This window comes from Solanum dulcamara, chromosome 11 (assembly GCF_947179165.1).
Source record: "Solanum dulcamara chromosome 11, daSolDulc1.2, whole genome shotgun sequence".
Taxonomy (NCBI): Eukaryota; Viridiplantae; Streptophyta; class Magnoliopsida; order Solanales; family Solanaceae; genus Solanum; species Solanum dulcamara.
Window position 1 is genome coordinate 22620503 of NC_077247.1, and position 72089 is coordinate 22692591.

The following is a 72089-nucleotide window of genomic DNA, read 5'->3' on the forward strand; positions in this document are numbered from 1 at the left end:
ATTCTTGAAGTGAGAAAGAGCATGCCGATCATTTGAGAATTGTGTTGCAAATTCTTAAGGACCGTTAGTTATATGCAAAGTTTAGCAAATGTGAATTTTGGTTAAGGTCAGTTGCTTTTCTTAGTCACATTATTTCCGAAGAAGGAATTATGGTTGATCCAAAAAAGATCGAGGTGGTTAAGAATTGTCCTAGATCATTGAGTCCTGCTGATATTCAAAGTTTTTTGGGCTTAGCCTGTTATTATAGATGGTTCATGGAAGATTTCTCTTCCATTGCATTGCCCTTGACTTCTTTGACCAAAAATAAGGTAAAATTCCAATGGTCCAATGCATGTGAGTAAAGCTTTCAAGAGTTGAATGATAGTCTTACCTCCACTCTAGTGTTGACTTTACCGAAAGGTTTCGATGGTTTTGTTGTGTATTGTGATGCTTTACGATTTGATCTTGGTTGTGTGCTAAAACAAAATGGCAAAGTGATAGCTTATGCTTTAAGGCAACTCAAGGTACATGAGAAGAATTACTTGACTCATGACTTGGAGTTGGCAGCGATAGTATTTGCTTTAAAGTTGTGGAGACACTATCTTTATGGTGTCCATGTGGATGTTTTCACTGATCACAAGAATTTGCAATATGTGTTCACTCAAAAGGACTTAAATCTTCGACAAAGGAGATGGCTTAAACTATTAAAGGATTATGACATTGTTATACCATTTGGGTAAGGCAAATGTGATGGACGACGCTCTTAGTAGATTGTCTATGAACAGCGTTGCTTATATTGAGGATGAGAAGAAAGAGCTAGTTCGGGATGTGCATACACTAGCCCATTTGGGTGTGCGATTGGTTGATTTGAAAGTTGGTGGTGTTATTGTGCAAAATGGTTCTGAATTGTCTCTTAGGGCGGATGTAAAGGCAAAACAAGATAGTGATCCCCCTTTGGTTGAATGGAAGAAAGCGGTTGCCAAAAAATCCATTAAGGCTTTCTTCCAAGGGGGAGATGGTATTTTGAGATATCAAGACCGATTATGTGTGCCGAATGTTGATGGCTTGAAAGATATAGAGCCTGTTTGGATTGACTTATAAGTTGCTTATAAGTTATTTTTAGCTTTTTGAGTGTTTGGCTAGCCAACTTAAAGTCATTTGGTGCTTAAAATAAGCCTCAATAAATAATTGAGTTTGTTTGGATGAACTAATTTTAAGAAGCTTATAAGTTGAAAACAGCTTATAAGTAAAAAAAAATACGTTGGGTTGCATCTACCATTCAGACATTAGAGGCATTCATGTTTTACCCTAATTTCCAATTATGAATTATGATTATGTATTTCAACTATGATCATGAATTATAAGTATATTTCAAATCATAATTTTCATGCAAATTGTGGAATAGATTACTTAGGGCCCAATGTAGTGCCTTAAGGGATGATATGAATTATGTATGAACTACAACTATGTGGGTATGTTATATAATGTGGAAGGCAGATACTCACATTGCAGCTACATTATGAAAATGAGATACTCTAGGCTTTCAAACCTATGATCATGACTATGATATATGTCCATTATGATTTTTATGCTATATGTGTATTCCGTGGGATTTGACTTAGTACCGAGAGGGCTTGAGGTGGGGCCCTATCAAAATCCCTAGTAGCAATCTCATGTCTCTTAAACTACGTGCCACCATAGGTTGCCTTCATGGCCTAGATATTGGATCCACATATACCATACGTTATGACCCGCCAAGTGGGGTAGAGTCTACATTGGTAAGTAGATTCCCCTTTTTTTTGGTGTAGGGGTAACATCGGAATTTCATATTATAGCTCACATGGTCTTATTGTCGGTTATGGTTCATATCTCACATATGTATGATCTAGTATGTATTTTTATGATCTCAAGCATGCTTTTCAAATGCTTTGGTCACTATGATTTTTTTATGTTTTATTTATCTCATTTTATCATGTACTTTACTTGATCATTGCATTCCATTATTTACGTTGGATTTCATGACCTCATACTTAGTACATTCAAACGTACTAATGCATAGTTTTTTCTTACATTGTCTCATAATATATGGGTTGAGGTTGAGAATCATATCCATCCACATGGCTAGTTAAGCTTTCCTATCCGGCAAAGTTGTGGTGAGTTCTCATTTATCGGGGACTAGTTATCGAGTTGGTTATTATTTCCAAAGACTTTTGTTATGTCTCATTTTGAGGGTGAGCTAGGGACATGTTGTCACGACCTAGCCCCGTGACTAGTGTCCAAACTGGACCCTCGTATACACACATATTATCTATAGTCAATCGGCAATTAAGCATGATAAAGGATTTATATGGGTAGCACGTTGTCTCAAACTGTTACTTATATATATACTAAAATCACCTATTTCTTGGGGAGTCTTAATTGTCAAAAATAAGATAACATAATATGTAAGCCGACAAGGCTTCCATTCTGAATGTAAACGTCCAAAAACATAAGTCATACTAGTACACCGGACAACATCTATATACAACCCACTCATATGTCTACAGACCTCTAAGAGAATTAACAATAGCATATAACGGGACAGGGCCCCGTCGTACCCCTAAATACACAAATATATACATTATAAGGATTAGTACCCAAAATTTGGGCTCCGAGACAATGGAGCACTTCAAACTCGTTGAGTAGAATCCTAAGTTGGCGGCTCTCCAAAATGAGTATTTGTACCTGCAGGCATGAAATGCAGCCCCCCGAACAAAAGGGGGTCAGTACGAACTATGTACTGAATATATAAAGCATAAAATACCGTAAAGGAAATCACATCTGAAATAAAGATTCAGGAGTCAAGTATCATAATCAATAAATCACTGTACCTGTGTCTTATAAAATGAAGACATGCATATCATCATATATCGTACCTAGCCCGTTATGGGACTCGGTGTCACAATTATATCAATATATCGTCATATGTATATATATACCATACCCGGCCCTCTAGCAAGGGACTCGGTGAATAGAGTAGTGTACACTGATACCGTACCCGGCCCATTATGGGACTCGGTGCCATAATCATATCGTCATATCATCATAATATCATATTATCATATCACGTACCCGGCCCTCTAGTAAGGGACTCGGTGAATAATGTAGTGGAATCCATACATGATAACATACCCGGCCTATCGTAGGACTCGGTGAATAATACCATAACAATATGCACGAATAAGGTATCATTAGCAACCTTGCGAAATTTGATCATTATCGGAGACTTAATAGAATAAGCAAAATAGTCCATCATTTGAAAACCAAGACAATAGTCATTATGAATCACATCAATTATGGATTATACTAAAATATGAATTATACCACAACATGAGTTATACCAACTAGGATGGCTGGAATCATACACATGAGTCAAGACATAACAATATAAATTTTGAAAATCAAGAACGGTAGCCATCCGAGTATATCTACGAATACGAGTTTCTTTAGAATTTAAGCATATGTCATTCGTTCGTTTCATATGGATCATGCCAAAAGAAGAAGATGTTAACTTTACATACCTTTAGCGTTTATACGTATATGTTGTCCAATATTGTCTCAACCTATATTAAAACGTTAAGCACTATGATTAAGCTATGGACAAGAATAAAACGTAGTCTATCGTTAGTAGGTTATTTCTAAAAAAAATTGGACAGCACCTCCCCTATACCGCTCACTTTTCCCACTTTCAAACCAGCCATATAATCATCAACCAACATCAACAATCCAAAATATTGACACAAAATAAGATTTATTATTCATGTTACCAAAGCAGTAAATTCGGAAAGTTAAGTACCTCACGTTGTATCTAAATTTTGAAAATGAAAACGGCAAAACTGGACTTTATAACCTTCATGAAACATTTATATCTCTGTCTTAAGTTTTCAATGCAAAAGAAATCAACTCAAAATTCATTTTCTACAAAGAGATATCATCAAAATACGAACAGCTATACATGAAGGAATTTTCAATCCAGAATCTGGACAGAATTTGTCTTATGATTCATGCTCAGTTTTCGACATAATAACAGCAGATATAGACTAAGACATAAACATAAGAGTTGTAGTTACGTGTATTAGCTTTCCAAAACATGTTTAATATCTAAAATCGAAGGTCTACACAATGAGATATTCCAGAATTACTACCAGCTACTCAATTCCAAAAACGGGTTTGAACATTCACAATCTTCATACACCTTTTTCCTCCAAATTCAAGAACAACAACTCATCAACAACATCAAAACAATATCAACCATTATTATACATCATCACTAAGATAATTCCATCTATTTAATCTACCTAAAACAACCCTTTAACCCATAACTCTCAACAAATCACCAAACTAGTTTATAACACTATTTTCTCCGTTCTAATCCGTTAAAACTCTAACTAAACTTGTTAACAATGAAAAGGAGACTTTAATATTACCTTAAATTTGCAGCACCACATAAAATCTTCTCCTTATTGGCTGATTTCTAGCTCAAATTGAAGCCAACGCGACGTACAACAATTTTCTCTTCATGAGCTTCGGATTTCGGGACTTGAATTTTGGTCGGATTTGGGATTTCTCTCAAGAACTCCCTTTCTCTCTCTCTCTGGAAATTTCCAGAATTATGTTGGTCTAAAGTTTGAAGGAATAGTTACAAAAAATCAGATCTAATTTCGTAGGTATTGGGCCTGACCCGAATTAGAATTGGGTTGGGCCGAATTCACTATTTAGTTTGGCCTGTCAGACTTAAAACGTCTATATCTTATTACTCCGATATCACATTTCGTCCCACGACCTATGGTTGGAAAGATATTTCAATTATCTACAACTTTCATGTTGAGAGTTTTCCCAAATTCTCAAATTATAAAGAGGTTATGGCCTCCCGAAGTCAGCTTACCCGAAACGTGACTTTAAGAAAAACATATTTGATGGCTTCTATTTTGATTTGGCTTAAGGGTCCTTCTTGAGATGTATTTTACTACACATAAATTATTCATATAACTTGGCATCTACAACGAATTATGTCATTTTAAAATTCAAAATTAAAAGTCCTTGAATTTATAATCGTTAGCTTACGAATAATCCAAAATTCAAAAATACGGAATGTAACACATGTCTTAACCCCGCCCATGTTCATGAGTAGAGGCATCTAGTTAGACAAATATTTTGAGTCTATATTGTCATGTGACATTCTTCATTACTATTCATGATTTAGACTCTCTTATGATGTTTCCGCTTTTACTTTACCTTATGTATGCTAATGATATGAACAAGAGGCTTGGTTGGAGCCCTTCGGGATTTCTATCTCCGTGTTACGACTAGGCCCTAGGTCGGATCGTGACATGACCTTATCTTATGATTTTATATTTTACTTCATGCTTTTCAAGTTATTTGATCATGCATCACATGTTCATGTTGTTATGTCCTTTTATTCATGTTATGCCTATTTCTCACATACTTAGTACATTTCATGTACTAACGCATATTTCTCATATATTTAGTATATTTCATGTACTAATGCATATTTTTGTCTATATAATTTCAAAATATAGGTCACGACACTCCCGCCCATCTACCTGGCTAGTTTGGACATCTATTCAGAGTTAGCTTATTTTGGTGAATCCTCGTGATTCGAGGGCGAACCAGTCATGTCATTTCTTTACTATTCAGACTTATGTACTTATTATTTGGGTAAGGTAAGGTTTTTCCTACGCCCCCATCTAAATTCTAGTAGAGGCATTGTCAGACTAGTAGAGTATATTTCATTTATTCCATATGTTATGTTTCGTATTCTCATATATCGATATTTTCTATGATTTAAGACTTATCTTCCGCATTTAAAATTTATTCTTGATTTCATGTTATGTTATGTCACGTTATGTATGCTAAGAGACTAGGTTGGAGTCCTTCAGAATTCTAATCATCGTATCACGTTTAGGGTCTAGCTTGAGTCGTGATAATTTCACATGACAGACACATAATCTACCTACAGATTTTTACGTGATAACTTATAAGCAACCATAAAGGGTATCTTCTTTCTCAGGTCTGAGATATAGTTCTATCAGCTAATTATTATTTCACGAATGTGATTTGTCATTATCCAATCCTTTAGAAATATTTTGACTCATTATAGAGTATCACCTTTTAATATATTAAAATATAAACTACACGGATCATAATAATTATATTAAGATTAAAGAGTATAAGTCCATGTAATGGACTAGAGATATTGTTTATTAATAATCAGAACCTAAACGAATATCTCTATTTGGTCCATTCAATACATACAAAATGTACTAGCACAAGAAGTTGAAATTTAACCATTTCCATAATTAAGATCGAATCATTTTTAATTTTGTGCTACAATAATCAAGATGTTTGTCCTACCTCATCTTTGATTGTGAACAATAATTTAACTTATAAAAACTGATAGTTTTAATCTTCCGTGCATATGCTAAATAACTCCACACAAAAAATTATCTATTATATAAGTAAATGACACACATATAAATATAATGATTTATTCAAATAAAGACTTTATGATAATAAACAAAATAAAAGAAATAGTCTTTACAGTGGATTAAATAAAATATTATAATTCAACCACATGGTTAATCATATATCCCAACAGAATTCGTTTCACTAGTCTAATAATGTAATCACATGTTTGTGAAACACGAATTACACTAGAATAGTCGCGGTCTATAATTGCATACCTATTATAGAAGTTGTTCGCTTTTTGAAGAAGAAATTTTCACAAAAATCTTCACATGAACTTTTTAGGATTTGGAGAAGGAAGAAGGGGAAGAAGGACACATCGTTTTCTTTTATCTGTTTTGAGGAAAAGATTTGTTGTTTTTTAAAAAGAAATCTTTTATAATTTCAAAGGAACACAACTTTTCAAATAGTTATGTCTCTTTTCTTTTATTAATAAAATTAAATATATAATAATTATATATTATTTATTTATTAATATAGATTTGAATTGACACTTCAATTTATTAAACTACAACAACAACAACAACAACAAACCCAGTATAATCCCATAATGTGGGGTTTGGGGAGGGTAGAGTGTACGCAGACCTAACCCCCACCTTGAAAGGTAGGGCGGCTGTTTCCGAAAGACCCTCGGCTTTAAGAGAGGACAAGATAAAAGGTCAGATAGGGGCAAACATAAAGAAAACAAGATGAAAACAGGAATAACAAAAGGGAAAATTATGGTAGAGTGGTACGGGAAGAAAGAGGCATAACTACAATAAATAAATAAATAAGATAAGATAAGATAGATAAGACAGTCAAAGTACAACGGCGCCACAACTATAAACAGCATTACGGTCATGTCCTCGGTAAGCTGTAACTGCGCCATATCTTGTCTAATCACCTCTCCCCAATATTTCTTCGGCCTACCCCTACCTCTTCTGAAGCCATCCATGGCCAACCTCTCACACCTCCTCACTGGGGCATCCGTGTCTCTCCTCTTCACATGCCCAAACCACCTAAGTCGCATTTCCCGCATCTTGTCTTCTACTGAGGCCACTCCTACCTTATCCCGAATAGCCTCGTTTCTAATCCTGTCGCTCCTGGTATGCCCACACATCCATCTCAACATTCTCATCTCGGCTACTTTCATCTTTTGGACGTGAGAGACCTTAATTGGCCAACACTCCGCCCCATATAACATAGCCGGTCTAACAACCACTTTGTAGAATTTGCCCTTAAGTTGTGGTGGCACCTTCTTGTCACAGAGCACCCCGGAAGCGAGCCTCCATTTCATCCACCCTGCCCCAATACGATGTGTGACATCGTCGTCAATCTCCCCGCTGCCTTGCATGATAGACCCCAGGTACTTGAAACTACCTTTCTTTTGGATAGCCTGGTCACTAAGCATAACTTCTGCGCCAACCTCATGGGGTGTCTCACTGAACTTGCACTCTAAGTACTCTGTCTTGGTCCTACTCAGCTTAAACCCTTTAAACTCCAGGGTGTGTCTCCAATCCTCCAGCTTAGCGTTAACTCCGCTACGAGTCTCATCGATCAGGACTATATCGTCCGCAAAAAGCATACACCATGGCACCTCACCTTGAATTTGTCGCGTCAATACATCCATCACCAAGGCAAATAAAAACGGACTAAGGGCTGATCCTTGATGTAACCCCATCACAACTGGGAAGTGCTCTGAGTCTCCTCCTACTGTCCTTACCCTGGTTTTGGCGCCCTCGTACATATCCTTGATCACTCTAATGTACGCCACCGGTACACCTTTAGCCTCCAAACATCTCCATAGTATTTCTCGTGGAACTTTATCGTAAGTCTTTTCTAGATCAATGAATACCATATGCAAGTCTCTCTTTCTCTCCCTATACCGCTCCACCAGTCTCCTCATAAGATGGATAGCTTCAGTAGTTGAGCGTCCCGACATAAATCCAAACTGGTTCTCTGAAATAGACACGCCTCTCCTAACCCTTATCTCCACCACTCTTTCCCACACTTTCATAGTATGTCTTAGAAGCTTGATACCCCTATAGTTGTTGCAACTCTGGATATCTCCCTTGTTTTTGTATAGAGGGATTAGTACGCTCGACCTCCATTCTTCGGGCATCGTTGCTGTCCTAAAGATGACATTAAATAACCTAGTCAGCCACTCCAAACCTACCTGGCTCGTGCTCTTCCAAAATTCACCAGGGATCTCGTCTGGTCCGGTCGCTCTTCCCCAGCGCATCCTACGCACAGCACCCTTAAGCTCTTCGACCGAAATACTCCTGCAACACTCACCAACGCGAAGCCTCCCTGTGTGTTCCAAATCTCCCAACATAATCTCTCTGTCTCCTTCTTCGTTCAAGAGTTTATGGAAGTATGACTGCCATCTCTGTTCAATGAGGGTCTCTTCTACCAATACTTTTCCATGTTCGTCCTTAATGCACTTCACTTGAAGCCATTGTATTAAACTATTAAATATTAATGGACAAAATAGCAATGAAGGGATGACTACAATGCCTACTGTTGTCCCCTATAACTCATTGTGCCCGAGACACTCACATTGTATCATTTTTGACAATACTCATTCGTGCTGCAAAAAATCTCAAACATAAAAATTAATTCGCCGTTAAATGTTAAATAATTTAATAGTAATGAATTTTTTCAAAATTAAATAGAAACTGTATGTTTCATTTTTACATATGTGATTACTATTATGCGTTTTTCAAATATTTATCTGTGAACTTTTTGAGTAGTTTTAAAATATATATAAAAAAAAAGAGAGTATATTTTAAAACAATTAAAGAATTTGTGTTGTAATTCATACAAAGACTGAATTCCAACATTCCAGTTTAATAAAAATGAGAGGGATGAGGTATTTTTCAGCAATAATATTTTACTTAAAAGAGTAATAGTAGAATGTAATGTTTAATTTATGTGCGTGAGTAGTAGAGTGATAAAAGTATAATAGGAGTGATTTATAAAATTTCATACAAACGTTTCATAACTTTTTCACTTGTTCCTTTGATGAGAAGCAAACTCTGCCTTTTCCGTATTTAAAGAGAGAGAGAGCTGTGAGGATAAACCAAAGCTAAAATAAATAAACTCCACATGGATCAAATTTTACACAACGCTTTCTTCCTTATCATCATCGTTTCCATTTTTTCCTCCAAACCACACGGCAGAGATCTCCGTCCATCGGAGCACGGCTTACCATCGTCATATCCGACTGAAAAATCCACAGATCCACAATTGCATTCATTCTTCGCCGGCTCCGGAGATAAAACGCCATCTTCATTACCGGAGGCGAGGAACTTGACGTGGTGGGATAATTCCGGCGATCAAATGTCACATGAGGGCAACCAAAAAGATCACGTGAGAGAGGCGCTATTGGTATCCAGCTTGGTTTGTGGAGCAGCCGGCGTCGTTTTGCTCGCCGTTTCCGCAGCTGTTTTCGTCGTTAGGTTACGAAAGAGAACAAGCCAAAGAGAAATGTCATTGTCAACGTTAGGGTCCACCTCACTACCTAACGTCGTCAATAAGTGATTATAATAATGCACTTTACTTTCACTTTATAATTCATTTTCATTTTGATTTAATGTACAGCGGAACGTACATAATTCATCAATTAATTATTCAGATGACATATATTCTTCCCTCTTATATCATTTTTTTTTTCATTAAGTTAAGTGTACGTTATTTTGTAAAAATAATTATTGTGGGTATGTTATATCATTAAATTTAAAATTTTAAGAAAATAAAATAATATTTTTAAGATAAAAAATATATTTAAAGAGGAATATAATAACTTATAATCACACGAACAACTAAGAAGCAAAATTATATGTACTGAATAAAATTTCGTTATTGATATTAAAAGTCAAAATTATATTAATATTGATTCACAGAAACACGCTCTAACAGTAAGGTAAAGAAAAAAATAAACTATATTATATATAAGCTCACAAACTTTGAAGTTATGATGTCAGAAAACTAAAAGTTATCTATCAAAATGTTTTACATTATATGTATTATATACAAATTGATATATCTACCTTAAATTTAACTCTTTTATTCAACTTGACTTTCATAAAATAAATAATATATAGTGGCACATAAAAATATAAATGAAGAAAACCTTTTTTAAAACAATTGAAAATAAAAAAGACAGAATATATAAGAAAGAAAATATTACTATTTGCTACATTTTTCGGATTTTGACTAATAACAGATAATTTATGAATATAAAAAATACATAAATGTTGATGAGAGGAAACCTTAGAACTTTCATCATATATTTTTCTCTTACCATATATTTTAGGACTCTTACTAACTTTTAAAATATATATTTCTCTTGCAATATATGTTCAGACTCCTTAATTATTAATTTTTCTAGTATCTCTTTCAATATTGTTTTCTCTTACCATATACTTTAGGACCCCATAAGTTTTAAAATATATTTTTCTTTTACTATATATTTTATGACTCCTTAATTTAAATATTATAAAGATAATTAAATAATAACCTGAGAAAATCCTTAGGGGTGGGCATAAAATATCGAAAACCGAATTACCGAACTGAACCGGCTATTTTGGTATTTCGGTATTCGGTATTCGGTACTTGGGTCCGGTATTCGGTACCGGAATATTAAATTTCGGTATTTCGGTTTCGATTTCGGTATTTATTAATTATTTCGTTCGGTATTCGGGATTTAGCGAATATCGAATTATTTCTGTTGGGCCTCCTAAAAATTCCTTTTAATTTTTAAACATAAAGGGCTATAGGCCCATTCCTATAATTTAATCCAGCCCAATTGTCTTCAACATACCCCTAACACATTACACACTAACAACACTTAACCTATTCAGTATTCAGTATTCATCTCAATACTTCACTACTATTGAAGTTCTGCTTCTGCCCTTCACGCCTCCTTCAGCTTCACCGTGTCTTCACATCGCCTTCAGCCCTTCAGCTTCACCGCGCCTTCACGCCGCCATCAGCTTCACCGCTTCACGCCGCCTTCACCTTCACCGCTTCACGCTGCCATTAGCTTCACCGCTTCACGCCGCTTTCACCTTCACCGCTTCACTTGAAGGTAAGTTCTCTTTGCTTCTTCTCTTCCTCTTCCTCTTCCAGTCTTCCTTCACATTCTGTCTCTATTTTCCCCCAAAATAATACGCGTACCCTAAATTCCATTTCAAATAGATTACGAAGTTTTTGTCCTTTTTTGAGTTTAGTTGAAAAAAGTGGACAAATATATCTATACACCACGATTTCTGACTTGTGTGTTCTGAAATCTGAACCCATATACGAATTGCTTCTCACTCAGCAAAATACCACACTGACTTGTGTGTTCTGAACCAAGACTCACATATTTGTTGTATTGACATTTTCTGAACCAAGACTCACATATTTGTTGTATTGACATTTTCTGAACCAAGACTCACACAAGACATAACACTTGCCTCCTAACTGTAAGTCATCCCATCCCTCCTTCTAATAACTACTCTTAATTTTTGTATATGGGAATGTGAATTTTTTATTTTATTTTTGTGATTCTGCATATTTTTTGTGTGTTTTGAATGATTGTTAATTTATGTCTTAAGATTGAGCAGGTTTCATTTTCTATATACTATAAGTGAAGTTTGTGATTTGAAATGAATTGGAAAAAGTAGTAACCAGCTCACTGTATCAGCTCTTAGTAACTGAGTTTGGTTCTCGTTGGTAAGTAATTTGTTGATTCATTTTTCTGTGCAATTTCAGGATTTCTAAGCAGTTTAATTTGTTAAATTTGAACTTTTAATTCAGTTAGAACTTAAAAATCACGGGCTTTTTGCTTTTGGGCGTAGTTGAAGTGAGAAAAAGTATGTGGTTCTAGACTTCTAGTTACTTGATAGATTGTTTAAGTAGGGAAATTTTGGACTGTGTTCTGACTTCTGATAGCATTTGTTGATAGAAACTTGACTTTTAGAAGAGCTTTCTTTCTGCATTTTTCCTGTTCTGTGTTCACAAGGAAAAGAAGCTAAGTGGTGTAATTATAAGTTAATGGAAAAATCATATAGCAACATTCTTGGTTCTCTATTTTTCAGTTTGTAACTTTAATGTATTGAATACTGCGTTTTTCAGTGTATGTATTGTGCTAATGATAGATTTCGAGTAAAAGAAAGAAAGAAAAGACTAGGAAGAATGAGATTGAATCTACATTACATGTTCAAAGTATCCTTCTTTGACACATTTTAAATTCTTTTTAGCTATGGATGATATTGACTGCATTGTTCAAGCTGAAAAACAGTAAAAGCAGATTTTGGACTCTATTTCCTCTGCTGCTACTATTTCTGACTTCTGAGGCTCAAGTTTAATTCTAAATTGTAATGTGTTATAAGATTAATTCTAAATTGTAATGCGTTGCAGCTTATGTTGTTTGTTGTTGTTGTTGTGTGTTGCAGCTTATGTTGTTTGTTGTTGTTGTGTGTTGCAGCTGAAACATTTTGTTGCTGTTGTTGCATATTGTATGTTGCAGCTAAAGCATTTTGTTGCTGTTGTTGCATGTTGTATGCTGTTGCAGGTGCTGTTGTTGTGTTGCTCCGCCAATTTTGTGCTGCTGCAGGTGTTGCCTTGTTGTTGTTGCAGGTTGTTGCTATTTTGGTGGCTGTTGTAGGAAGCTGTTGCAGGTGTTGTTGTTGTTGTGTGTAGTGTGCTGCTGCTGCAGCATGCAGCAGGTGTAGTGATGCTGCAGCAGGTGTAGTGTTGCATCTTATGTTTGTTGTTGTTGTGTGTAGTGTGCTGCTGCTGCAGCATGCAGCAGGTGTAGTGATGCTGCAGCAGGTGTAGTGTTGCATCTTATGTTTGTTGTTGTTGTGTGTTGCAGCTGAAGCACTTTGTTGCTGTTGTTGCCTTTTAGTTTTAGATTTTATTTTAAGATGGTTTGTGGCTACTTATCTTGTAAAAAAAAGTGCTTGCATTTGTGTTGATCTTATAAGATGCAGAAATTTGGGTATTATCGAATACCGTACCGAACCGAATTTTTATTTACCGATTACCGAATTACCGAACCGAAGTTTGAAAGTTCGATATTTGGTACATACTTTGAATTACCGATTACCGAATTATCGAATCTAAATTTTGAAAATACCGAACCGAATACCGAACGCCCAGCCCTAAAAATCGTAAATGGCAATTTTGTTTGTCTATCGTATCAATCATTTAATATATTATACAAAGATTACAAATTAAATAACGTTTTTGACTTTAAAATAAATACAACGTTTATTTAAATGAAAAAATTAAATGTTACTACATAACGCGATGGTTGAATTCAAAATAATGTAATAATAGCTTCAAAGTCTACAATTTGCAAAATAAACAACCCAGTTGTTAGATATATAGTACTTGTAGGAATTATATAGTCATCTATATATATCTTTTGTCACTTGCTAGATCATGACTAAAACGATCTTACACGTATAATATCGTAATGACCCCCCTATACAAAAACAAGGGGGATATCCAGAGCTGCAACAACTATAGAGATATCAAGCTTCTAAGCCATACTATGAAAGTATGGGAAATAATGGTGAAGATGAGGGTGAGGAGAGACGTGTCTATTTCAGAGAATCAGTTCGAATTTATGTCGGGACGCTCAACTACAGAAGCCATCCATCTTATGAGGAGACTGGTGGAGCAGTATAGGGAGAGGAAGAGGGACTTGCATATGGTATTCATCGACCTAGAAAAGGCTTACGATACAGTTCCACGAGAGATACTATGGAGATGTCTGGAGGTTACAGGTTTACCTATGGCGTACATTAGGGTGATCAAGGACATGTACGAGGGTGCCAAAATCAAGGTAAGGACAGTAGGAGGGGACTCAGAGTACTTCCCAGTTGTGATGGGGTTGCATCAAGGATCAACTCTTAGTCCGTTTTTATTTGCCTTGGTGATGGATAGATTGACGCGACAAATTCAAGGTGAGGTGCCATGGTGTATTCTTTTCGCGGGCTACATAGTCCTGATCGATGAGACTCATAGTGGAGTTAATACTAAGCTAGAGGATTGGAGACATACCTTGGAGTCTAAAGGGTTTAAGCTGAGTAGGACCAAGACAGAGTACTTAGAGTGCAAGTTTAGTGAGACACCTCAGGAGGTTGGCGCGGAAGTTAGGCTTGGTGAACATGCCATCCAAAAGAAAAGTAGTTTCAAGTACGTTGGGTCTATCATGCAAGACAGTGGAGAGATTGACGATGATGTCACATATCGTATTAGGGCAGGGTGGATGAAATGGAGGTTCGCTTCCGGTGTGCTATGGACAAGAAGGTACCACCTCAACTTAAGGGCAAGTTCTACAAAGTAGTGGTTAGACCGGCTATGTTATATGGGGCGGAGTATTGGCCAGTTAAGGTCTCTCACGTTCAAAAGATGAAAGTTGCCGAGATGAGAATGTTGAGATGGATGTGTGGGCATACCAGGAGCGACAGGATTAGAAATGAGGCTATTAGGGACAAGGTAGGAGTGGCCTCGGTGGAAGAAAAGATGTGGGAAATGTGACTGAGATGGTTTGGGCATGTGAAGAGGAGAGACACTGATGCCCCAGTGCGGAGGTGTGAGAGGTTGGCCATGGATTATTTCAGAAGAGGTAGGGGTAGGCCAAAAAAATATTGGGGAGAGGTAATTAGACAGGACATGGCGCAACTATAGCTTACCGAGGATATGACCTTAGATAAGAGGATGTGGAGGAACCACATTAGGGTGGAAGGCTAGTACATAGTTTCATTATTCTCCTTTATTAGTAGGTGCACTAGCGCACTATAATTTCTTGTACTCTGATTTCTGTTATTATATATTACTTTCTGTACTTTGATTACTCTATTTAATCTATGTCGCTCTCGTTATTTGCTTTCCCATATCGCTATAAACTTTTTAGCCTTATCTAACCTCTTTTTATGCTTTTATTGAGTCGAGGGTCTTTCGAAAACAGCCGTCCTATCTTGATAGGAGTAAGGTCTGCGTACACTTTACTCTCCCCAGACCCCACGTTGTGGAATTTCACTGGGTTGTTGTTGTTGTATCATAATCAAAACGCTTCTTGTTGATATTGATATTGAACATCGTAAAAACTAAATTATATCACTTGGATTTTGCCTACAATTATTGTTTGGTGAATCACTGAAGAAAAATAAAAATATGTGACAAACTTACAAGAATTATGATTTAATAGTTATGCTTTCAATCTCAAGATTAACAAGGTAGTGATAGTGACAATTTTATCGAGTATTTTAATGAAGGACAAAAGGTTTAATAAGTTAGTATAACTTTTTTGAACTTTTTTTTGGCTATATAATTTTTTAGACGTTTCTTTTGACCTTTTTTGGACTATGTTTTGGCCTATTTTTTGAGACCTTTTTTGCCTAATTCTTTTTTTTTGAGATGTTTTTATACCTTTTTTGCCTATTATTTTAAAAGTTTTCTGAGTATTTGAAAAAGATTTTCCATGATATTTAACCACAATAAGAAAATTTTATCCATTTAATTTTTATTATGTTTATTGTAATCAATATTTTATTTTATTAAAATAATAGTATAATAATTGAAGAAAAATGATGGAAAGATGATTTTGTCTAAATGTTAGTCCTTTAATGAAGGGCAAAAAATTAAAATTTATAAGAACCTTAATGCTTTTAACATAGCATAGACTAATTGGTACCAATTTATTTTGTGCTCTCATAAGGATTAAGTTCATAAATGCCCCTCATAGGGAAAACATATTTTGTTCCCACAGTGTTTATCAATAAAATTATGTTTCTAAATATTTTATTTGTGATTGCAAAATAAATTTTATTGTGATAGAAAATAAATTTTAATTACAAATAAAATATGAAGAAACATAATTTTATTGATAAACATTATGGATATAAATTTTTTTATCTCTGAATTCTTCTCTTCTAAGATTTCTCCATGATTCGAGGGCCGTTAGTGACATACTTCTCAAACTAGGATGATTTGAACTTGATCTCCATGAAAGAATTTTTGTAGATCTTCTTGAAGTATTTGATTATCACGAAGATTCCCAAAAAATTTGGATGTCTACAAATGCCCCCTACTTCAAGACTTATCGGAGCGTAGATTTGATGACATAAATTACAATTACAAATAAAATATGAAAAAACATAATTTTATTGATAAACCGTGTGAGTACTTCATCTCTTCTCTCACAAATTAAATTTGCAATTCTGAAGCTACAAAACCGCAAAGGTAGAGTAATTGAGTACTTCAAGTCTCGTCTTTGAGTTTCATCAAGTTTACACTCCGACAAGCCTTGAAGTAGGGGACATTTGTAGACATCGGACGAGACTTGAAGTATGCTTTCACCTTTGGGGTTTTGTGGCATTTAAATTTGCAGATTTGATTTGTGAGAGAAAAATCAACGGATAAACAAATGTGTATCCACATTGTTTTATCAATAAAATTATGTTTCTTCATATTTCATTTATTCTTGTAATATATTTTCTATCACATTAAAATTTGTTGCAAACAAATTGACATGTCTTGTGGGACCAAATCCGCCCTTCATCTTTTCTTTCACAAGTCAAATTTGAAATCTGAAGCTACAAAACCCCAAAGGTGGAAGCATACTTCAAGTCACATTTTTGAGTTTCATCAAGTCTAAACTCCGACAAGTCTTGAAGTAGGGGACATTTGTAGACATCAAAATTTTATGAGACTCTTCTTGATAATCAAATACTTTAATACAACAAATTCTTTCATGGAGATCAAGTTCAAATCATCCTAGTACAAAAAATGTCACTACATCCCTCGAATCACAGAGTAATCGTAGGAGAGAAGAATCAAGAGAAAATAGATTTCATACCAACGATGTTTATCAATAAAATTATGTTTATTCATATTTTATTTGTGATTTATTTTCTATCACATTAAAATTTATTGCAAACAACTACCACATTGTGTCTTGATTTATCACATGTTTTACACCTCTTTCCTTATATACAGACTTAGCCCAAGGACTTCCAAATAATAAGCTACACCCCATGCAAGAGATATTTATTTATGAGAAACTCTATAAGTCTTAGATGCAAGACCTGGATCAAGAACTTAAAAAAAATAATAAGTTACGCCTGATAGGCAAGACTTGACACTACCACATTGTGTCTTGATTTATCAGATATTTTAAACCTCTTTCCTTATATGCAGACTTAGCCCAAAGACTTTCAAATAATAAGTTACACCCCATGCAAGAGATCTTTATTTATGAGAAACTCTATAAGTCTTAGATGCAAGACTTAGATCAAGAACTTAAAAAAAAAATAAGTTACGCCTGATAGGCAAGACTTGACACTACCACATTGTGTCTTGACTTATCAAATACTCTATAATGCTTGACATAGAGGCAAGACTTAGTCTAAGGACTTCCAAAAAATAAATTATGCTCCATGGGCAAGAGATCTTGATTTATGAGATACTTTATAACTATTATCTTATAGGCAAGACTTAGACGAAAAAACTTCAAAACAACAAGTTACAACCCAAGGGCAAGACTTGACACTATCAAATTGTGTCTTGATTTATAAGTTGCTCTATAACTCTTATCTTAGAGGCAAGACTTAGCCCAAGGACTTTTTAAGGAATAAGTTACGCTCATGGGCAAGAGACCTTCTTGATTTATGAGATATTCTCTAATAATTGTCTTAGATCCAAGACTTATTAGCCATAGGACTTCCAAACAACAAGTTACATCCATGGGCTAGACTTGACACTACCACATTGTATCTTAATTTATGAGATGGTTTATAACTCTTGCCTAGAAGCAGAATTTAGCACAAGGACTTTCAAATAAAAAATTGTGCCTCATGGACAATAATTTTCACCATTCTCACTAAGTCTAACTAATAGGGAACACAATACTGTTGCCTTAGAGCAAAACGTAGCTCAAAGATTTTTATTTTTTTTAAAAAAAATAACAAGTTCCTCCTGGACAACAATTTACACTATTCACTTTGTCTAACTTATGAAATACTCTATAACTTTTACCTCAGAGGCAACACATAGCTCAAGGCTTAAAAATAACTTATGTCTCATAGGTAACACTATTTCAAAACTATAATATTTTTCTCTATAGTAGGGCTGTTCAAAATCGAATCGAAATTGATAAATCGAACTGAAAATATTATTGATCTATCAGTAATGGGTTAGTGGTTTAGCAGTTTCAGTAATGGTTTTAATTTTTTTAATTATCGAATTATTAGTTCTTAACGATTTAAGATTTTTTCTTAACAAGTTAATCGATAACCCAATAGTAACTTAATAATTTGTATTTATTACTATTAGGTATATAAATTACTTTTCACTTAGGGTTTAGTTTTCATACTTTTATTTCTTGTTCTCTCAAACTCTTGGTTATTATACAATGTTTTACATTTTCTTTTGAGAAAATCACAATTTATCAACTATGATCATGGTTCATTTGGTTTATGTCACGCCCTGGGAGGTACCCTTGACGTGGGCGGCACTTGAAGAACATTATCGGTCCTCAAGTGAACCACTTAGTCCAACCACACTTTCATTCAATCACATTCTATCAGCGAAAGACTCACTTATCAAAAAACCTCTCATAAAACAAGGCCAAAGGCCAATCATCTATCAAATTCAATCAACAAACTAGTATGAAAGAAACTAGTCACATATGATACGAATCAACAACATCACAATCTAGTCTATGAAGCCTCTATCAACCGTCTAGATGATGCCGATGACAGGTTCATGGATACCTCTAATTAAAGGAACAAAACTAAACTCAGATGTGGAATCCTCCAGAAGAAGGGAGGACTCACCAATCAGCTAAATATGGATAGACCCTCAACGATGCGCCTGTTGATGATCCCTAGTACCTGTCTCTGCATCATAAAATGATGCAGGCCCAAATGGATGTCAGTACATGAAATGTACGAGTATATAAAATGGCAGAATGAAACATGCATCAGAAAAGAATCAAATCAACTCAGAATCTCATAGCAAAAGAATGAAAAACTCAATCAAGATGTCTTAAGTATAAACAATAATATGACTTAGAAAAAATCAATCATATACAATCCAATCCAATCCATTCCAATCCGACTCAAAGTACTATCAAGAACTAAATGAGAGTTTCTCTTATCTAACAACCATCACTTATGAGCCAGTGATAGTACAATAAGCCAACATTATTGCCACGTCCGTCCTTACCTTGCCATGATAAGAACGAATTAACAATCATAGATCCATAACTAATCAGGTCATATTATGTCAGGACAATAATTTGGAAAACATTTGACTTTAACAGTTCAATCCTCTCCAACGTTTGGCGACGTAGTTAGTGGGTTTGATTTATCACTTACTCTTGCCCAATTCGGTGCTCGATACTCCTCCCAAAACTCAAGCTCATAAGACAATCAATCCAAATCAAACCAAATCAATAAGTCTCTTGTGGACTCTTTTCAACTGATTCGTTCTATCAAATCAATCCTTTCAACCAATCAATTTCCCAATCATTCTCAATCGTCTAGTTGAGAGAAGTTTTAGACAATTATTTATGACAACATTCAGGACTATTAATTTGTCAATACTATTAATACTATCATCATATTCACATTCCATTCACAATCATACATTCACAATTCAAGGCTCTAGACTCAATCTTAAGATGTATACAATTCAATATCAATCAACATATAATTCTAGCGTTTAAGTACACAAATAGTTCAAATCATGTGTTCAGGGAATCAATTTGTAGAACAATCGATATTTCATCAATAATCAGTAAAATATGTATATTTTTAAGACAAGACTTTCTCAAGGAATGCAGTCATGGAGACTCAATCCGTACACAATCAATCTATCGCAATCATGGGCACATGGAGGAACAAAGTCCATGTTTTAGGTTAGCCTTACATACCTGGACACGACGAGCAATCAAGATCTCAAAGACCCTTCTTGAAGAACTTGACCATATCCTTTCTCCTCTTCTCAAATCATCTCTCTCCAATAATCTAAGTGTTAATGAGAGTATTATGCTTATAAAGTACTGATAAGAGACTTAATTTAGTTCTAAAACGTCAGGGTTTCAGCTTAAGAGAGGTGGGAAAAGACCAATCTATCCTTAGTAAAAACCTGAAGTTTGCCGTCTATGAGTCGTCATTACAACTCGTAGAAATATCTACGGGTCGTCATCGTCAGTCGCGGAATTGGGTTGGAAAATGTTGGGGTCTACGACTCGTGTCTACGAGTCGTCAAAGACTTGACAAGTCATAGACTCAACTCGTCCTGTAGGTCCTCGAAAATCAGAGAAAACTAAGTCTCTAAACTTTTCATACAAGTCGTTATTACGACTTGTAGACTCTTTGACGGATCGTCAACTTGACTCGTAGAAGTGAAATTAAGGGCCTGGAATTTGGCTAAGTATCAGGTGTTTCTATGAGTCATTTCTATGACTCGTGATTCTTTCTACGGTTCATCTTGTCAACTCGTGGTCAAAGTACCGAGACTTATATTTTTCAGAAGTCAAGCACAACTTTACGATTCATTCCTACAAGTCGTCAATAAACTCTTAGACTCACTTCTAGACTTGGCCATATTTCAAATCTTGATGCCAACACTACGAGTCCATCCTACGATCCGTAGGAGTTCCTACGACTCGTAGGTTGACTCATACCATATGCACAACTCCCTTTTCTCAATCTTTCTTATGGTCCTCAAACTTAGTCGAGGCTAGAATTACACGGGATGTTACAGTTTATCACTTTGTTTTTTGGTGATTTTCAATGGTTTTTTTGTATTAAATCTTAATTGTTAAACCGATAATCGAACGGATAATAATCAATAACTGATAAACCAATAATCGATAAGACAATATTTTAATGGTTCTATAACTATTTGGCATGTCTATAAATCGATAGTCAACAAGTCAAACCGATAAACTTCAAAATCAAACCAAACCGACCGATATCCAACCCTATTCCATAAACTACTCTATCATTTAGATGCTAACATACATTATTTTTTCTACATTAGATATGTGGGTGATTTTGATTATAGATATTGTTAACTAACTTGAAAGTAAAACCCTTATTGTTACTTACATGCCAAAGAAAGAAGATCATGTTTGCAGATTACTTTGAGAAAAAAATAGAAGTTGAGAAAAAAGAAAAAGAAAAAAAGGTTTTTTTTTAAAGAAAAAAGAGAAAAGAAAAAGTAATAAATAAAAGAAAAATAAAGAAATAAAAATGAAAGATACGAAGAAAAAAATAAACATTGAGAGACAATTGAGCATGAAAAGTTGTTTAAAAATATCTGAAGTGTGAAGGGGCAAAAATGTATTTATTGTATACATAAAAAAGGAAGAGATGACGCTCTTTAAAGATTTTTATTATGGGGGACAAAAAATTATGACCACACTGTCATCCCACCACACTTCTCGTAAGCATAGATTTGCGCAATATGATTTGGTCCATGTGCATAATATAGGAAAGAAAACACCTGAGAAATAAATAGAATGTGCAAGATAATACAACAGCATGGATTATCCAATATTTCTAATTCAAAAGTTCATACATGTAATTATTTCAAAAACGCAAATGGGAGGGTAAGTAGCAAAAAAATTCTAAAATCTTATATACACCTATTGGTCAAGAGGGATCCACTCTAATTCTAATTCAAGATCTCCAGATTCTACATTTTGTAGCTTAAGATTTACTTCTTGTTTCACCTTCCCATCCACGATGTTTACAGTGCTATCATCCAGCAGGGCATTATCATTTGATTTTAGCCATTTTCCAATCTGCATGTTACCAAACATTCCAGCATCCCCAAATGCCATGGCAGATGTTATCATAGGCTGGATGTCTATCTCGGCCTCCCCCATTATATCATCAGCAGAGAATGTATCATGATCGTATACTTGCTGCAGTTCCAAGTAAAAAGAAAGATGAGAGTAATGTTGAACTATGGATAGTAAAATGAATGCAAAATAAAGAGTAAGGATCTAACAAAAGGTGCATTTACAGTCAATAGTTACCCGAATTTCACAAGTCTCAGTTATTTGACATGCATCAAGGAAATGCATAGGCATAAAGATGTCGGACAGAAAAAGAAGGTTTTCTGGGACATCCAAAGTTTATATACAAGTAGAGATCCATGGCAATTGTTTTTGAGGTTCATCATCACAGAACTTATACCCATTGCAACTATTTCGATAGACTTCTTTCAAATAGAATTCAACATACAGAATAGGGAATTCTATCTTTCAGATGGAAAAGAAATTAAAAGGGAAGGAGATAAATAAAACGGTAAAGACAAAGAAGCACATAAAAAATTACTCTTCTGCTCAAGTGAACTGGCACAGACCAGTCCTGAGATGTACTCACAGTACTTCTTAACTTGATACACTATGTTAGAGACAAGCACGTAGAAAACTATTACTGATTTACCTCACTTTTGAAACCCCAAATGCTAGTCCTAAGAAGCTCATTTAAAGAGGCATAGGGCCATAGAATCCAACAGTATACATAATTCAGAAAGCAGCGGAAGACTTAATTGATATATGTTGAGCAACCAAGCAGCATTTTTCCTAGAAAGAATGAGTAAGATTACGCAACGGCTGAGACTGACAAAAGGTCTCCTGAGATCACACTCTCATTTTACCACAGATTTCCAACACTACCATTGGTACCACAAAATTTCTGCTTGCACATGAGATTTTAATTAGGCATATCAGGGTCATTTTTGGCGGCAGTATGCAGTATTCAGTATTCAGTTTAACAAGAGATTGAAGTAAAGAGAGAACCGAGAAATGCTAAGTGCTTGATACGAATTTTGTTTATCCAAAGCAAAAGTCAAACAAGTGGCTCACTAAAGCTCAGGCATCCTTTTGACTTGATAAATGCTGTTGTGTACAGTACACCAGGAAAAGAGCTCTTACGAATAAAAACACACACGATATTCTGCCCTTCTGATCATGTGGAAAATAAAGTGTAACTGACAATGCATACAAGTGGAACATCAATTTATCCCTATAGACAAAAGACATGACAAGAAAAGCTACAGAGTGTTTCAGGAAAAAGCTCGTCTGCTGATCAGCTTGACTAGCAAAAAGCAAAAAAAAATGAACCACACAAGTTAGTCACGTACTGGGTTACTCAAAGAAGGAATAGGATGGAGCAGATTTTGGTTCAAGAACCTAACCATTCGGGATTGTTACTAAACTCAAGAACTCTAGTGAATAAAGAAGTAACTTTTCAACCAAAGGGACCCAAAGTCTTCTAATATTAAAAACAAATTAAGGGGGGAGGGGGGGGGGGGAGAAAGTAGAAGTTTATGCATTTGAATAGGGTAAGACATCTTATGCCTTTTCTTCCTATCATGAGCACTGTATGATAAACCTTAAGACTTCTGATTATCTCATAAAAAGCCATAACTAAAGTATGTACCTATAACATAATACTACCTGCTGAGGTCAGTAAATAATTATGATGGATTAACTCTGAATACGGCAACAGAAGCTCATCAAAATTGTAAAATAACTTTTGAAAGACCCTGTATCATTAAATCATTTACTACATTAGAACCCGCAAGTGCAAATTTGTCTCATAGAGGAGGCAGTTATGCAAAGCAGGAGCTCTTACGAGATTTCATGTTTGCAACAGTCTCTATAAGGACTAATGAAGTTCAAATATACAAAATGAGCATGGCTTTCGTTTCCCCCTTTTTGCATTCTATTTTTGGTGCATGCTGAAACACTGTGACAATGCCCACGTAGGTGGGGGCACCGTAGCATTGTAGTGTCTCCACGAAATAGGGATCTTCCCATCAGATATACCTCAACTACCCCCCCTCTCAAACAAGTTGGGGTTTGCTATATGAATCCTAATTCATCATTTTTTTTATAACCGAGAAATCCCTGAGGACAAATTGCACACGGTTTGTGAACTCGGTGAGTAATAGGCCTCCCTCTTTATCCTTCTCCACTTAAATACCAGCTTTTGTCAGAGGCATGACTTGAAACCCATGATGTGCACCTAATCCACACATTACAATTAGCTCTTACAAGGAGACCAAAGCCATAGAGGCTCCTAATATTTCTCCATTTAAACTCATCTTCAGAGCAATATTATGCAAAATAAAAATAAAAAGTTTTAGTTCTATTTTATTTTTTCTATTATGCTTTTATCTTTCTCTAAGTCTACATGGATTCCAGGAGATTATACAACTTTTTCCATGTGAATTTAGGTATACCTCGTCTCGTCTCTTTTAATAACTTCTTTCATAATGATCTCACACCTACAAACTAATGCATTTGGAAGGCAAAGCAAAACATGATAAGATCATCTCAAGCGACCTCCCATTTTATGCTTGATGTGTGCTACTTTCACCTTCTAGGGAATGTAATCAGTTTTAATCTTATCTAATATTGTATGATTGCACATCCACCTTCGCATCCGCGTCTTTGCGACACTCATCTTATGGATGTTTTGGACTTTAACGACCCAACATTCACTACAAAATAATTGTTGGTCTTATGATTGTTATATAGAAATCTTATGATTGTTATATAGAAATTATGTTTCCTTTGCTAGGCATTCTTCTATCAAATAACACCCTAATAGCACTTCTACATTTCAACCATCCGATTTTGATTCTATGAGTCACATCTTTAACTATCATTCCATTTTCCTATAACGACGCTAGGTATTTGAATTATTTGTGTTAAGGTACAACAATTCTGTCTAATTTCACCTCAACTTTACTCTTCTTATACTAACTAAACCTGCCATTCATATATTCAGTCTTTTATTCATCCTGAAAACATTCAGTTTACAGGATTCTTCTCCGTAGTTCAAGCTTTTGGTTGACACACTTGCTTGTTTCGTCAAATCAATATAATATGGTCAGCAAATAATATATATCATGGGACATCATCTTATATTAGTGTCAGATAGCTTATCCATAACAAGGATAAACAAGTACGGGTTCAATGTCGATCCCTGGTGTAAGCCTATGGTCATGGAATAACACATTAGTATCTCTTACCATTGTACTCATGCTAGTAACGCCTCCTTCACATGTATTTTATGGCTTTTTTTATATATTTGAAATATGAATTTATTTGTGAACTTCTTATATACTCTATCAAATGCTTACTCTAGGTCAAATGAACACCATATATAGATCTTTCTTCCTGTAGTGATAATTTTCTCTGATCCTCTATGCAAAATAACTCCATTGTGGATCTATCTAGCATAAATCCAAATTGGTTCTCTGTCACTCTAGTAGTGTACTAAGCTACACTCTTTCACTTTTTTTATACAGTTTCACCGTAAAATTCTTTAGTTTAATGCCATGACAGTTCGGACAACCGACAACCTTCAACATATCCTTTGTTTTTTATAAATGGTACTCAAGGTAGTCTTTCTCCACTCATCGGACATCCAACCACTTCTTAATATAACATTGAGTAGCTTGGTAACCCATCCTACTCCAATCTCTCCAACACACGTTCAAACCTCAATGGGATACCATCTTGAACACAAGCTTTCCCAATTCTCATATTTTTCATGGCATCTTCCTCTCTGTTGGCCTAATTTTATGTGTATCTAAATTTCTATCATACACAAATGTATGGTGATCCAAATTATTATTCTCGTAGCCGTGTTGAGTTGACCAAAATTGTTCCTCCATCTCTTCTTAATCTCATTATCTCCGGTCAACACTTATTTAGAATCGTCTTTAATATGCTTCACTTGTGTAAGTTGTTACTCTGTTTCTCTCTCAAGTCGTACTAGTTTAAATATTTCTTTCTCCCTTTCTCATGTCCTAACTTTCGAAACAACCCATCTATGGCTTCCCCTCAAGCTTTACTAAAAGCTTTCTTAGCTTCCCTCTTGGCTCTCTTATACTCTTCAAAGGCCTCTCCTCCTTCTGCTTTGGGTAACTTCCTAGAGCCCTCTCTTTCAGCTCCAATAACTTTTCCCATCTCTTCATTCCCATGTGAATATCCTTATAGTCGAGGACCTAGTTGTGTCAATAAATTATAATTGAAAAAGGCAAGGCAATTTCACTCAATAATTATCTCCATATCTTACAATAATTGTTCTCACAGAATTATGCAAGTATATTCTCCGGATTGGTGTTGCTTCATTAGTTGATAGGAACAAGGGTGGCTCTAGAGTGACGCTGTTAAGTGTTTGCTTTAGGCACCCACAATTTTGAGGCCCCAAGAATTTTAAATAGTGAATTTTATGATTTTATTTTCCTTAGACAATATTGAAGATTGTAAAAAACATACAAAATTTATATTTAAATATTTTTAAAAAACAAACTATCTACTTCTTAACAGAATATTTTAGAACTTTAAATAAGCTGCTCAAATCTTCATATTAATAAATTAAGTTTTTACAACATCCAAGATAATATGTTGTAAACACATGGCTAACACTTATCAACTTGACTTAATTTTTACTCTATAAATAATAATATTACTATGTCAAGTTAAAGGTTTTATGTGTTTAAGAGTACTACCCTAAAAAAATAAGTATGAGAAAATAGAAAAGGTAACCCATATTTATTGTTCTTGTTCATTTTCCCTGAATTTTGATTATGTATTTTTCTTTTCTACTAGCTTTGTATATGTGTTACTTACACTGGTATGATGTTGTTGTGTATATACTTAACACCTCTTATTTAAATTTGGTTTTACGTCACTAATTTTATTAAGACAACCTTAATAGTAAAAAACAAATAAATAAAACTTGCTCACCGAAAAACAACCAAATAACTGCAATATTTTTTCTTTTACCTAATCATTTTTACTTTTTTGACACCATTAAGTTCCTTAAAATAATTCATTCAGTAGTTAGAAGTTCTTCTTTAATTCATTAAGCAATATATGTAATCTTGTATAATCAATAAAAAGAAGTTTTTGTTTATCCTCTAACAAAATGCTTATAATTGTATCGTCAAAATAAATTCTTGAAAATTTTTATTAATAAAAATAAGCATAAAGATGAAGGAAAATAGAAATGAGGAAAAAGTTCATAGACATTGTTCTCGAGAGAAGTAGAATAGAATTATTACCAGTTTTACAGCTCCGTAATCTTGTGGAACAGAAAGCATTACTTCCTCATTCCAAATTGGATTCAAATTGCTTTTTACTACACTTGTTTGCACTTTCTGAACAAAAGAACCAAAGAACCAAATACGAGACACATAGTTAACTTCTACTCATTAGTTCTTCGACAGTCTATGTATAAGTAAGAGCATGCATCATCAAAAGGTTTAATAATTATTTGCCAAGCAAAACTACGTAGATATAATATTCTCTTTCTACCCCAATCATATAGAGAATAATGGGAAAAAGGCAAGACTTTTTCAAAATATAAAGACAACTTTCAACAAATTCTACCACAATTCAATCATTCAATCAAATAACCAAAAACAAAGACTTTGAACTCTTTTTCTCTTCATTTCGAAATTTAAATCACATGTCAAAAAATGACTAACCTGTTTCCCAAGATTCAAGACAACATAAGGATCACTTGAGAGCATATCTCTGATGGCTAAGTTTGTGCCTTTAATTACTTTAACCTTCAGCATTCCAATAAATTCAATCATGCCTTCCTGTGAACAAAGTGAATATTAACAACATAAAATTGATTATGGAAACGCGATAAACATTTAATGATATTTTCAACATTATTGTGAAATAACTCCATATTGATTAAACTTCACGTGTGATGAAGTACTCCCTTTGTTTCAATTTGTTTGTCTTACTTTATTTTATAGTGTGTTTCAAAAGAAATGCCTCTTTCCTAATTTGGCAATTCTTTTATTTCAACAACCCACCCGCATGGCATGTTTAAGACCACAAGATTAGAAAGACATTTTGCTACATTACACATATCTTTAGTTTTCGACCACAAGGTTAAAAGAGCATTTTAGTACATTACACATATCTTTAGTTTAAGACCATAAGATTCAAAATTCATTTTTATTTTCTTAAACTCTATGTCAAGTCAGATTAAAACAAACAAATTGAAACATCAGGATTACCAATTTACAAACAAATATAATGCCCTCTACCACTCGTCCACCACTACCTAGACGCACTAGAAAAGGAATGTCTTAGACAACACCAACAAGAATTATTTGGCACCTACATGCATGATGGGGAAATTAGTAAGACCTTTGCTTAGGCCCCCAAAATTTTGAGGCATCAAATTTTAATAATGAATTTAATAATTTTATTCACTTTAACAATATTGATATTTGTAGAAAAAAAATTAAAAAGTACAAATTCTTTATTAAAAGAGAAAAAGGGAAATATTGCCTACTTTTTAACCATAGAAATATTTTAGAACTTCAAATTAAAGAACTCAAATCTTCATAATAGTAAATAAAGTTAAGTCTTCTCAATATAAATAATAAATTTCTATTTGTGTTGTAAGAACACTAAACTACAATCAATTTTGGAAGAAAATTGTGATACTATATTTTTGCATGTCTATGTAGAGATATAAAATTATATTAAATTTCTTTATAGCATCATAAGAAATTTGGCTTTATGACACTAATTTATTGGGCCGACCTTGATGAGGGAAGATGTCATAGTGAGATATTTGATTCAGTTTGTCAAAGAGAAATTATCAAATACTCCATATAAATCAAACATTGTGCAAAAGAATTAGCTGGAAAAAGGATGAATATTGTATTTAGAACTTACAGATTTTTGTGAACTCGAACTTGAACTTTGAAAGCTCTCTGTGATCTTGTTGGATAAACTTGTTTTGAGAGATCCTTTTTTCTGATTTGACAATATACGCAAGCTTGGTTTCAAGAATTCTTGTCGCTCATACTTAGACCTTGAAAAGAAATGCGCTTACATCAATGAAAACAAGACCTACTAGAAGTCAATATTTATCCAAAAACTAACACAACAATCAATAAGGAAAGGCTCATGAAGGCTGCCTCAAGAAGTAAAGATAAATAGAAAGAACAACACTTCCACATCTGACCTAACCTAATGAATTTAGAACGCTGCTCATGGCTGGCATCTGGTCCTGGCTTTGAAATGCCTTCAGGAATATAAGCTTCATAGATTGAATTTGCCGAAGCATTACCTCCAACCTCAACCATTGCATCAATTTCATCATCAGACCATTCATCCAATGTCACAGACAAAACCTGCAACATCATAGTCATATTAAGGAGGAGGAAAATCAGAATTTGTATTAACAAGAAGTAAGAACGATATTGCCATTTCCCATGCCAGGAAAATATGCACTAGAGAATCATGGATCTACACACTTGACAATATCAGAGATGTAGCATGACTTCTAGAAGAAAAACCTTGCTAAGGCTATGTAGTAAGCTAAAGGAAACTGAGAAATTTAGTGCTTTACCGATCCTAGACTCGACTTAAAAAACAAAGGTGATTTGGGAGTAGCAGAACTTTTCAAGTCAATATAACTCTCTGTACTTGAGAAATATCGAAACATTTACTGAATTGTCGAGGTAACAGATAGTTATCTGGAGTCAGGTTGCCAAAAGACAATAGCAAAGCAGCAAGTGCCAGGACGGAGCAAAACAGAAAATGTGTCATGAAGAGGAGAATACTTGATAAGTTTTTCTGTAATCTTGGCAAACTGATTTAAGAAATTAAAAAGTATAATCTGAGATAATTGGAATATTTCAACGACTTTAAATCAGGTTAAACAGGAAATTTGTTGCTGGAAATCTGCCAATAACAGTAAATCATGGGTCATACAGAAGATGACCAGCCATTCATCAATCTCACTGCCACCCTTCTCCTTTTCTAATGAACAAGTTGCAAGCTACCAAACATGTGCATTGGTATCATAAAGGACAAAAGGAAAAAAAATACTTTACCTTTTGAGAGTGACAGGAAGCAAGTTCAATTTGGTTAAACTACAACAAACAAACAGTTCAAGGTTATAAGACCTTGGTAATGGTTATATTAATGATCTCTATAGAATTTGGAACATCAAAACATCAGTGTGCAGTCAATTATGAAGACATTGGGGAAAAAAGATTTAGGTTCTCTGCTTAGGAAAAGTAAATCCATAGAGCTAAGTTACATACGTATCTCAAATAAGAGAAGTGTAGTTCAAGCAGTAAATCATGGCCATCAACTCTGAAGAAAAGAAGAAAATACAGACAACAAATGACCGTGAAAAACTTACTTTTGAAATGTGAGTTCCAAGGCTTCTGTGCACACCACAGCATTTTAAGCATATGAAAACGCCAATATTGGTCGACCTGAAATTGATGAATACAATGCAAACACTATAAAATTAAGGGAGAGAAATGGAAGGAGGAGAAAGTTATTTTGAGATACTTGGAAACAGAAATGGCCAGGAGGATAAACATGTAAAAGAAAATGACCTTTCACCTTGTCACTTATACTCTTTTTCTTAAAAGTAGTTTTCTAAAACAAGAGGGAGATAGAAGTCTACAGCAACAGCACACAAGTTACTTAAAATATCTTTTAAGGTTGAAGCAATGACATCATCTTCCGTACTCAACCAAACCTGATAAAGGGTCAGGTCAACCAAGAGGTTGGGCCGGCCAGACTTGGTAAGAGGGGCGTGGAACCAGCCCTACCCCTTCTTTAGGGGGTTGGAACTGACTTGGCCAAGTGAGGCTCAATGAAATCCTTCCATTTTTCAATCTGGTGAGTCAAGTGAGGCTCATTTTTCTGTCCAATTATATACGATATCACCTAAAACCTAAAACTATAAAATACCTGCTAATTATTTATTTTTCTAAGACCAATTTACAGTTATCTCTTAATATTCTCCTAACACTCCCTCAAGCTCTCATTTTCTTAATTTCTAACTTGTTCTAGGTGATTGAAATATGCAATCAAATTTTGATGCCTACATTTTCATTTCAGTTTTGGAAAATGGTCTACATGTTCCATCTTTTCATAAATAATTACTTACTTTGAATTTTTTAATCTTTATTTGCATATATAATGACACCCCAACTTGGTTGGGACTTGGGTGTAGTTGTTGTATAGAAATCTTCATCTAGTTCATCTTTTCAATTACAAAGACCTTTATACTATCAATTTGATGAGCACCCAAGGGTGTGGCCTAGTGGTCAATGAAGTGATTGAGAGCCGTGAGGTCTCAAGTTCAAATTCCAACAGATACAAAAACACTAGGTGATTCTTCTCATATGTCCTAATCTTGGTGGACAGAGTTACATGGTATCTGTTGTTGGTGGGAGGTGATAGGATCCCGTGGAATTAGTTGATGTGCCCGGACACCAGTCATCGAAAAATAAAAGTTACGTATTTTATAAATACTCGTAAAGTAGAATTAATATTTGACCTGTCTCCCTCTAGGCAATGGCGCTAGGGCGAACTAATGTGCACCTAGCCAGAAATGGCGAGGAGTAGAGGGAAGAAGATCACTAACAACAATGGAGGCAAGGCGAGCAAGGGAAGTACAGCTAGCACGAAGGAATTGGGAGGAACCTCTATGGGGATTACCCCAATTTCCATGGAACATTAGCCAGGACTGCCTGGGAGTAAAATCTCAACGCCTGATGCCAAAACCCCAGAATTGACTGGGGTGAACACCACAGGAAAGGAACAGCAAGCCAGTGTAGGAATTCAATCAGCACAATCAAGAGGTGTGAATGTAATACCCAATCCTAAGAAGACCCCGACTGAACTGTTCCCTGAACTAAGTCCTACTAGCAGAACTAGAGAAGAAGCAGTGGACGAATTTATTCCAAGACAACTGGTTAGCAGCGCAGGGGATGACACTGAGGTATGTTGTACCTACCATCAAAAATGGAGAAACGGTAGTCGAACTGTGTGAGGATGAAATTGAGTCAGAGACTGTCTGGTGGAAGAAGGCATTGATACTATATGTTGTAGGGGCCGACCAACCATTGCAGCTCTCAAAAGGTATATTGCAGCCACTTGGAACTACTTCGCAAAACCTTAGGTAAACTACCACAATGATGGCTATTTTCTAGTGAAGTTTGCTAGCTTGGAGGAAAGGGATGAGATGCCATACTTGGGGCCTCATATGATGAACAATACGCCAGTTTATGACCGTTAAGTTAGAGAACAATTCATTTTGAGCTCCAAGCCTTTTAGCTCCTATAAATCCTCTCCGTACAGTTTATGACCGTTATTTTCTAAAGAAGCTTTCTCTTACTTTTCTCGCGTTTGGGCAACACGCTCCGTCCCGATGGGGACGCCGATAACCCCAGAACAGGCGAGTTTGGGTGAGAATATAAACAACAACACTAAGGCGACACAGATCACGGAAGAAATTGCTCAAAAAATCAATTACGCCAAAATAATTCAAGACCCTATAAATGCAAACTCTAGCAAGAGTCGATCTGGGAATCCAGAAGTTACAGCGAGAGTCACAACTCATAATGGGATTCCTGCGGTTATTTTCAAGGCTAGTGACTATTACGGGATAATGGCTGATGAATGTAAGCTGACGCTTGTGGGAAAGTTTATGAGAACACGCCCTCAATAGAGAAGATCCGATCAAAGTTTGCAGAGAAAATCACTGTCAGAGGTAATGTAAAAATTGGCGCATATGATTTCGCACTGTGTTTTTAGACCTCTCTATTGAAGATGACTTCAAAAAACGTATAGTATAAGAGGTCTATTGAAATCAAAGGTCAAATGATGTGGTTAGAAAAGTGGAGTCCGGACTTTAAGCCTGATGAGTACTCTCCTGCAGTTCCTGTCTGGGTGTTATTGCCGGGATTACCATTTCACTGCCATACTTGGAACTACGTTAAACAAATCGTTGGGCCAGTTGGGACGCCTCTAACCATGGACCTTGCAACTGATCACAAAACAAGACCTAGTATGGAAAAGGTGCGGGTGGAGGTAGATCTCACGAAGCCTAAGTTAACCTCTGTTTTTGTGGGATCAGAGGATGATTCTTGTCCATTGAAAGGATACTACCAAAAGTTGGAATATGAAAATGTGCCTAAATATTGAAGATTCTGTAAAATTTTGGGGCATGCTATATAGCAATGTAGAAGGATGGAACAAAAAAAGGCCGAGGAAAAAGCTGCTGCCGAAAAATATGCAAAAGGTAAAGAACAAGCTGAAACAAGTGGTAACAAGAAAAATGAGGTGGAACATGATCAGAGAACTGAAAATAGGAAGAACATGACAGATCTGGCAATAATGAGGAAAAAACTGATATTAATGAAAAAGATGATACTACCAAAGAGAACAACGAAGCAACTGTTAGCTACGACAAAGTGCACAGAGAAGATGATCAACATGAGAGTAAAAAAATTGAACAACATGATATTATAAGGAATGATTCTATGATTGAGGAAACAAGAAAGAAAAAAAAGTAGGAATAAGATAAGTGAAGAACTGGAAAAGGAAGGCTCTGTCCTCAAGGACATATTGGACAAAATCAAGAGAAAGAAGAAACAAAAGATGCCAAAAGAAAGATCTAATGTGAAAGTTAGACTTGGATCTGGAAAAGCTAAAGAACAAATAGCAAGGGTCGCAGAGAAACAAGCCACGGATACCAAGGATCAAGAATGTGTTGAAGAAGATTATAGTGCAGGAGATATTATTACTAGACATGAGGGAAATGAGATGGTTTAACAACAGAGAAGTAATAAACAGCCTGATGCAGAAAAATATGATAATGCAAATCAGAACAATATATACGAAGAGGGCACAGGAGACAATTTAGAAAGGAGTGTCAACAATCAAGAAGAATCTTCTAGCCTTCCAAAGAATATTGAAAATCTGCCTGCTAAAAAATTAGTGGTAGATCTCAACGACAACATGATTGATACGTATAGCTCTCAGGAGAAGGTGGATAACACCGATGAAGACAATACTGAGATCAATAAAGATGATTTTCTGAAAGAAAATGAAAATCTAGGCAAATCACAAGAAGAAAGTGATGCACCACAACACCTTAATGAGGTGTAGGACAAACATGGTTTGTCACCTGTGAAAAGAGGCAGAAGCAGACACAACATAGACAACAAGAGCAGCAGGAAAAAAACTACATCGCCTCTTAGGGGGTTAGAAACAAAAAATCTACCATATAAATGTTTCCAATGATTAGTGCAATTATTTGGAACATTAGAGGGGTAAGATCGAGAAAGGCCATTCACGGACTCAAGGGAATGGTTAACAAATACAACCCTGACATTATTGCTATTTCAGAACCGATGGTTAATAGAGATAAAGTGGAGGGGTACAAAAGATTTTTGGGCTTCGATCACTGTATGTCTAATACCAATGGTAAAATATGGTGTTTTTGGAGAGAAGACTGTACTACTACAATCACAGAATCATGAACAACAAATCACTCTCAAAATCCAAAAAGACCAAATCAGCCAGGAGCATTATGTAATTGCAGTTTATGCAAAATGTACCGCTATGGAGAGAATTGAATTATGGAAGAGTTTGGAGGATCTTAATGCCATTATTAATAACCCTTGGTGTATTGGAGGGGATTTTAATGTCATCCTTCATCCCGAGGAGAAACTTGGTGGATTACCTCATAGAAATAGGGAAAGCTTTGATTTCTCAGAATGCATGGATTCATGTGGTATGGTTGATATCGGTTATAGTGGATCTAAATTTACTTGGTGCAACAATCGGTGACCAAGCAAGCGGATTTGGAAAAGATTGGATAGGGTGTTTATTAACGATCAATGGGCACAAAATTACAACTAACACTGTAAGACATCTTCCAAGGGTTGGTTCGGACCACCGACCAATGTTACTTAGGTGTGAGAATGGTACAAAGGCTAGAATGAAATATTTTAAATTTCTGGACTTCTGGATCACTCAACATGATTTTATTGACATAACATTGTTGAAAATGATTGGAAACAAGAAATTTGTGGGAACCCTATGTGGAGGCTTCAACAAAAATTGAAAAGATTGGGAAGGAGATTATCCAAATGGTCCAGGGAGGATATAGGAGATGTTCATGAGCAAGCAGATTCTTGGGAAACTAAAATTCAAGGGCTTGAGGATATGGACTTGGACTTGAGGAATGCTGATAGTAGAGAAGAGCTTAATAAAGGTCACGCCGAATACATATGTTGGATAAACAGACAGGATAGTTTATTAAAGCAGAAGTCACATGTCAGGTGGTTTGAAGAAGGCGACAATAACACCAAATACCTTCACTCTGTGATAAGAAATAGAAAAAGAAGGTTGTGCTTGAGCAGAATTATGAATAAAAAAGGGAAAATGGGTTTCAGGAGACGAGAAGATCACTAAAGTGGCTCTTAAACACTTTGAGCATGCTTTATTCTTAAACAGGCTACCTTGGATACCAGAATATTAGATTGTATTCCTACTTGTATTACAGAAGAAGACAACAGGTATATGATTATGTGCCCTCAAGAAGATGAGATTAAGAAGGCAGTGTTTAACATGAGCCCTAACAGTGCAGCAGGGCCAGATGGCTACTCAGGAAGGTTTTATCAGAGTTGTTGGGAAATTATCAAGAAAGATGCGATAGAATTTGTTCAGTTTTTCTTTCTTAAAGGAAAACTGACTAAATTCTTCACTCACACTTTATTGGTATTAATCCCTAAAGTGGAATGTCCAGCTAACTTCGCAGAGTTCAGGCTAATAAGCTTGAGCAATTTTTCCAGTAAGATCATCACCAAAATCATTTCAAGTAGGTCAATCCGTTGCTTCCTCTCATGATCTCAGAAAATCAAAGTGTTTTCCTTAAGGGAAGACTGATTACTGAAAATATTCAATTGGCTCAAGAGATTGTCCAGAATATCAAATGCAAGAATAAGGGAGGAAATGCGGTTCTTAAGTTGGACATGGCTAAGGCTTATGACAGAATGTCATGGCCTTTCTTAATGGCTGTCTTAAAGAAGTTTGGGTTCTCTCACGAAGTTATTGAGATGATTATGGGTATCATTTCTAATGTATGGTATTCCATCATTATTAATGGTACTAGAACTGGATTTTTCACATCGTCTCAGGGCCTTAAACAGGGAGATCCTCTTTCCCCTTCCTTATTTATTATTGGTGCTGAAGTTTTAGCTAGATTACTTAATAATCTTAATCAATGTGAACGTTTCCTTTGTTTTGTTATGAATGAATCAGCTCCTATTATTAACCATTTATCTTATGCAGATGACACTGTAATCTTCACTAGTGGCAACACTAAATCTATCCAGATGGTGATGAAGCAGATTCATTAGTATGAAAGAAGCTCAGGACAAAAAATGAATAACAACAAATGCTTCTTCCTCACTGCACCAGGCACTGGCCCAACCAGAATTAGCAAGATTAGAACGTCAACTTGTTTTATGGACAAGCAATTCCCTTTTGAATATTTGGGATGTCCCATATACATTGGAAAGAAGAAATGTGAATATTTTGAAAAGTTATTGTCCAAGATCATCAAAAGACTCAATGGTTGGCCAAGTAAAATGTTATCCTTTGGGGGGGAAATTGTTCTTATTAAGCATGTCCTTCAGTCGCTTCCGATATATACTATGACAGCTCTTAGTCCTCCCAAAGGTATTATCAAGCAGATTGAGAAACACTTTGTTAATTTTTCTGGGGATCTAGTAATGGAAAAAATAATTATCACTGGAGTTCTTGGGAGAACTTGTGCTTCCCAAAAGAAGAAGGTGGTGTGGGAATTAGGAAGTTGGCAGACATCTGCGAAACTCTTAATATTAAGAAATGGTGGAGATTCAGATGTCAGGACACTCTATGGGCAAGATTCACTAAAGCAAAGTACTGTATTAGAGCTCAGCCCGTCAACAAAGTATGGGTCTCTGGAAATTCTCATATTTGGAAGACTTTGACTAAGGTTATAAGCAAAGCTGAGCCTAATATGATCTGGAAAATTCATAATGGAAGGATTAGTTTTTGGTGGGATAATTGGACTGGACTTGGGGCAATTGCTAACCATTGCCTAGGACAGACTCACCCTACCAAAATTATGGTTAATAACTATATTAAAGATCAAAGATGGAATATGGAGAGGCTACGCAGAATCCTTCCAAATTGGATATGTCAAGATATTCAACAAAGTGATCCTGGAAAAAGCGACTATCTTACATGGAAGTCAGCTGCAGATGCAACTTTCTCTAACAAAGAAGTCTGGAATGGGATCAGAACTCATAGACAATCTGATCATATGATCAACAGAGTTTGGCATAAAAATCTCCCTTTTAAATTATCTTTTCTCTCTTGGTGATTAATTAAGAGTAAACTACCTTTTGCTAATAACTCTGTTTGCAGGTACGTTGACAATATGCCAACTGATTGTATTTGTTGTGCTGCTCCTGTGATAGAAACCATTCAACATTTCTTCTTTGAAAGTGAAACTGCACAAACTCTATGGAAGTTTTTTGGGCATCCCCTAGGCATCAAATATCATAGAAACCAGGCCAGAGTCTTCTTGCAAGATTGATGGTAGACTCCGATCAAAAATGCAGTCCACAAAATGGTTATCCAAGTATTACCCGTTATATATTTTGGGAATTATGGAGGGCCAGATGTGCCTGCAGATATGGGAGGCAAAATAGATTCTACACAAGGAAAATGGAGCAACAAATACTATGGAATCTAAAAGCAACCATGAATCAAGCTTCCCTACTTGCAAATTGGATTATCATTGGCTACAACTATGTGATATGATAGAAAAGCTTAGGCCAAGAGTAATCTACAAGGCGGTGACTTGGAGGTTGCCTCAAACAGGATGGACCAAGTTCAAAACAGATGGCAGCTATATGAAGGAGATAGGAAGAGTAGGCATTGGTGGTGTGGCCAGAGATGAACATGGAAATCTTTTATATGCATTTGTTGTTCCTGTTAAATGTAATAACCACAATGTTGCCGAAGCTATGGCTGCTAGATACGCTGGACAATGGATCAAGAACAACGATGTCAGAAAATGCATCATAGAACTGGACTCTATTGTAATCACGGATATGTTGACGAGTAAAACTACTAGCAACCTTATTCTCTAGCCCTTCATTGAGGATACCATTGCGTTTGTAGAGCATAGGGAAGTAACTATTACTCACTGCTATAGGGAAGCTAACATGGTGGCGGATTATTTAGCCAAGTTAGCCACTACTTTGGATAATCAACTTTTGATTCATATCATTAGTCAATTGCCAAGAGGTGCATTAGGATCTTTCTTTTTGGATAGAAGGCAAATTCCTAATGTGAGGCTACGATATGACAAAGCCAACTTTTTTGTTAGCTAGCGTTATATTTCATTGTAGTTAGCGAAGGTGTGAACACCTACTGTTAGACACTCCTCTTTTAGCCTAGATTGCTTGAAAATCTGTGATTGTATATCAGGGGTAAGGTCTAGTCCCCCCCCCCCCCCCGTCTTTTGTGCTCTCCATGAAATGATATTCAACCTACCCAGGAATATATCTTCCTGAAATTTTTTCTTTTAAAAAAACCCAGTTATTGTAAAAGCTTGGTCCCCTGAGTTTGATTTCACAAGGAGGACCTGCAAACCATTCCTATTTGAGTAAAATTCCCAAGTCTTCCAATGAATTGCTGGGAGGTGCGATCTTTGAGTAGAATTGGAAGTGGATTGGGTATCCTAATCTATGTAGATGAGTGTACTACTCAGGTGGATAGAATTTTGTATGCTAGATTGCTTGTGAGATGGACATGACTAGGAATATGCCTAAGGATATCAATGTTGAGGATCCAAACGGTAGAGTGTTCACTCACGTGATTGAATATGAGTGGACACCAACTTACTGCCCAACATGCTTGATTATAGGACAGAGATGCCAACCCAAGGAGGATGCTGTGGCCAGACCCAAGATCGGACAGGGAGAGCAGAAGTATGAATGGCATCATAAGAGAGGGCAAAGGTACTTAGGAGTGCCACTAAGTACTAAAAGAGTATCCATCCTACAATACCAGCCACTGATTGACAAGATTATGGAGAGAATCCTGAACTGGACCTCTAGGTTCTTATCTTATGCAGGGAGAACTCAACTCAACTAGAGTGTATTGTTTTCTATCCAAGTGTTCTGGCCGCAGGTGTTTGTCATGCCTAAGAAGGTTATCAAGTGTATTGAAGCCATGTATAGAGCCTTTGGACAAGAGGAGCAGAATTGACCAAGAAAGCTCTGATTGCCAAGGATCATCTATGTAGCCCAGACACTGCAGGGAGACTTAGCATTCTGAATATGCAGACTTGGAACAGAGCTTCTGTCAGTAAGTTTTTTGTGGAACTTGTGCAAGAAGAAAGATAGGCTGTGGGTACAGTGGATACATATGTACTATGGGAAGCAAGGTACACTTTGTGGGGTTGAAGCTCCGCAGGCCTTTTGGATGATAAGGAAGATCCTCCAAGCTTATAAGTACTTTGAAGCTGCTGGATGGGATGAAATTATGAAAATCTAGTAAAACAGTTAAAAAAGTTCTCTATCAAACAACTGTACCAGAAACTTAGAGGTGATTATCAGAAGGATGATTTGCAACAATGTAGCCTGTCCAAAGTAGAGTTTCATTCTCTACTTAGCCCTACATGGCAAGAAACTCACAAAGGACAGATTGACATCTTGGGGCTGTCTGGAAGATGTGCAGTGTGTGTTGTGTGAAGCTGAGCCTGAGAGTATCAACCATCTGTTCTTTAGATGCTCCTTTTCCACACACATATGGCAGAAGATACTTACATGGCTAAACATATATAGGAAGCCAGCTGAGTGGGATGAGGAAACAAACTCCGCTGTCACTAATTGCAGGGGGAAGCAACCAAAGGTTGTGGTCTATAGAGTAGCATTAGCTGCAACTGTATATCTCATCTGGCAGGAAAGGAATCAGAGAATATTTCAAGCTAAAGCTAGGGAGGCCAAGGTGATAGTGAGACAGATTGTTCAAGATGCTCATACCAGGGACAGTGCTGCAGTACTTAAATTTCTATCCTCTGTAAATCTGGAAGAATGATGTAGCATGATGAACTTGAGCTTAAAAAAGTTTCCTGGAATTTTCCTCTTCAAATAGCACTTCTATTTAATTATTCTTTGTTTAATACTTACAAAATTAGTTTTGCAAAAAATTGAAAAAACTAAAAATTAACAGCCATACCTAAGACCATATGACATAATGCTAGGGTATAGATCTCAAACCGGACCACCCTAAGGAATTTAACAGGAGGGACAGAGCTCAAGGGCCTAAACGTAAAGAGGACGGTCCTTACCAAGAGAGAAGACGAGGGAGAAAATCTGTTGCTATCCAAATTTCAACTGCTTATTGGAAGCAACAATTCCAAATAAACATACATCTAGAGTTAGTTTCACTAACTTCTACTCATATAAGTATTCAACTAAACCAAAAAATAAATTAGCAGGGGATATAACGAACTTGTAGAGTAGTTTCTATCTAACAGAGGACCCTTAAAAGATGTAGCACTTGTTATTATCATCAGTTTACGACGTCAACAAACAAAACAGCATTGACATTCAGTAATTTGCTATTCTACATACCTCCATCTTTTACGAAATATAATATCAAAACTTTGAGCAATTTCCTCATGAAGCTAGCAACTCAGCAATAAAAACTATTTGATAATGAACATCAAGAAAAGGAAGCTAAAATCCTACTACTCTTTGAAATTTATAAGTTTGCATGGCAAGGCACTATCGTTTTCTTCAAGAATAAGCATATTATATATCTCGATCTCCAAGTTTGTTCTTATTTGCGGCATACCATTTTCCCTATCTTTTAGGTAATTACTAAATGGATGACTTGAATTATGATGTAGGCTAGGTATGGTAGTAATAGGTTACACCAACAGGGTAGCTGAGGCCATAAACTTATATCAGGAAGGAGTCAGCTGTCTTTTACCATAATCATAAAAAATGAAATTCTTCTCACCATATCATTACAATGATTTGCCAATACAAAGGTCTTTAATTGCTAACCTTCAACGATAGACACTAAACTGAACTAAATTGCCTTTCATCTAATCACTTTTTTCCTTTTTCCACTCAACCTGACAGATATCTGTATATGGTTGTTCTCTATATTAGGGAAGCTTTGCTGGCTGAACATACAGTCCTCGGGGAACAGCTTGACTACATGCATGGCAAGAGTTATAGAAGAACAGAAAGAAATAATAAAGAAAGCTACATCTAAGAAAGTGACAACCCCCTACCCACCCCCAAAAGGGAAAAAAACCAATATAAGAACTTCAAATTTAGGTCTATATAGAAAGAGGCCCATAAATTACAATCATTAGATATGTGCATTATGCATTTCCTGTTCCTGTTATTATCCAAAAAGTATCCACACTTCTTCAAATAGAAAGATAAGTAGGCATCAGGTGCCGAAACTTACGCCCATTTAGGGTCTGGAGAACCACAATCAGCACATACACGATTATCTTTTTGAAGCAAAAGGTCTTTCAATCTTCTCTTGCCTGTGAATTTACAATTACCAGTCACACAAAAAGTAAAAGATGAATCTAATTATTCAAAGATTGAAAAGGTTGGAGGTATCTATACAAGGACAGGGTAGTAGCTTACTGTGACCAATGAAGATTGAGTCATCATTTTGTAGCAAAACATAGTAGTTAGTTGGAAAAAATAAAAGCATAGAACTATCTCAAACTGCACAAGAAACAGTCAATACACCACATGGGCTGTCTTTTTATGATACGAGGACGAAAAAATTTGTACTTCAAAGTTAAAACTTATAACTCCAAATCCTCATTCATTTATCTCACAAAGGACTACTTCTGCCAACTATCAATAGTGCAGCCATCAATGTTAGGCATGTAAAGTTGTAGAAATTATGGCCCAATAACCAGCAAACAAATTAAAAGGGTGCATCTTTTTTTTTCTTTCTTATAAGAAGTTTTACTTTGTAAATGACCAATGCCTTACTGGATCCCATAGACCTATTTACAAGGAACAGGTAGTGGAAAATTCAAGAAAAGTAAGAAGTTTTAGCATGCAAGATTAAATTTTGGAATGTTAAGCCAGGTGTCTTTCATTATAGTCCACTCTCAATTAAATGAATCTGTAATTTCTCAATTACTGTATGAAGTAAACAGCAATACCAAAAGACAAGCATATACACTCCACCTTTAAAAATGGTCTAACATCAGTAGCGGATACACTTTTGATGAGGGGGTTCAACTAAACCTTCTTCACCTGAAAGTTGTACTATGTATACAGGTGAAAAACCTTCTTATGTGTATATATAAAAATTGTTGAATCCCCTAGACGCAAGAGAGAATTTCTTGAATCCCCTTGATGAAATTCATAGCTCTACCGCTGGTCTAACAATCAAAGGTTCAGTGCAGACATGGGAATCCACCTACATGGCTAACAAGTTATTGCTCTTTGGTGTAATCATTTCAACTTTCACGTGAACTTCTAAGATGAGTTGGCTAACCTATCAAACAAACAATTAAAAATACAATAAAAACAGGTGGAAATAAGCCTTTAACCAAACATGACTGTAGAAGCTCCACCTACTGCTTCCAATACCCTTATAAAGCAAGAGATCTTGACATCTGTAACCCATGTTGAAAACACAGGTCTGGTCGGTCTCAACAGAAGTGTTCTATGGACACAGGTTGCATTATTCTTCAATGTTCTCCTTCACAACTCAATTGAATGACCAGGCCTTTGTAGCTCACGCCATAACCTTAAGAGATGAACAGATAGAACCAGGACTAAACAAGAGGTGTTTTGACTTCTAAAGAGTGAGCTTGAAATTCTCCAAGGAGCATCTTTATATTGCAATCAACCAATAAGGAAGTCTGAGCATGCACATAAATGTGAAGAACTACAGACACAATTTCCATTAAAATCGAAAGACGTTATCGTCTCAGAAATTTGAGAAGTAATTATTTACACCTTTGTATCACGGACTACAAACTCACAGTTTTCTTAAGCTTAGATGCTTCAATTTACAAAAAGTCTCTTGGATGCAATTTCAAGATTCGTCATGAACCAACACATAAGGGACAATAAGATGGTTGCTGTGAAGTAACTACTCTCATACAAAGCTAGATTAGCACATAAGCAGACGTTTGATAGTGCAGTGAGATCATACTTGAAGTTGGTCTTGTAAGTGCAGACGGGCGCTGGCTCATTGCTCTCTACTAAGATGCTCTCCTTCAACTTGACCACCTTTTACAAGGAACCAACATATAATAAGTCAGTCAGCTGAAGAGCTTAAGGAAGATATGGATGTGACAGGGGTCTTCACATATTCACATTTGTAAAAATCCTACAATCATATTGCATGAAAGAGAAATTAATAAAATGAAAATGAATCTCCTTTCTTGTTTTCACCAGGTGTCATTGGTATGGCTGAAAATATTTTCCTCCAGGAAAATGCTTTTTAGTGTTTGGTTACCTGAAGTCATTTCCTATACAAATATCCCAACTCATATTGCTTTGCTCGATACACAGTCAATTAGACATTGCTTTCAACCTTCAACACTCAAAACTATCATCAAGGCTCTATCCTTATGCTTTATCCTACATTTTGTAGGATTACCATATATAACAAACTTCCATACCAACCAAACACTTAAAAATGGTTCCACAAAATGATTTCCCAAGGTAAAATATTTTCCCCTGGAAACATTTCTTGTCATACTAAATGCATAATATACATTCCAGATATCAGGAAACATACAACGGGATGACACTCTGACAAAGCAAAACATCAGAAAGGAAAAATGCTGCTAGCAGGACAAGGAACCACAAGGAAACAGAACTTTAAAAGTAATTGGTAGCATCAGAAGCCCATAAATCAAAAAAAGTGTAGAACCCATTCGAATTCCACAACATAAATGGTAATCGGACCAATCATGCAAGCGGAATCCAGGTACACAAAACTCAGATAATTGGAAGAATCAATGAATACCAAAATACAAGGATATGAGCATTAAAAAAGAAAACATGTCACAGATCATCAAATAGTGATTGTGTTGAAAGAAACATGATAAGAGGGTAAAATTTAGCTGAAATGCATGAAAGATCCAAGCAGAGAAAGAACAATCATAACCTAATTTGTGCCAAGAATATTGATTGATGATTCACACTTGGAATCTGAGATTATGCTTCAATGGGGAGATTGATATTGACGAAGGATACACAGGATGGAGAGAGAATAACAGGGGAAGTGGGAGAGAAATGCGAAGTTTTACATCTCAAAGGTCAGTTTATAAAGTTAATTTTGATTGATTATTAAAGTAACAATAACAAACTACTTCTATTACACAAAGTATGTATTCTATTAACTTTACCCACAACCCCTGCGTCTGAATCCTTTATCCAACAAATTTCTAGTCATTCCCAAAAATATAAAACTTTCTATTTTTTTCCTATAACATATTAAATTAGTATATGCTATATGTCCATATAAATAGCCCATTCATGAATTAATTTTGTGTGCTATATAAATCATTAAAATTAGGATAGATATAATGATTCAGATTATTTATTGCAGGAAAAACACATGTTGAATTTATTGTGGAAGGAATTAATAAATATCGGGTATTTTTCACTTTTTCTTACTCAATTATTTTTCTTCTTCCTGCAGATTTGAAACTCATATCCATGACAACTGCTATTTTCTATTTTTCATTTTAATTACTCTTTCCGTTGTATTTTCTATTTTTTTATTTTAGTTACTCTTTCCGTTGTAATTGTAGTTGTCTTTTCATTTCTATATAGAAAATTATCCCAAAATATCATGTCATTTATTTTTCTAACTATTTCATTGAAATTGACCAGAGATATTTAGAATTTCAACTTTTTGGTAGATCCACAAATATTGTATTCAATTTTCAAAAGTATCAGTTTGGAGGCTTCATAGAGAAGAATGAACTTTATGTGCTACTCTTATCCACATTTGAACACTTATATTGAGATTCTTATCAAAACTATTCCATTGCGGGTAGCCAAAATCTATGGAAGTATGATTGACAAACATGTGAATAAGAATGCAGTACATTTTCTATATGATACATTCAAATGCGTGGAGATTGTTGAGGTTTTGCTATTTCTAATTTTGGTTGTTGTGGGAGATAAAAGACTATAGATAAATTCGATAAGATGCAATAAATCAGGCAATAGTAGCCCAAATGCATTCTCCACTTTGCTTGTAAATGTGCTATATATTTTGTGCACAAAAATGTGAAGTGCCGATGTCTTCATGGATTCAGAAGTCCATTTGTAGTTGTTGGGACACCAGACATATCAATTTGAGTAATTATGAGAAAATAACTAATTACAACTTACAGAAACTATTATTGACATTGAAGTAGACAGAGATACTTTTAGATATATTAGTTGCTTGTTGGCCATTACTTATTCCATTGAAGCTAACTTCATAAGAGTTCAATGAAAAAAGTGATTATGTCAACTATTGTTGCTTAATCAACATTGCTTTTCAGGAAAGTTTAGCACATGTGGACAAATTTATTGGCTTTTGTATCTTGTGGTAAAAGCAGGGTATTATGTTGCATCTCTATAGTTTGAAGATGTTTCAAGTAGTGAACACTGGCTAACACTTTTTCTAATGGGAACCACTTTTCCTTCTTCTTCAATTGTCAATGGTAATATGCAATTCTGGATTGCTTCAATCGAGCAATTCATTCAAATAAAATTTGATTATTGACTGACATATTGTAGGTGCTCAATACTCCCCACTACAACAAGTGAGATCAACCATTGCTAGTCACAAATAAGATCATCCACTGCTAGTCTAGTATTTAACAATAGCCTTGAGGACTAGGTCGATTTTAAGCGGAAGAATTGTCATGATTTGGATTATTAGTCGCATAAGAAGCACGCATGAGAGATCATGTGAGAGGCATATGTCTTTCCACTTTGATATAAACACGATAAATTTTTTGTGAAAGAAATTAATGAATATTAGATATTATTTCTTCTTCTTCTTCTTCCATTTTAGTTACTCTTTCGGTTGTAGTCGTAGTTGTCTTTCCATTTTAAATAATAGAAAATTAAATAATAGGAAATTATCTCAAAATATTGTGTCACTTATTTTCTTACTATTTATTGAAATTGACCTAAAATCATGGCATTCATTTCTGCCCTAGTTCATCTTTTAGTTTTTCAACTTCATTGTAACACCCCAAAATATTCTAAGATAAGATTCAAATCATTCTTCATATGTGTATAGGCTTAAATTCGATAATTTCAATTATATATATGTGTTAGGATCAATTGCTAAGTGTTTGAAGTGTATTTGGTGTGAATTAGGGTCATCAGGAACCTCCAGTACTTGATTAAGAGCCCGTTTGGATGAGCTTAAAAAAAGTAACTTTTATGTATGAAGTGCTTTTAGAACTTTGAAATGCTGAAAGTTATTTTTATAAATAAGCAGTTGAGTGTTTGGATAAAAGTGCTTATGTTGAAAATAAGTGTTTGAATTTTAGGGTTAAAAGAATAAAAAGAATAGTTTGAGAATTTAGTTAAAATATAAGGGATATAAAAGTAATTTCTATGGTCAAACAAAATGACTTTAAGCACTTAGAAAAAAAAAGTTAGAAATCCTAACTTTTCATTTTTGACTGACTTTATGAACTTTATGGCTTAAAGTTAGTATTAGGCAAATACGTCCAAAAGATAAAAAGTTGACCAACTTAAAGCCCATCCAAACGGGCTCTAAGTTCAAAGATCCACTACTGATTAAGTTTTTATATAAGAAAATGCAAGATTCAATTTCGAATGACCATATCTCTCAAAATATTGAGAGTTAGGTGGCTCATGTGGTCTATGAGTTTTCTTTTCAACTCTACCATGTTTGCTTTATTTTGAGTTTGGAATAAAAAGTTATGACTGTTTTACTATAGACGCTCCAATATGAGAATTCTGCTTCATGAACTACAGATTGAAACCACGGGTCGTGGAAGCAACCACGAGTCGTGGATTCCACTTGTGGATTGAGATCTTAAATTGAAAATTTGTACCTAAATCCAACGAACGAGCCATGGATCATTTTATGGGTTGTAACAGGATTTGTAGATCATGTATATCACCGGTATATTATGTATATCGACTCGATATCAAATATTGTAGATTTCATATAATGTTATTTTGAGTTTCTTTTCTCACTTTTCACCCCTTAGTCAACCCCCACATTCCGTAAAATCTCTATTCAACTCTACTAAGTCATGGTAAGTATTCTCCATCATTTTACAACCTAATTCCTTAAATTTCTACAAGATTTTAACATCAAATCTTCTTCTTATCTCTAGAGAATATCAAGAATTCAATTCTAGGGTTCAAGACTTGATTTTTGAGAAAGTCCATCTAGAATCCTTCCTTCCAAATCAATGTAAGCATGCTCTCATAATTTTCTAGTGATTTTAACATATAATTATGTATCCTAAGCAAAGATCTACTATCAAAACATAGGATTTTCTATAAATGAATCCAAGAATTTCAAGAAAGGGCTTCTTGATTGTTTTTCTTCAATATTTATGGAGTATTTAAGGTATGTAAGAATAGTCATAGTGTTGGACTAAGTTCGTCCGCTACATCTAAATTCAATCACTAAGATTTAAACCTAGGGTTTTAACCTAAGTTTTTCTTGAATTTTGAGTTTTTTTATTATTTATTATTGAATTCAAATCTTTATCGTTGACTTATGATTCCTTATATGATTCTAGTTCTTGATTGTTGTTCATGTTTATTTTTACATGAATCCTATTTGAATTGTTGGAGATCTTTTGTCACGATCCAAACTAGGACCAAGCCGTGACACGACGATCGAAAATCCAACGGATCCTAACCAAGCCATCTTAGCATACATTGCAACATAAAGTAAATGAACATAATAAAAATAAGCAGAAAAGGAAAGTAAAATCAATCAAATATCCAAAATGGACTACATCAATTTTTCAATGTCTAAACATGTCTCTATACTAGACTTTAAATGGGGGCTTAGGACAAGCTTCTATCTCACCCGAATCATAAAAGAAGTCAAAGTAGCATATGAACGAAAGTCCCGTCCTTGATGTATGAGGACTCACCAATAAAAACTCAATAATGCTAAGTCACCTCTAGCCATAAATGTGAGGAGCGTGAATATCATCCGTCCCTACATTATGAGACAATGTAGGCAAAATATGCATTAGTACATAGAAGGTACTAAGTATGTGAAGTATGCATGAAAAAGTAATAGAACGTGAGCAATATGACATAGGATGCATGACCAATCATAAATGAACATGAATAAAGCTTAAAAGCATTTGGAAGCATATCAAAACTTATGGTCAATGCATCATAACGCTTTATAGTAAAACTTACATCCTTGCTTATAACTTGTGTGCGATAAGACCTTTAACCAACATCTTAAGACCATGCGAGCTATAACATGGAATTCGATTTAACTCCCACATCGAGAAGAGAGAGGCTACTTTCCAAGGTAGACTCCATGAGAACAACTTTAATATAATGAGCTATATGTGGATCCACTAGCTAAGCCATAAGGAAACCTACGATGGCAACGTAATTTGAGACTTTAGGTTGCTATTAAGATTTCCTTGGGTAACTAACTACGTTACCGGACCGAACTCCACCCAAAATTCCTCTTGGTGCTTTGTCAATATCCTACCAAAATTTATTAAAACATCATCATTAACTTCATTATGAAAATAATCATCAACTTAGTGATTCATAGGAATCCATAAACCATGGTGAGAATTGTCCTTATCACCATCTTAAATCATAATTTGTGTGAGAATTGTCTTTATCACACCATAATAACTTTTTTGGATCATCATCGATCATCATTATAACTTTCATCATTCAATCAAAAATCTCATCCCTTCCATAAAAGCTTTTTTTTGAAAATCACTAAACTTCATTGTAACACCCCCTAAAAACGTTGTATATGATATTCCAATTTTTGATGAAAATAATATCTCTTCTGTATTTTGGGCATAACTTTTAATTGGATGATCAAAATTAGGTGATTCAAATTTTTGAATAACCCAACATCATTATCTACAACTTTTGTGAAGACCATATTTTAAGTTTTGGAGGTTAAGTAGGTGAAATAAATTAATTATTGCAAGACATGGTGTTGAGACGAAATGGAGTGTTTGTAGAAAAAAACTCATATATCACTATAAGATGCTCTAAATCGGTTGATTCTTGAACGACATAAAATTAGACTTCTAGAGAAACAATTCAAATTAAGACACCAAATCCTAATGAGGAGTTATCTTTTCAAATGCAGCTCCAAAAAAAGATATTCCGTTAAAAAGAAGGTTCATCTCACCAACAATGGAAAGATCTAGATCTATTTGACATCACCTATGACATCAATAGTCCTCCATTTGACATCACCCATGACATCACAATCCACCATTAAATTTTTAGATTTTTCTTTATAATTATTTTAATTATTGTTAGGTCCCTCCTTCACACCTATAAATATCCACCTTATTTCATCATTTTGTTCATCAAGCTTTCTCAAGCAACTCTTCTCTCTATACACTCTTTTATAGTTTTAGTTCTTTGTAGTGTAGAAATACTACTCCAGTGATTTGTATACTTCAGGTAGTATACAAAATGCTCCGGCAAGGAGAAAATGTTAGGATTCAAGAGTGTTTATTAAGTCCTTTGATTCTGAGTAACGCTTCGAATTCCAGGTATGTAAGGCTTCAATGAGAGTATTCTTTCCACTCTCATGCCTAAATTATTTTGATTATATGATAAATTATATTTATTTTCTTTAATCTCTACTCTAAGTTATGTGGTGTTTATCCATGAGTTCTTCCACCAATGTAGTTCAAAACTCTTTCAACTAAATCTCTTGATTTCAAGTAAGATTTTCTTATGGGTAATTCTTATTTCTATTTAATAGCATGAATCATGATTAAACTAATGATTATTGATCTATTTTGATGCAAAATAATTTCATATATATGAATTGATGGTTTGCAAATATTTTCTCTATTTAGTTCTTTAAAGGTTCTTGAAATTCATGGTGGGTTGTTTAAAAATATGACTTTTAATTGATGGATTTCAATGTATTTATATATAATTTCATTTACATTCATATTTTAAAGTTGAAGTGATTTGAACACACCTAGTTTTACTATGTTTTCAATGAAGTTTAACTTGAAAGCTTTGACTCCAAATGAATGTTTATAAAAGCAATATCTATGATCAAAAGGGAGTCTTATAAAATGAAAGAATGATGAAATGATATGAATGATTGATTCTTTATGCAATAAGGATGATTCTTGCATATTTGAATTACCAAAGGTTTTAATGAGCTATTCTACCGAATATAATATTTTGAATTCTCAAACTATATGCTATGATTATTTTAAAGTATTAAACTATTTCATGGGATTGACTTAGCACCGAATGGATCATTGAGGTGGAATTTCGTAAGAGAATCCTAGTAGCAACCCTTTGTCTTATTAACTATGTGCCAACATAGAAGCCTTTGTAGGCTTAGGCTAATGGATCCACACATAGCCCTTAAAGTTAAAATTAAAGAAATAAATGAAGTTGACGGAGTTCTACCTGATAAATAGTCTCCCCGGCCAACATAGGGGGTTATGTTGGATTCAATGTAGTAGCTCGCATGGTCTTAAATATCAGTTATGGTCATTTTCTCACAAAATGAATATTTTAAAGGATATCTATATGATTGATTATGCATGCATTGCATTATGTTTCATATTATATAAATGTTTTAATATTTTCTCAATGTCCATGCATGCTTACATACTTAGTACATTCAAAGTACTAATGCATGCTCTTTTGCCTACATGATATCACCATGTAGGGACCAGTGCTTCTCCTCATTCTCCTCCACGTGGCTAGTTGAGAATTCGTTTGAAGACTATTTTTGGTGAGTTTCCATGTTCCGGAAACAATACTCTTTTATCTTTCTAGCTTATTATATTTTGAGATATTTAGACACTTACTATGACATTTCTTTCTACTATGATTGAGGGTGAGCTAGGAATTTGTCTTAGCCCCGTTAAATCTTAAAGTTAGAGGTATTGTAGGACATATGTATGTCAAAGATTTATTATTATGATTTATGCTTGTTTATTTATTGTCATTATCTATGAAAGGCTAAAAAAAAATTAAGAGGCTTGTTTGAGGTGCTTTTGTGTTCCTCATTTATCATGTCATGTCTAGGCCCTAGCCTTGAGTCGTGAAATTTATAATCATATTTTTTTTAAAATCATCATTAAAAATAGAATCATGGATGGGCATTCATAATTCAACTTGAAATCATGCAAATATGTAGAATCATGCTTATAATGAGCATTGATAACAATTAAAAAACTTAATTGAAACAACCTAACGCAATTCATCAAAACTAGGGTTAGAAAACAAATGAAATTGAAGATATTTTTGAGGAAAACCTTGGGACTCCATGGGTGAAAGGAACTCATGGATGAATCCCCACATACCTTGGTAAATTAACTCAGAAATTGAAGAAGAACTGATTGTTTTTGAAACCCTAGCTTGGATTTGTAGAAGACAACCTTGAGAGAATTTCTTAGCCTTGCCTTTGAGAATTTTGAAGAATGATTTAGAATAGGAGAGAAATTTGAAGGAATGGGTGTTTATAGGCTTTAATCGTTGCCATAAAAGTGTATAGGTTCATTGAACCAAACTTGGAGAAAAGACCCTTATACCCTTCATTAATTCCAAAACTTGACGCTACGAGTTGGGTTCTATGATTCATCTTTAAGTCTATGGGTCGTAGACTTTAATCGTACTGTAGATATGAGAATACCTTAAGATTTAGGTCTCTAATTCATATCTACGACTCGTGTTTATGACTATTCAAAATTCTTACGGGTCATAGACCCAACTCGTCCTATAGGTCTTAAAACCTACAAAATATGAGTCTCTGAAGTTTGTTATGAGTCAACATTATGAATCATCAATAGTAATATGAATCATCTTGTTAAGTCGTAGGCCCCCTATAGAATTTTATTCCTAAACAAGCACAAAGTTTCACTCTACGACTCATCCCTATGAGTCGTAGGAATAACTACGAGTCGTGGAAGGATTCGTAAACTTGAGGATCATCAATATTTCCTTGAGTTTTCCCTTCGATTCAACTTTCCTACTTCTGGGGTCTTACAACATCTCCCTTTTGGGAACATTTGTCCTTAAATGAGGTTCAACTAGCATAGAAAGGACATGGAAAGAGGAAAAATAACCCAACATGAATACAATGACAGCTCAAATTGCATAAAACATGAGATTTTCAAACTTTAACCTAAAACATAACTAAAAATCAATCTTCATGAACATGCATGCGTATGAAGGACATATGAAGAACTGAATACCTAGGAATTCAATCTATTTAATAAGAACAACTTAATACCTTAGGCTTGAGTGGAAGGAAAGAGATGCGAATAACACTTTATCATGTCCGCTTCCATTTCTCATGTAGCACTCTCAACTTGTTGATTTCTCCACAACACTTTGGCGGACGTAACCTTTTTGTTCTTTAACCTTTTCACATACCGGTCTAAAATTTCCATCTGAACCTCCTCATAAGTCAAATTTTCCTCAACACTCATATCTTCCAATGGCATAATGGAATTTGGATCACCCACAAACTTCCTTAATATGGAAACATAAAACACCAAATGAACCATAGCTAATTCTAATGGAAAATCTAACTCGTATGCCACCTTGACAATACGTATCAATATCTTATAAGGTCTAACATATCTAGGACTCAGTTTCCCTTTTTTACCAAAATGCATAACACCCTTCATGGGTGAAACTTCAAGTAGACCCAATTATCCACAATAAATTCAAGCTCCCTTTTCCTAACATTCGAATAGGACTTTTGACGACGTTGAGCCGTCCTCAACCTCTCCCTTATGAGTCTTACCTTTTCCATAGCATCTATCGCCAAATTATGACCAATCAAGGGTATCTTACCTACTTTAAACTAGCCTATCGGAACCCTACATCTTCTCCTATACAATGCCTCAAAAGGAGCCATTTGGATGCTAAAGTGATAACTATTATTGTAGCCAAACTCAATCAATAGTAGATGCTCATCCCAACTTCCTTTGAAATCAATGAAACATACCCTCAACATATCCTCTAAAGTTTGAATCTTTCTTTCAACTTGATCATCCGTTTGAGGGTGGAAAATGGTGCTTAGCTTAAATTTTGTACCAAGACCCTTTTGAAACGACTTCCAAAAATGCAAAGTGAATTGAGTACCTTGATCCGATATAATAGACAAGGGAACACCATGCAATCTTACCAACTCATGAACATATAATTTAGCATATTCTTTGGAACTATAAAAAGTCTTAACTGATAGATAAGTAGCCCACTTAGTTATTCGATCCACAACAACCCAAATGTAATCATATTATTTCTTAGTATGAGTCAAACCCGTCATGAAGTCCATGTTCACATCTTTCCACTTCCAAGTAGGAATCTCAATGTCTTGAGCTAAACCTCCTAATTTTTGATGCTTAAGTTTAACTTGTTGACAATTAGGACACCTTACCACATACCCTGCTATGTCCTTTTTCATGCCATTTCACCAATACACTTTTCTCAAATCACAATACATCTTGTTGGATCCCAGATGAATTGAATACCGAGAACTATAGGCCTCATCTAATATCAACCCTTTTAAACTATCAACATTCAGTACACTCAACCAGACTTGATAACAAAGCACACCATCTCTCTCTAGGTAGAAAGTCTCAATGGCTTTTTTGACAACCAACTTCTTCAATTTAACCAACACCAGATCATTATCTTGCTTATCCTTGACATCTGCCATAAAAGATGACTCCAAGCCATTTTGAACAAGAATACCTCCATCCTTGGAATCAACCAAATGAACATCTAAATGAGCCAATTTATGTACTTCCTTAACCAATTCTTTCTTACCTTCCTCAACATGTGCAATACTATTCATGGACAATCTACTTAATGCATCGATGACCACATTAGCTTTACCCAAATGGTACAACACACTCATATTATAGTCTTTCAATAATTTAAGCCATCTTCTTTGCCGTAGGTTCAAGTCCTTTTGCTTAAAAAAATACCCTAAACTCTTGTGATCGGTGATCATATACATATAGACACTATAAAGTGTCTTCAAGTCTTCAAAGCAAACATAACCGCCACTAGCTCTAAATCATGAGTCGGATAATTCCTTTCATGCACCTTAAGTTGCCTAGAAGCATAGGCTATCACCTTACCATGTTGTTTTAAGACACAACCAAGACTAATCCTTAAGGCACATACACAACAAAACCATCAGACCCTTCTGGTAAGGCCAAAATAGGAGCGGTAGTAAGATAATTCTTCAACTCTTGAAAACTCTTCTCACAAGCTTCCGACCATTGAAACTTCACTTTCTTTTGAGTCAACTTAGTCAAAGGTGATGAGATCAATAAAAATCCTTCCACAAACCTTCTATAATATCTGGCTAGGCCCAACAAACTTTTATATTCGAAGTGGACAATTGCCTATGCCAATTCTGAACCACCTTTATTTTCTTAGAATCAACCATAATCGCTTTAACGGACATAATGTGACCAAGAAAAGTAACCTCCCTTAGTCAAAACTTACATTTATTGAACTTGACAAATAATTTTCTATCACTTAGAGTTTGCAATACAATCCTCAAGTGATTGGCATGCTCCTCCTCATTTTAAGAGTAAATTAAAATATTATTAATAAACACAATTACAAACATGTCCAAATATTGCTTGAAACCCTATTCATCAAGTTCATGAATGAAGCGGAGGCATTGGTTAATCTATATGACATAATTAATCACTCATAATGGGCATACCTTATTCGAAATGTCCACTTGGGAATATCACACTCCCTCACCCTTAGTTAGTGATAATCAAAACGGTGGTCAATCTTAGAGAAATAACTTGCCCCTTAAAATTGGTCAAACAAATCATCTATCCTTAGAATTAGATATTTATTCTTGATGGTTACTTTGTTCAATTTTCGATAGTCAATACACATAAGAAGTGGCCCATCCTTCTTTCTAACAAACAAAACGGGAGAACCCCATGAGGATATATTTGGTCTAATAAAACCTTTGTCTAACAAATCTTTCAATTGATCCTTAACTCTTTTAGTTCAGCCGGAGCCATTTGGTAAGGAAGAATAGAAATAGGTTGGGTATTAGAAAGAAGGTCTATGCCAAAGTTAATTTTCCTTTCGAGAGAAACACCGGATAAATCATTGGGAAACACATCTAAAAACTCATTAACAATAGGGACCGACTCTAGAGTAGGGGCTTCAGAATTTGTATCCCTAACCCTAACCCTCACAAGATGTATACTAAGATAGCTAGAATAGAATGGTAGCAATTTCGTGTTTAAGGGTCAATTCATCTCATGACTTAAAGCTCAGAAAATAATTTCCAAGGGTTGCATCTACCATCTTGTGAGGGTTAGGGATACTAATTTTGAAGCCCATACTCTAGTGTTTGTCAATGATCTACCCGATATTTCTTCTGAAAGGGAAATTGATTTTGGCATAGATCTCCTTCCCGTTACTCAACCTATTTCTATTCCTCCTTACAAAATAGATCCAGCGGAACTAAAAGAGTTAACAGATCAATTGAAAGACTCATTGGACAAAGGTTTATTAGACCAAGTATATCCCCATGGGGTGCTCCTATTTTATTTATAAGGAAGAAGGATTGTCTGCTTCGTATGTGTGTTGACTACCAATAATTAAACAAGGTGACCACAAAAAAACAAGTATTTAATTTCGAGGATAGATGATTTATTTGACCAATTGCAAAGGGCAAGTTACTTCTCTAAGATTGATCTCCATTCCGATTATCACCAACTAAGGGTAAGGGAGTGTGATATTCCCAAGATAGAATTTTGAACAAGGTATAGCCATTATGAATTCTTAGTTATGTCATTTGGATCGACTAATGCCTCTGAGGCCTTTATGGACTTGATGTATAGGGTGTTCAAGCAATATTTGAACATGTTTCTGATTGTGTTTATTGATGATATTTTGGTTTACTCTCAGAATGAGGAGGAGCATGCCAATCATTTGAGGATTATGTTGAGAAATTTAAGGGTCAAGAAATTATTTGCCAAGTTCAATAAGTGTGAGTTTTGGATTAGGAAGGTTGCATTACTCGGTCATATGGTGTCCGAAGAGAGAATTAAGGTTTATCCAAAGAAAACAGAGGTGGTGAAAAATTGAGCTAGACTATTGTCTCCTACGAATATTAGAAGTTTCTTTGGATTAGCCAGATATTATAGAAGGTTTATGGAAGGTTTTTCATCAATTTCATCATATTTGACTAAGTTGACTCAAAAGAAAGTGAAGTTTCAATTGTCGAAAGCTTGTGAGAAGAGTTTCCAAGAGTTGAAAGAGCATCTTACTACTATTTCTATTTTGTCCTAACCGAAAGGGTCCAATGGTTATGTTATATATTGTGATGCCTCAAGGGTTGGTCTTAGTTGTGTTTTTATGCAACATGGCAAGGTGGTGGCCTATGCTTCTAGGCAACTCAAGGTGTATGAAAGAAATTATCCAACTAATGATTTGGAACTAGTGGCAGTGGTGTTTGCTTTGAAGATTTGTTGACACTATCTTTATGGTGTCCATATGGATGTGTTCACCAATTATAAGAGTTTACCATATGTGTTCAAGCTGAAGGGCTTGAACCTTCGGCAAAAGAGATGGCTTGAATTATTGAAGGACTATGATATGAGTGTGTTGTACGTTCGGGTAAAGCTAATATAGTTGCCGATGCACTTAGTAGATTGTCCATGAATAGTATTGCATATTTTGAGGAAAGTAAAAAAGAATTGGTTTAGGATGTGCATAGATTGGCTCGTTTAGGTATCGGTTGGTTTATTCCAATGATGGAGGTATTCTTATTCAAAATAGGTTGGAATCGTCTCTTGTGGTGGAGTTTAAAGAAAAGTAAGATAACGATCCGGTGTTGGTGGAATTAAAGAAGTCGGTTGATGAGAAAAGTTATTGAGGATTTCTCCCAAAGGGTAGATGGTGTGCTTTGTTATCAAGGTCATTTTTGTGTGCCAAATGTTGATGGTCTAAGCGAGTTGATATTGGATAAGACTTATAGTTTTTGATATTCGATTCATCCGGGATGCACCAAGATTTATCATGACTTGAGAGAGGTGTATTGGTGGAATAAAATTAAGAAGGACATAGAGAAGTATATGGAAGTGTGTCCTAATTATCAACACTTTAAGGTTGAGCATAAAAAATTGAGAGGTTTAGCTCAAGATATCGAGATTCTAACTTGGAAGTGGGAAGATGTGAATATGAACTTTGTGATGGGTTTGCCTTTTACTAATAAACAACATAATTCTATTTGAGTTTTCGTGGATCGGATGACTAAGTCGGCACACTTTCTATCTGCTATGACTTCTTAAAGTGTCGAAGATTATGCTAAGTTATATATTTGTGAGTTAGTAAGGCTGCATGGTATTCCCTTGTCTATGATAGAGGTACTCAATTCACTTCGCATTTTTGGAAGTCATTTCAAAAGGGTCTTGGTATAAAAGTTAAGCTAAGTACCGCTTTCCACCCTCAAACCGATGGTAAATTGAAAGAACGATTCAAACTTTAGAGGATATGTTGAGGGCATGTGTCATTGATTTTAAAGGAAGTTGAGATGGGCATTTACCATTGATTGAGTTTTCCTACAAAATAGTTATCCCTCTAGCATCCAAATGGCTCCTTTTGAAGTATTGTATAAGAGAAGATATAGGTCCCTAGTGGGATAGTTTGAAATAAGTGAGATAACATTGATTGGTACCTATTTGGTGATGGATGCTATGGAGAAAGTGAGACTCATAAGAGAGAGGTTGAAGACGGTTCAAAGTCATCAAAAGTCCTATTCGGATGTTTGGAAAACAGACCTTGAATTTGATATGGATGATTGGATTTATTTGAATGTTTTGCCCGTGAAGGGTTTTGTGCATTTTGGTAGGAAATGGATATTGAGTCCTAGGTATGTTGGACCTTATAAGATATTGAGACGTATTGGCAAGGTGGCATATAAGTTAGAGTTTCCATTTGAGTTAGCTATGGTTCATCTGGTGTTTAATGTATCCATGTTAAGAAAGTTTGTGGATGATACGAATTCCATTATTCCATTGGAAAATGTGAGTGTTGAGGAGAATTTGACTTATGAGGAAGTTTTGATGGAAATTCTAGACCGGCAAGTGAAGAGGCTAAGGAACAAAGAGGTTGCGTCCATAAAGATATTATGGAGAAATCAACAAATAAAGAGTGCTACTTGGGAAGCAAAATTAGATATGATAAAGCGATACCCGTACCTTTTTCCCTCCAATCAAGCTTAAGGTATTAGGTTTCCCTTATTCAAATCGATTGAACGCTTATGTATTTAGTTCTTTCTATATCATTCATATGCATGCATGTTCATGAAGATTGATTTTTAATTCCTGTTTTATGTTAAGTTTGAAAAAATCTCATGTTCTATGCATTTTCATATGTCATTATATTCATGTTGGGCTGCTAGTCCTCTTTCTGTGTCCTTTCTATGCTAGTTGTATCTCATTCGAGGACAAACGTTCCCAAGGGGGAGATATTGTAAGACTCCAGAAGATTAAAAGTTTGGGATAAAGCAAAAATTTCAAAAAAAGGAACAAACCCCAGGTTTACAACCCACCCTACGAGTCGTAGAAGTGACTCGTAGGGAGGGTGCTGATCGAAGGAATAAGTTGAAGGAAAGAGAGGGTCTACAAGTCATGTTGATTACTCATAGACACTAAGATGAATTGTGAAGTGACCGCATAGTGAAACTTCAGAGACTACAAAATTTGCAGGTTCTTGGAAGTTGCAAGACAAGTTGGGTCTACAACCCGTAAACCTTTTGATGATTCGTAAGAATAACTCATAGAGAAAGATCAGAGGCTTTGAAACCAGGGTCTTCTCAAAACTGCAGAATGACTCAAAGTTGATGAGTCATAGGGGTTTTGACCACTCATAGGTGTCAATTCGTAGGGCCAAGCTCCTAGTTTAATAAAGGCTAACATTGTCTTTTCCCAATTTCAGGTTAAAGAACATAGGCACTTTTATGGCCAAATTCAAAACCTATAAATACCCAACCCTTCAAATTTCCCTCCTATTCTAATTCATTCTCCTAAATTTCCTAAGGCAAAATTAATCAATTCTCTCAAGGTTCTCTCACAAACTCAAGCTAGGATTTCAAGAGCAATCAGTTTCTTCTTCAATTTCTGAGTTTATTTCATCAAGGTATGTGGGGATTGATCCATGGGTTCATTTCACCCATGGAATCCCAAGTTTTTCCTCAAAGATATGTATAAATTTTATTAGTTTTCTAACCCTAGTTTGATGAATTGCATTAGGCTGTTTCAATTATGTTTTCAATTGTTTTCAATGATCACCATAAGCATGATTTTACATTTATTTCATGATTTCAAGTTGATTTATGAATGCCCGTGCATAACGTTATGTTCAATGATGATTTACATGAATTATAATTATGAAATTCAATGATTTTCAAAGATAGCTTTTATGAAAGAGTTGAGATTTATGATTGAATGATGAAAGTTAAAATGATGGTCAATGATGATCCAAGAACGTTATTATGGTGTGATAAGGACCATTCTCACACAATCATTATTAACGGGTGATAAGGACCATTCTCACCAAAGTTTATGGATTCTTATGAATCGCCGAGTAAATGAGCTACTCTAATGATTATTTTCATGATGAAGTTAATGATGATGTTTTTATATTTTTAATGAATTTCACTGGGATATTGTCTAAGAACCGAGAGGACCTTTAGGTGGGTTCGGTTTGGTAATGTAGTTAGTTACCCAAGGGAATCCTAATAACAACCTAAAGTCCCAAACTACGTTGCAACCGTAGGTTGCCTAATGATTTAGCTAGTGAATCCACATATAGCTCATAATATCAAAGTTGTTCTCATGGAGTTTACCTTGACAAGTAGCCTCTCTCTTCTCGATGTGGGAGTTACATCGGATTCCATGTTATAACTTGCATGGTCTTAGATGTCGTTTAAAGGTCTTATCCCACACAAGTTATATGCAAAGATGTAAGTTTTACTATGAGGTTTTATGATGCATTAACCATACATTTTCATGTATTTTCAAATGCTTTTAAGATTTATTCAAGTTCATTTATGATTGGTCATGCATCTTATGTCATATTTCTCACGTCCTATTACTTGTTCATGCATATCTCACATATTTAGTACCTTTTATATACTAACTGTTACACCTCAAAATTTCTATGCTAAGATTCAAACCATTATTTGTGTGCGTATAGGCTTGAACTCGAAGACTTTAAATTGTATATGTGATGTAGGATCAGTTTATAAGTATTTAAAGTGTATTAAATGTGATTTAGAGTCATAAGGTATCCCTAAAACCAAGCCAAGTCCAAAGGATTTCTATCGGTTAAGTTTTCAAATGCATTCATATAAGGGTCAACTTTAAACGACCATATCTCCTAGAATATAATGAATTGAGTAGCTCATAACTTTTAAAATTAAAAGTCTTTGGGTCTTCTTTATAACATCACCAAGATTGTATTTTGTGAAGTTTAGAGCAAACAGTTATGTCTTGTTAACCAGAGAGGTGCGCGCCAAGTCCGCGGCCAGTTTTTGATTCAACTTGAAATTTCGGAAAAAATATGAACTATGGTGAAACACTTCTGCATCGTGGACCTGCTCCCTTATAGTTCAAATTTGTGCAAAAATTTCCAGATTTTAGTAAGGGTAACTTGGACTATTCCCTAATTATATATAGACGAAGTTGGACGCGTTTTGAAGTTATTTTTCAGTTTTTTGCCTCTCCAAAACCCTAAACTTCATCCTCTTCTCTCTCAAATCATCTACAACAAATTTTCTCTCAAACTCAATGATTCAAACTCTCCATTTAGGACCTAACATCAAGATTTCTTCAAGTTTTACTCTAAGGTATGTAAGCCTGCTCATAACATGGATTGAATTCACGCATGTGCCCTGCATCTTCTTTGAGTTGAATGTTCATAGGAATTGAGATTTCTTGCTAGATCTATGTCCTAATGAGTTTTTACATCTACTAACTTGATTTTTTTATATTGATATTGATAAGTTGAGAAATTGATAAATGCTTCATGTCTTCAACCCCATGAACCCGAATTGATTCCTATATTATAATATTCTTATACTATGATTGGGTCTAAGAGTTGATTGGTATGAGTTGTTATACATATTTTTGTTATAAACTTAAATATTTTTAGTATCCTTAATTATTGATTTAGAGTCTTGATAAGTCATGATAGCCCCAAAAGATTGGCTAAATGAATGGAGAAGTGATTGGATAGGATTAACTGTTGTCATAAATGCATACCTAAATTACTCTTGAAAAAATATGATTGGGATTGATTGGATAGTATGATCGGTCAAGAGGTTTGATTGTGATAAAATTGATGAATTCATAAGGGTCCAAATGAGACTTGTCGATATGACTAGATTGAAGTGATTAGATAGAGTTTTATAAGCATTGAGTCTTGGAAGGAGTATCAAGCACCGAATTGGGTAAGGGTAAGTAATAACTCAAACACAATAACTACATTGCCAAACATAGGAGTGGATTGAACCGTTAAAGTCGGATGTTTCCCAAATTACTGTCCTAACATGATATGACTTGATTGGTTACAAATCCATGATTGTTGATTTATTCCTACCCTGGCAAGGTATGAACGGATGTGGAAACAACGTCGACTTGTTATACTATCACTATCTCATAAGTAATAGTTGTCGAATAAGGGAAACTTCTATATAGGTCTTGATAGTACTTTTAGTTGGATTGGAATGGATTGGATTGGGTTGTATATGATTGGTCTTGTCTAAATCATATTTTTTTAGACTTAGGACATCTTGATTTAGTTGTTCCTTCTTCTGAGTTGATTTGATCCTACCCTGATACATGTTTTATTCTACCATTTTACATACTCGTACATTCTATGTACTGATGGCATTTGGCCTGCATCATTTCATGATGTAGAGACAGGTACTAGATATCAACAACAGACGTGCCGTTGAGGATCTATTTGCTTCTAGCTAGTTAGTGAGTCCTCCCTATTTTCGGAGGATACCGCAGTTATCTTTTCAGCTTTTAGTTAGCTTTCCTTTATTTGATTTGTGGTAGCCATGAACCTGTCAATGACACCTCTTAGATTATTGATAGAGTCTTCATATACTGGAGTGTGGATGATATTGATTTGTTTCATTTTGACTAGTTTCATTCTTCCTAGTTGTTGATTGGATAGGTGGTTGGCCTTTGACCTTATTTTTGAATAATATTCTTGTGAGTTGAGTCTTCTACTGATGGAATAAGATTGAATGAATATCTGATTGGACCAAGTGGTTTGCTTGGGGACCAGCAATGGTCTTCAAGTGTCGACCATGTCTAGGGTACCCTCCCAGGGCATGACACTAATACATATTTTCCCTACATTATCTAAAAATGTAAGGACGGATGATACTTACGCTCCTCTCATTTGTGGCCAAAGTTAAGTTAGTTTCTCAAGTGTTGGTGAGTCCTCATTCATCGAGGACACGAGTTTTCTTTTATATTGCTACTTGACTTTCTCGTTTGATTAGGGTGAGCTAGGAGATTGTCCTAAAGCCCCCTTCAAGTCTAGTATAGAGGCATGTTTAGACGTTTAAAGATGATGTAGTCTATGTTGCATATTTGAGTTGGGTTTACTCCCCCTTGATTTCTATGTTGAGTTAATTTTCTACTTATTCTATTATGTTCATTTACATTTTGTATAAGATTTATGCTAAGATGGATTAGTTGAGATTCTTTGGGTTCTTGGTCGTCGTGTCACATCTAGGCCCTAGGATTGGGTTGTAACACTCGAGGTGTGACAAACTTGGTATCAGAGCACAAGGTTCAAGAGTCCTAGGATGTCTGTGAAGCTATATCTAGTAGAGTCCTTCTTATTGGTGTGAAGTGCACCACATCTATAATAGGAAGATTACAGGACATTAGGAAATATCACCCTTCTTCCATACTCTAAATTTGTGAAATAGAGTTTAACTCTATAAAAGTCTCTTGTAACTTGTGTGTTCACACATTGTTAGATTGTGCCTCTAAATTTCACCGCTATCCATAGAAATGTCATAAACACTGGGGTTCCAAGGAATGCTATGCCTCTACCAACTAAGATGCAGACATAGAATGGGAACCGTTTAGCAGATCTCGGCACTAGTTTTACAACTTGGGGTTGCTTATTAACACCACAAGGATTCCACAGACACCTGCTCCTCACCTCCCCTCACTTCAGAGGAAGAATTTAGAGGATCTATCTAGATGCTCACATAGTTGGTGGCTATATAGTCAGATCGCCAGTGCACTCCAATTATTAACTCCAGTCCCCAAGAGTTAGTAGTTGCGACAAAGATCAGGGATTTCTTGAGGATGAATCCACTAGTTTTCACAGTGTCCAATGTAGAAGAGGATGCTCAAAACATTATTAATGAAATGAAATATGGAAAATCCTTAAGGCTATGCATGAAACTGAGACTGAAGGAGTTGAAATTGTTGCTTATCAACTCAAGGATGTAACTAACATATGGTACAACCAGTGGGAGGAGAGTCGTGGTGAACATATTGAACCAATAATGTGGGGTGACTTTGAAGGATCATTTTTGGACCACTTATTTCCCTAATAGTTAAGGGAGGCAAAGGTGGAAGAGTTTGTGAATTTTAAACATGAACAGTTAATAGTGAAAGAGTACAGTCTCAAGTTTATCCAGCTATCCAGATATGCTTCGGAGATGGTACCAAATGTGAGGTCCAAGATGGAAAAAATTATCTCTGGGTTAGGCAAGCATGTGAAGAACGAGTGCAAGGCTTCTTTGCTAATTTTAGATATGGAAATCTCTAGGATTATATTTATGCACAACAAATTGAGGAGGATAAGAAAAGGTACATGAGGAACATTGGAGCAAGAGAGTAAAGTCGGTAGGACATGAGCCCAATCAACAAAGAAGTTATAATGGCAACATGTCTTTCTTTTAGAAGAGGTCATCTGGACATGCACCATCATTAGTGCATGAACTTATATAGGGTAACATAAGTGATCAAAAGTACCAGGGTAGTCAGAACTTTAATGCTCAAGATTCTCAGTCCCAAGGTAGTATAGCTTTGGGTTCTTCGCAAAACCCACCTTGTGATAAATGTGGTAGGACTCATCTAGGGGAGTGTCATGATGGAACAAGTGGTTTCTACAAGTAAGGACATATGGTTCACTTTTTGAGAGACTGTCTGATATGGAAGTAGAGTAATAGGGGCAATAAGGCCCAGTCTTAATTAGCGGCTTCATCAAGAAGAGTTGCCCAAATAGTGCTACTTCAGGGACATTTGGAGGTTCTAAACCGTCTGTTTGCTATGTCTAGTCGCCAAGATTAGGAGAACTCACCCGTCGTCATCATTGATATGCTTTAAGTCTTTTCTCTTGATTTTTATGCCTTACTTTATCTAGGTGAAAACTTTTTTCTTGATGTTTATGCCTTACTTTATCTAGGTTTCACCATATCAATCTATTATAAAGTAACCATAGCGGACTTAGTCGAGTTAGACATGGTGGATTTTGATGTCATTCTAGGCATGGATTGACTCATGCTTGTTATGCCTCAATTGATTGTAGAAACCGAGTAGTTAAGTTTTAGATTCAAATGAGCCAGTCTTAGAGTGGAAGGGTAGTCTAGCAGTGCATATGAGTCTTTTTATCTCATAACTTAAGGCCATAAAGTTAGTTTCCAAGGGATGTATCCATCGCATTGCCTGATTTAGAAACTCTAGTGTTGAGACACCATCCCTTCAATCAGTTCTAGTTGTGAATGAATTTCTAAAAGTCTTCCCCGATGATTTTCCTAGAGTGCCTCTTGATAGAGAGATAGACTTTGGGAAAGATGTCCTTCCCGATATTTAATCCATCTCTATTGTGCCATATAGAATGACTTCAACTAGGTTAAAAGAGTTAAAGGAGTTAAAGGAGCACTTGAAAGATCTTCTTGATAAGGGATTTATTAGGCCGAGTATCTCACTTTCGGGAGCACAAGCAGTTGAAAGATCTCCTTGATAAGGGATTTATTAGGCCAAGTATCTCACCTTCAGATAAATCTCTTATCAAGAAGATCATTCAAGTGCTCTTTTAACTCTTTTAACTAGACTGGAGCCATTCTATATGGTGGAATAGAGATAGGCTGAATATCAGGAAGAACATCTATTTCAAAGTCTATCTCCCTGCCGGGAGGGACTCTAGGTAAATCATCAAGAAGCTTATTTACAACTAGAGCTGACTGAAGTGATAGAGTCTCCACACTATCATCTCTAACTCGAACAACATGGTCGATACACCCCTTAGAAACTAACTTCCTAGGCTTAAGGTATGAAATGAAACAATCCTTAGGCACTGCCGGACTACCCTTCTACTCAATGATTGGCTTATTTGGAAACTGGAATTTGATGACTTGAGTCGTACAATCAAAAGAGGCATAACAAGCATAAGCCTGGTCCATACCAAGAATGAAATTAAAATCTACCATATCCAACTCAACTAAGTCGGCTGTGGTGTCTTTATATTAGATGGATATTGTACAATCTCTAAACTCTTTTAGCTTGAATAGACTCACAGTGCCTAAGGGTCGTTTTGTCTCATACCTTAAGGTTATAAAGTTAGTTTCCAAGGGATGTATCTATCACATTTTTCGAGTCAGAGACTTTAGTGTTGAGACACCATCCATTCAGTTAGTACTAGTAGTGAATGAGTTCCTAGAAGTCTTTCCTGATGATCTACCTGAAGCCCTCCTGAAAGGGAGATAGACTTTGGGATAGATGTCCTTTTTGATACTTAGTCTATCTCTATTCCTTCATATATAATGGCTCGAACAGAGTTGAAAGAGTTAAGAGAGCAACTAAAAGATCTATTATATAAGGATTTCATTAGTTCAAGATGGTTCTCTTTGAAAGTGTATTGACTACCGTCAGTTGAACAAGGTCACCATAAAGAATAAATATCATCTTCCTAGAATTGATGACCTGTTCGACAAACTTCAGGGTGATACTTGTTTTTCTAGAATAGACCTCAGATACAACTATCATCAGTGGAAAGTGAGAGAAAGTGAAATCTTGAAGAAAGCCTTTAGAACCAGTTATGGTCACTATGAGTTCTTTATTATGTCCTTTGGTTTGACTAACCTCCTGCAATATTCATAGATCTCATCAATATAGTGTTTAAACAGTATCTAAATATGTTTTTTATTGTGTTCATTGACGATATTTTGATCTACTCAAGAAATGAGGAAGAGCATGCCAACCATCTAATAATTTTCCTCCAAACTCTCAAGGACCGAGAGTCATATGCTAAGTTTTTGAAGTGTAAATTTTAGCTTTCATCGGTGGAATTTTTAGGCATATTATATCCCTTAAAAGTATCCGAGTTGATTAACAGAAGATAGAAACAGTTACAAATTGGACAAGGCCCACATCTGTGATTGACATAAGGAGTTTCTTAGGTTTGGCCGATGGGCCAGTATTTGATGGCACATTTGATGTGTTAAACAATGAATAAATACTAGTTCTTAAGGAACAATATGGAGTTTTAATAGTCTTTCTACTGTGTCAAGGTAGAAAATCAGTGGAAAAGGAAAATAATGCAAAATAAAATAAAGAGATGCAAAATACAAAGAGCTGCAAAATAGACACCTGATGACAGGTATGACAGACCATTACAACCATGATGGGCTGTCACCTCCATTTTCAGGCTTAAACAGATTAGAGGCCAAAGTTGATGAGTTATGACAGCAAATCTGAGGGACCGTCGCATCTCTGACGGGCTATCAATTCCACTGTCGGAATTAAATAAAAGAGACATAAAGAAGAAGAGTTATGACGAAAATTTTGATGGACTGTTGCATAATTGACGAGCATAATTCTCATCATTAGAACATGCCCTTAAACCATCAACACTAGATAGCACTAACGGCGCGAGGGAAAGACCGTCGCATATGTGACGGGCCGTCAGACCTACCGTCAAGCAGAGGTCGAAAAACAATTTTTGAATTTTAAATTTCCTATTTCCTAAGACTATAAATATCAACTTTTAGGTTTTATTTCAACATCTTGTTTTTGGAATAAGCAGAGTGAGTATTGCTTGAAGAAGTATTTTTGAATGAGAACTTTGAATTGTGCAATCAAAGTGTTGATTGTTTCATCTTTTGTAAGTAACTATTTCTTAGATGAATGCAATTAAATTCATCATCTTCATAATCATGAGTGGCTAAACCGCACAACCTAGGATTGTGGAATCCATGATGACTTGACCTTAAATTGGGTTTTGTACGGAATAATTTGAGTATTGCATTGTGCATCTTCTAAATTCTTTCATATTTACTGATTTTTAATGGTTGCAAACATTATAACATGTCCTGGGTTTGACTTGTTTGAGTAAGAAGTGTAAAATCTGGGAAAGGAATTAACGATAATAATTCATACTCTAGATTCGTCTAATAGTTAATGTTGTAATAGTTAATGTTGTAACAAGATTAACTACTTTGAGTAATTATCATTGATCAAAATGAAATAGTTTTAGTTCAAAAGAATAGAAATGACATGAATTCAAGATGGTTGAGAAATGCTTACGTGTATTAAAATATTGATAAGATGATGTACATGCAATGCGGAGAGTTATTCTATATTAACCCGAGCATTGGTCAAATAGTCTTGATAAACACAAATCTGGTAATTCTCTCATAAATATCTAATTCAAGCTATTATGAATCATCTTTTATTGCATTTTGAGATTGAAAATTACATCCTAAAATCTCTCATATTTCCCACTTTATTTTGGAAATAAGTAACTAATAGTAAAATAACTGCATACAGTTTAGTTGTAGCCTTATTCCCCGTGGGATTTGACCCCAACCTAGTTGGGATCTATATTTGACAATGACTGCTTTATATCTCTTTGACGAAGTGTAATTTGGTCGTATCACTGGCTGGTTACTGCAGAATATTTGTGGAAGGGTTCTCATATATTTCATGGGTCGGTCCTGTCTTTGAAGTTTTTAGTTTTTCCTCATTCTTTCAAAGAAATTGAGAACTTCTTATGCATCTAAGAAGAATGAGGGTACAAAAGTTGAAGAGCAAGAAATCCGTGATTCAACACAAGTCAACATTTCTCACACATCAATCCTAAAATTAAAATGGGTATTTCCCACCTTGGCCTTTGCCATTGTTACCATAATCGGACCTTTGAGGGTTAAACCCTCCACCATATACTCTAGCCTTTTTGAACCCCATTGATCTCTCTCTCAGCTTCTCTTCTTCAATTTATTCTGCTTAAGTCATTAACCAAGATATGTCCATATCCTTGACCAACATGGTCGTTTTACACACCAAGCTTGAGACACCGGAAATAAACTTGCTCATCCTAGCTCTTGGGTCAGAGACCATGAAGGGAACATACTTTGACAACTTAGTGAATTTGAGAGCATACTCCCTCATGCTCATATTTCCTTGACAGAGGTTGATGAACATTTAGATTTTGGTCTCCCTTAGCTCCAATGGGAAGAAGAGGTCTAGGAAGGCACATTTGAACTCTTCCTATCCTAGTGACCCCATTTCTTCATCCCTCTCAACAACCCATTATTCGTACCACACTCGAGCCACACCTTTGAATTGATAGGCCACTAGCTCGGCCTTCTCATTCGGTGTCACACCTATGATGGCCACAATCAGGTACACCTCATCAATGAACTCTATAGGGTCATTATTTAGTTTAGAACCATCGAACTCGGGTGGATTTATCCTTTGGAAATCCTGAATCCTAGAGACCAAATTTTGCATTTGGAGAGGAGGAACACCTTGATAACCTTGGTTGGATACGACTTGAGTCATCAAAGTAATGATATTGCGAAACTCGGCATGGGCTACACCTTATGTGGGGCATTGGGAACCAGAAGATCTTGGTCCTCATCGTCAATCCTTGCTCTTGGAGGTGCTCTTCCACGAGTCATTATCCAGAGAACACGAAATGGGTTGTTAGTTAGAGGAAAGCTTAGGACACTCTAAGGCATGACATTAATTTAAAAGAAGTGAAAACTTTTCTAAACGTCCCATAGTCTCCTGTTCATAGTTATGGCGCGCTTCACAACTATGAACAAGATTCTATTTGACGTGGTATGTTGGACTCCGAGGACCATTCAAAACCTCAGGCTCTGATATCAAGTTTGTCATTACACAAGCCTAGGGCCTAGATGTGACATGGAGAATGAGGAACCCGAAAGTACATCAAATAAGCCTCTTAGCATTCTTTTAGCCTTTCATAGGTAATGACAATAAATAAACAAGCGAGAATCATAATAGTAAATCTCCAACTTACATATATCCAACAATACCTCTAACTTTTAAATTTAATGGGGCTAAGACAAGTTCTGAGCTCACCCTCAATCATAGTAGAAAGAAATGCCATAATAAGTGTCTAAAGATCTCAACATATCATAAGCTAGAAAGATAAATGAGTATTGTTCCCGAAACATGGGAACTCACCAAAAGTAGTCTTCAAAAAAAATCTCAACTAGCCACATGGAGGAGAATGAGGAGAAGCACCGGTAGAGAACGAGGAGGAACACCGGTCCCTACATGGTGATATCATGTAGGCAAAAGAGTATGCGTTAGTACTTTGAATGTACTAAGTATGTAGGCATGCATGAACATTGAGGAAATATTAAAACATTTATGTAATATGAAATATAATGCAATGCATGCATAATCAATCATATAGATATCCTTCAAAACATTCATTTTGTGGTAAGATGACTGTAACCGACATTTAAGACCATGCGAGCTATTACATGAAATCCAACATAACCCCCTACGTTGGTCGGGGAGACTACTTGCCAGGTAGAACTCCATCAACTTCATTCATTTCCTTAACTTTACCTTTAAGGGTATTTGTGGATCCATTAGCCTAAGCCTACAAGGGCTCCTATGTTGGCACATAGTTAATGAGACAAGGGGTTGCTATTAGGATTCCCTTATCGAATCCACCTTATTCGGTGCTAAGTCAATTCTACGGAATAGTTTAATACTTTAAAATAGTCATAGCTTATAGCTTGAGAATTCAAAACATCACATTCGGTGGAATAGCTCATTAAAATCTTTAGTGATTCAAATATGCAAGAATTGTCCTTATAGCATAAAGAATTCATCATTCATAGCATTTCATCATTCTTTTATTTTATAAGACTCCCTTTTTATCAGACATTATTTTCATAAATATTTATTTGGATTCAAAGCTTTCAAGTCAAACTTTATTGACAATATAGTAAAACTAGGTGGTTTAGACCAGTATATGAAAAGTTATGCCCAAAATACAAAAGCAATATTATTTACATCGAGAATTGGAACACCATATACAACATTTTTAGGTGGTTTTACAAGGGGGGAGTCAAATTGCAGAAGAAAAAATAAATTTTCAAAAGGCAATAAGTGTTGAAAGAGTGGAAACGTTGAAGGAAAATCAGTTTTGAAGGAAAACTTACTATATTAAAGGTTAAATTTTAAGAATTTTATTGTATTATTATAATAATAAGAATAAGAATTTTATTCTTCATTTTAAAAAATAAATTTCTTATTTTATTTTACGTTAGACTTAAATATTTTGGGATGAGCTAATATTAAAAATTTTAATAAATAAAAAATTGTCTTTTAGAACAAATAAATTTTTTTAGCTAATTAATAAAAGAATTCAATTTAATTAAATTTAGTTTGAGAGCAATTTTAGACTAAAAGATGAAAGAAGGGGTATCTTTGTACCAAAAACAAAGGTGGAGGGTAATTTTAGACCAAAAGATGGAAGTGAACGGTATTTTTGAGCCATTTTCAATAGGGTAGGGTTATTTTTGGCCCTTTTTCCTTATTATTATTTGTTTTCCAATAAATAAGGAGGAGTTTTGAAAATATAATTAAAATGTTTCAATTTAAAATTATGATAACTTCCCCCACAAAAAAAATCACACACGTAAATTTTAAAAATATGATAACTTCCCATTAAATTTATTATTTAATTCTATTATACATGTAATTGATTTTAACTATTTAAAAAATCTTATTTATGTGGTGTTGACACGTAGGATACCACCTCTCCTGTTATATATACTAGTATATCTACCCACGTGTTGCGTGATCAGTTAATAATGTAATTGTAAATACTGATTTATAGACAATTTCAAAATTCAACTTACTATAAAATGATATTGTAAAATTTACATTACAGAATATTAGCATTTAGCACCTTGACATGTTATAATAAAATACTTATGAAAATAAATAAATAAATATATAAGCTTAGTTCATTGTCTAAATTTGATAATAATAATTTTTAGCGTTATTTAATTTATATATTTTTAAAATTATTCAAGATCATAAATACTCTCACACAATTCATATTATCTTCTTGTTAGAATAATAAAG

The 72089-nt window shown here is 35.2% G+C and overlaps 2 protein-coding genes across 2 annotated transcripts; one reads left to right on the forward strand and one right to left on the reverse strand.

Moving 5' to 3' along the window:
• The first annotated feature begins 9460 nt into the window (after positions 1–9460).
• On the forward strand, positions 9461–10130 carry LOC129873920 (uncharacterized). The gene has a single exon (XM_055949112.1). The coding sequence runs from the start codon at positions 9592–9594 to the stop codon at positions 10024–10026; it is 435 nt and encodes a 144-aa protein (XP_055805087.1). The 5' UTR covers positions 9461–9591; the 3' UTR covers positions 10027–10130.
• An 11903-nt stretch (positions 10131–22033) lies between these two features.
• LOC129873738 (ADP-ribosylation factor GTPase-activating protein AGD12-like) lies at positions 22034–44825 on the reverse strand. Its single transcript, XM_055948905.1, has 9 exons — positions 44570–44825; positions 43607–43683; positions 41879–41960; positions 30720–30795; positions 29537–29700; positions 29240–29378; positions 28021–28137; positions 27595–27690; positions 22034–22426 (listed from the first exon to the last, which is right to left on the reverse strand). Exons 2-9 carry the CDS (start codon positions 43644–43646, stop codon positions 22145–22147), a joined length of 996 nt encoding a protein of 331 aa, XP_055804880.1. The 5' UTR covers positions 43647–43683; positions 44570–44825; the 3' UTR covers positions 22034–22144.
• Positions 44826–72089: the final 27264 nt, after the last annotated feature.

Coding starts and splice junctions, on each gene's coding strand:
- LOC129873920 (XM_055949112.1), top strand. CDS start 9,592: ATGGATCAAATTTTACACAACGCTTTCTTCCTTATCATCATCGTTTCC.
- LOC129873738 (XM_055948905.1), bottom strand. CDS start 43,646: ATGAGCCAGCGCCCGTCTGCACTTACAAGACCAACTTCAA. Junction 29,379..29,536: donor CAGCGTTCTAAATTCATTAG/GTTAGGTCAGAT, acceptor TTTCTTTTCAAG/GTCTAAGTATGAGCGACAAG. Junction 22,427..27,594: donor ATTACGGAGCTGTAAAACTG/GTAATAATTCTA, acceptor TTGGAACTGCAG/CAAGTATACGATCATGATAC.